Source organism: Mesoplodon densirostris, chromosome X (genome assembly GCF_025265405.1).
Source record: "Mesoplodon densirostris isolate mMesDen1 chromosome X, mMesDen1 primary haplotype, whole genome shotgun sequence".
NCBI classification, from domain to species: Eukaryota; Metazoa; Chordata; class Mammalia; order Artiodactyla; family Ziphiidae; genus Mesoplodon; species Mesoplodon densirostris.
This window is the reverse complement of record NC_082681.1, coordinates 49,539,652-49,611,740: the sequence shown is the minus strand read 5'-3', so window position 1 is coordinate 49,611,740 and position 72,089 is coordinate 49,539,652. Positions and strand designations below refer to the sequence as shown.

At 43.8% G+C, this 72,089-nt stretch overlaps 1 pseudogene; it reads left to right on the top strand.

Moving 5' to 3' along the window:
* Positions 1-21,492: 21,492 nt before the first annotated feature.
* Positions 21,493-61,024, top strand: LOC132481940 (nuclear RNA export factor 2-like; annotated as a pseudogene).
* The last annotated feature ends 11,065 nt before the right edge of the window (positions 61,025-72,089 follow it).

The window sequence follows — 72,089 nt, the reverse complement described above, 5'->3', positions numbered from 1 at the left end:
AAGGAAAGAGATATCCAGGTTTAGTGAGCACAGAGAGTCCCAAACAGGGTCAAGCCAAAGGAGACCACACCAAGACACACTGTAGTTAGAATGGCAAAAATTAAAGATAAAGAGAGAATATTAAAAGCAGCAAGGGAAAAGCAACAAATAACATACAGGGGAACTCCCATAAGGCTATCAGAGCAACTGGAATGAATCCAGCTGGATCACGGTGTATGATCCTTTTTAATGTAGTGTTGGATTCGGTTTGCTAATATGTGGTTGAGGATTTTTGCATCTATATTCTTCACAGATATTGGCCTGTAATTATCTTTTTTGATAGTGTCTTTGTCTGCTTTTGGTAGCAAGGTGATGGTGGCTTCATAGAATGAATTTGGGACTGTTCCCTCCTCTTCAACCTTTTGGGAGAGTTTGAGAAGTATAGGTATAAGTTCTATGTATGTTTGGTACAATTCACTGGTGAAGCTGTCTGGTACTGGACTTTTGTTTCCAGGGAGTTTTTGTTTTGTTTTAATTACAGATTCTATTTCACTTCTAGTGATTGGTCTGTTCAAATTATCTGTTTCTTCTTGACTCAAATTTGGCAGGCTGTATATTTCTAGAAACTTGTCCATTTCTTCTTGGTTGTCTAATTTTCTGGCATATAACTGTTCATAGTATTCTCTTAAGTGTTTTGGTTTTTGTGAGTTTATTTTTTTGTATTTTTCTGGTATTAGTTGTTGCTTCTGTTTCATTTCTTATTTTGTTTATTTGGGCACTTTCTCTTTTTTTCTTGGTGAGCCTGGCTAGAAGTTTGTCGATTTTGTTTGTCTTTTCAAAAATCTAGCCCTTGGTTTTATTGATCTTTTCTATTTTTACCTCTATTTTAATTATTTCCCTCTGATCTCTCCCAAAGAACTGACTTTGGGAATTTTTTCGTTCTTCTTTTTCGAATTCTTTTTCGCTTTTTGTTTAAGATTTTTCTTGTTCCTTGAGGAAGGCCTGAATCACTTTGTACTTCCCTCTAAGAATTGCTTTTGCTGCATCACATAGATATTGGAAGGTTGTGTTTTCATTGTCATTTGTCTTGAAGTATTTCCTAATTTCTTCTTTGATTTCATCATTGACCCACTGATTTTCTGGTAGCATGTTGTTCAGTCTCCATGTATTCGTTCTTTTCCCATTTTTCTTTCTGTGGTTGATTTCTAGTTTCTTAACACTGTGGTAATAAATGATGCTTGAAGTCATTTCTATCCTCTTAAATGTGTTGAGGTTTGTTTTCTGTCCTACTATGTGGCCTCTCCTAGAGAATGTGCCTTGCACGCTTGAAAAGAATATGTATTCTGTTTATTTGGGGATGTAGTGTCCTGTAGGTAAAAATTAAGTCCAAGTGGTCTATTGTGTCATTTAGGGCCTCTGTTGCCGTACTGATTTTCTGTCTGGAAGATGTGTCCATTGATGTCAGTGAGGTGTTAAAGTCTCCTAGTATTAGAGTATTCCTGTTAATTTCTCCCTTTATGTCTGTAAGTATTTGTTTTACATATTTAGGTGCTCCTCTATTGGGTGTATATATGCTAACAAGTGTAATATCCTCTTCTTTATTGATCCCTTTATCGTTACATAATGTCCTTCTTTGTCTTTATGGACTTTAAGTCTATTTTGTCTGATATGTGTATTGCTCACCTCGCTTTCTTGTTGTTTCGATTTGCATGAAATAGCTTTCCATCTCCTCACTTTCAATCTGTCTGTGTTTTGTGTTCTGAAGTGAGTCTCTTATAGGCAGCATATTGTAGGTTCTTTTTTTTTTATCCATTCAGCCACTGTCTTTTGATGGGAGCATTTAGTCCACTGATATTTAAAGTAATTATTGATAAGTATGAACTTACTGCCATTTTAAACCCTGTTTTCCAGTTGACTTTCTAGTTCTCTATATCTTTCACTTTTGCCATTTTAATTATGCTACGTCTTGCTGTCACTCTATTTGGGTTCTTCTTGTGTGGGACCCTCTGTGCTTCCTGTACCTAGATATCGGTTTTCTTCTTTAGGTTTGGGAAGTTTTCAGCCATAATTTCTTCAAATACATTTTCTATCCCCCTTTCTCTCTCCTCTTCTTCTGGTACCCCTTTTATGCATATGACTGTGCCCACTATGCATATGATTATGCATATTAGGCATGCTTTATATTATCCTATAGATCTCATATGTTTTCTTCACTTTAAAAAAATTTGTCTTTCTGTCTGCTGTTCTCATTTGGTGATTTCCATTATTCTATCTTCCAGATCACTTATTTATTCTTCTGCTTTGGTTAGTCTGCTATTTATTGCTTTTAGTTTGTTTTTTATCTCAGCAATTGAATTGTCCAGTTTGATTGATTTCTCTTTACAGTTTCTATTTCCTTGTTGCAGTGATCTGCATTTCTATCAATAATCTTCCTTAATTTCTTTAGCCTTTTCCTTACCTCCTTTCTGAATCTGGGGTCTAGTAGACTGGTGAGGTCTCCTTCATTATTTGTTCCTTCAGGGGATTTCTCTTGTTCTTTTTATTGGGAATAGTATCTCTGTTTTTCTTTCTACTTAACTTTCTTCGTCTCTGAATTTAGGACAGGCATCAATCTACTGTGTTCTTGAAGGGGTGTTTTTAGGTTGGAGGATCCCTTTGTAGACGGTATGAGTCCAATATTTTTGGTGCAAGGGCTAGTTTTGGTGTGGGTGCTTGCCACATATTTCCTTAAAGTGTGCTGGCCCTTGTTCCCTTGATAGGGTGTGTGCTTGAAGTTGTGTTGACCAGAGCCTGCACTGGTTCTTGGCTGGGGCCTCCTCTTTGCATTATGGCTGTCACAGCCCTGTTGGGGCTGGGGTCTGATTCCCAGCTGTTGGAGTAGAAGCCCTGAGGTCAGGTTCAGTCAGGTTCCGCTGCCCCTGAGCCCATGCCCTGATGCAAAGGAGGTGACCACTGAAGGTAATGAGGTCCGTGTGGTCACCGCAAACCTATGTGCCTCCAGTATAGGCATCCATGGTTCTGCCCAGAAGCAGCCCAAGGTTGCATCCCTTTCTCTGTTGTGTTCACCCCAAACCTAGTGCTGGGCTGTGGTGTGGAGTAGGCTGGTGCTGGGGGCCGGGGACCTGTGGCTGCAGGAATTGAGGTGGTTGTGCCGCTGCCTGGAACCTGGGCTGCCTCTGTGTCAGACCTCTCCCAGGACCTGTCAGCTCCAGATCTGGCTCCAAGCTATGGTGTAGAGTGAGCGGGGCCAGTGTGCTCCCACCATGAAATGAACAACTGCATACCCTTACCCTGTGCCCATCCAACCGAGATGCAGTGCCCAGCTGCTCTGCCTTTCCATGGCGCCATCTGGCGCACGTGCTGGCAAAGTCCACCATGGCCAGACCTGCCCCCACTGTGTGCACACTGATAATGGGCACTGTGGCAGGACCTGCCCCCACTATGTGCAGGCTGACAATGGGCTCCTTGGTTTGGCCCAGACCATACCCCAGGCCCTGTGGTCTGTCTCCACACATCTAGATCAAGTCCTCTCCCTGGACCAGTCTACCTAAGATTCAATGCTCAGCTGCTGTGTGCATCTGTGGCCCCACCACCTTGTGTGTGCTTTGGATTGGGAAGTGCAGCAAGGCAGCAGCGACCAGTGCCAGTCTCTCTCTGCCCTGATTGTTAGCAAGCCAGCATGCATGCACTCCTTGTGAGTAGAATTTAGGTTTTTCAGCCCCTCCATCAATCCCAGCAGCTTTTCCAGCAGGCACGGGGGCTCCCCGGGGCAAGGGTCTGCCTATGTGTACCTCTCCTCCTTTACAGATCTCTCCCAGCGGTGCCAGGACCGTCCTCATGCCTTTAAAATTTTTTTCTGTCCTTCCTGGATATGTAGAGATATTCCTTGCAGCTTTGGTTGTGTAGGAGATCTTCTGCCAGTTTCCAGTTGGTTTTCTGTGAGAACTGCCTCACATGTAGGGGTATTTTTAATGTGTTTGTGGGGAGAGGTGAGCTCCACATACTTCTACTGCGCCATCTTGATACTCCTCCCTATTTGGGAGACTTTGAATTGCATCAACGTGTCCCATATAAAAACAGATACACTAGACTAAAGTAGAATTTCAGAATCCAGAGATAGTTACCTATCGCAAGTGCCTGTCAGTTTTTAGAGAGCACAGGATATGCCAGGTTTTTCCCGATTTTGTGGGGGGAAAAAGGTAGAGCATCATGTACATTTTAGATGATCTTTGGACCCAAACAGGCTACATGAATTAGATAATTAAAACATCATCTGGTGATGTGATGAAAATGCAGAGTTCATTGATATGACTTAGTCCTCAAAGCCTGCTTCTATCCTAAAGAAAGCTGGCAAATCTCACTCATTTACATCATATGGGAACATATCAACCAGCAGTAGATGGCAGTGTGATATCGTAACAAGAAAACAATGTGGCTGTTTATGTAAAAACACATATCACAATACTTTCAAAGACTATAGTTAGAATTAATTGGGGATGGTGGCAAAAAAAATAGTTACAATGAGTGGATAACAAGAGCCAAGGTAGGACCACTTCAATTCTCCCTGTCTAATAATTTTTAAAGCCTTGAAACACACTTATTTAATTTTTAAATGGTCTTCACCCGGAAGGGATTTTCAGACTGTACCAGAGAATCATACCATCACAAATGACATAGTTTATGAGCAAAAACCGTGAAAGGAATCCCTGCCTTCTCACCCCTTTCCATCCTTTGGCCTCAAAAGAAGTTTTCACTGTGGGTGTAATTTTTTGTTTCCTCGCTGTGGTAGTCCCCAAGAATGAGCTCATCACTTAGAGCTGTTAAAATTTACACTGTGCTGGGGGAAGGAAGCACACTGAGTACTCTGACAGGGAGCACAATCTACAATTGTTTCTCTTCTTTCCCATTGCTTGACACTGACAGGAAAGTCACTTCTAGTTAATTAAGGAGCTTCTTAAAGGAACAAAGAAAAACATGTTTCGATTACCATTTCTATAAAGGTACAGCAATATCTGATAAGTTCTCTTGGATAATGGTACCAGATTAAGTCAATTTTCCTTTCTGAACGTAAATTCACTTAGGACCTCTACTTGAGTTGTACATATTTGTGTTTGAACCAAAAGCATTTGAGTATTTGTGTTTAATTTAGCAGCATCACAAATGTCTGCTATTCTCCTTTCCCATTTCTCTGTGTTAAACAAAGCCACTAGCACTGACCTCCAAAACATCCACCCCAAAACAGAAATATAAAAGAAGTAAAAGCTGTTCCCAGTAAACCTTGCCAAACAACATTCAAGAAGAATAGCTTATCAGCCTGCCTCACCTAAACAGACACAGCGCCTGATATACGTGCAGTGCCTAAACGGCCTAGCTCACATAAGCTGTGTTCATACAGGTGTTTATCCATAGCCTTAGCGTCCCTTCCCCAATGTATGTAAGAAAGAGCTGACAGGCACCCACTGGTGTAACTAAATATATTTTTTAATCCTAAAATAGCTCCTGGTAATCATCGCAGGGCAAGAATAAATGATACGACCATTAGTTCTGACAGGAGAATATCTAACCTTTCGCAAGAAAATTATAATTAGAACTCCAGGGTTTGCCTTTTGGTGAAAGAAGTTGACCTCAATCACCATTAGTGGATTTGTCCATTACAGAAGCTACAGTTGGGACAGACATCAGGTCTTGATGGTGGATTCCATCCAGTGATTGTATACAGATGCTTCCTAATTCCATCTTGAGGTTTCATAATAGGCTCTATTGTAAACACGTGGCTCCATTTTCATACCCTGCATTTACATTTGTCCCATAAATAATTTTCCAAAATTATCTAAGTAACACCAATGTGCCCAAACAGAGTCACTCCAAAAAATCACTACTTCCTTCAATAGGCTTACAACTACAAACAGTCTGTTATCCTTACTAGTATATTCAAATTTAACCATGGTGCAAAATTTGGTCTGTTGTATTTTCTTCAGGTTATTTATGTAGCCATGCCACGATGCAGGGTGCCAGCAAAATAATCCCACTGCTTGTATAGCATTAAGTTTGCCTAAGCCAGCAAACACGCAAGTTCACTTCAAATCTCTTTTGGATATACAGACAGATATTCAGTTTTCCACACAAATCAGCAGAAGAGGTGTTTGTAAAACTGCGATTAAAAAAAAAAACAAACTATATTTTATATCCTCCTTTCCCTTTCTCTGTCCTTTCTAGGCAGATGCAAACAAAATATAAGTGCAGTAATATCTAATTCAGATTATGCTTACTTTTAACTTTTGGAATTCTGTAAAGAGCCATAAAGTCTGCAATATTTCTCTTTAGAGAAAAAGAGCCATAAAGTCTGCAGTATTTCTCTTTAGAGTGTTTAAAAATAAAAGAAGGAAACGTTTTCAACTAACGTCTAGCATTTTATACCACCTTTTATATACACATATACTTCACTTATTAAGGATAAATTTATATTTATACCTTAAAATGAATCCAAGGGCCTTAACTGGCTTCAGCTACGATTAGTTCTAATTACTGGTAGTACTGGAAATTATTTAAATGGCACTTTAAAGAGGTCCTCTATGATCTCATCTTTTCAGTAACTGCGGATGCCTTTCCGCTTAGTCTGAATAAGGAAGACTGAATTATTCTTAATTTTCTTTGGAGGCTCTTGTGGGTGATCCAAACACAAAGTCTGGAGCCAGGGTGCCTGGGAGTAAAACCTGCTTTGGCACCTATAGGTTCAGTTACCTCTTAGGCAAGTGACTTAACACATCTGTGCTTCCACTTTCTCATCTGTGAAAACTGGAATAATAATCATAATACCTAGTTGATAGAATTGCCACTATTAAAGGAGCTGACGTTTTAAAGTGCCTGACACATATTAATCATTATATACATTTTCTTCAAATTAACAGCTAAAATTCACTTACTGTGTTTGCTTTAATTTCTCTTAGACTTGCATGAAATTATGGCAACAAAGCTTACCTGTACCCACTGCTTAGGTTTTTGAAGTAGACCTTAAAATATGGTAATGGTTATGGATTTAGGGAGGACCTAGTCCATTGCTATGTGTTAATTTATGCATTAAATTTCACGTGTTATTAGGAAAAAAATTAGCACACGAACGAAGCACATTAGCACATTAAAAAGGGGTTGAGGCAGGTGAAGCCAGCTTGTGTTCTGAGGAAGATCATCCGGAGGCACCACCATCAACGGGAAGCCCAGGAATGTGGGCAATCTCAGATCTCCAGCTCTCGTGAAGAGAACGGCCTCCTGAAACACGCAGCCGGGAGAACCCTACTGTCACTAGGCTACACTCAGGAGGCTGACCCAGCTTTTGAGCACCGTGGGCTCCTATGGCTATGTTCACGCAGATGCGGCCATCAAGTGGCAGGCCCAGACAGTTATGTGGCAGGCCCAGACCTACTGGCCATGTCAGCACCATGAGCCCTTAAACCCTGAGCTCGTGTAGTCTCTCTGGACCTATTGCCACTATGATCATGTGGTAGATCCAGCTTTTCAAGGCGCTAGAGCATGGCAGACTCCTAAACCCTGCCCATCATGTGGATTCATCCTGTCATGTGGCCCTCACGAGCTAGGGGCATGTGGGAGCCTCAGCCCTCCAAGTCACAAAGGTGACCTGCTTCTGAGAGTCATATGGATGCTATGGTCCGTCACATATCCCCCTTGGTCACACATCAGGCTCAGCCATCTCTAATCTCGTGAAGATTGCTGCCTACCAGAATCTTCAGATCCCTGAGTCAACAGGGATGTGGCCGCTACCATCACATGGCAGGCAAAGCGCCTGCCGTCATGTGAACACCGCACCTACCCTTCGGGTGTTGGTCGTGTATATTCTACGATCATGGGACATGCTGTGGTCTCCTGAGGATCAGTTCTCTCGGTCACACTTCACGATTGAGGGCTCCTGAATCCTGACGTCACATGCATCCTTCTACTCTGTGGCCTCCGCCAGCCAAGCCCCTGGAAGTCAGGTAGGGCCCCACAGCGGCGCGTTACGTTACGTAGGTCCCGCAGTCACGTGACGCCGTAAGGTCGTGACCTCGGGAGGCGCCGTTATAGCGTGCGGAGAGCCTGCCGAACGGTGGGTAGCTCGGCTTAGCCTTCTGAGGAGTCAGACCGAGAGGTGAAGAAGACCTTTAGAATTAAGGTACTTGTCCTGGCTGAGGGGGAACTTGATGAGGCTCTGGCTCTGATGCCATCCTTTCCACCGACTTTCATATTCTGACACGGTAGGCGGTAGTCGGGTAGGAGGGGCGCCCTCCAGTACTAGAGGTTCACTCAGAATCGGCGGGACAGCGGGCGGCAGGCGTTCATGGGCTGCTCTCGGCAGCTAGGCTCGGGAAACTGGGTGGACCCCTCCCTTCCCCCTTCCTTGCCAACCCCCACATTAAAGCCCTACTCTTGCTTATCTCCGTTTTGTATCCGTATTCACTACCTGCCATGTGATGGTGTCCTCTGCTCTCCTCTGACCACGTTTGTTATTGGGAACAGCAGAGAACTCCTAGATGCCACTTCGTATCGATGATTTCAAATCTAATCTGAATTTCTGTCTCTTAATTTGTTGTGTGGAGAGAGGAAAGGAGAGAGACTTTTTTTAATTTGATATTTTTTTTCAGTAAAAGTGTGAAAGTAGCCAGCATGTTAAGGTTCAGAATTTGTTTTCTGTATATGCTTTGCCGACCAGTAGTTTTTCAAAGTGTGTGTGGGGTGGGATGCCATAATCTTTTTCTGCTTGGACTCTCTAAACGGCTTAAATTAGTCCAGCCAGCCACAACTGGCTTCTGATTTTCCTCTTGATTTTCTAACCATTCCTTGTTACATTCCTTGAAAGTTCTCCCCTTTCCTTCATGTGGGAAAAAACAGTGAATTTATTTAAGAAAACCATATGAAGTAATATTATAGATGATACATATCATAAAAATCACGTAGATGGTACTTAATGAGTAAAATGCAGCAAGTAAAATAAGGTGTTCACATTTGTGAGGGATTTAAAGATTGTTTGAGAGACGGTTAAAGGGGTGATATATTTTTTAAATTATATAATAGCCATTTCTTTCCTCTCATTTCAGCACTTTCAGGTTTGTTCTACAACACACTATGTCTGAGAGACAGCAACAACCAAAATGCTTTTATCCATTGAAGAAATATGGGACATACAAGAATGAAGGTATAAAGGATTTCTATATGTCATATTTTTAAGATCATATGCCACTTGAATCTCAAAGAGAAGGGTAGTGTCTTAGCTTGTTCAGGCTGCTGTAGTAGAACACCATGGACCAGGTGGCTTGTAACTTACAAGAATTTATTTTTCCCGGTTCTGGAGTCTGTGAAGTCCAAAATCAAGGCACGAGCAGGTTGAGTGTCTGGTGAGAGTCTGCTTCCTGGTTCCTAAAGGCCTGTCTTCACGCTGTATCCTCACGTGGCAGAAAGGGCAAGGGAGCTCTCTGGGTCCTCTTTTATAAAGGCACTAATCCCATACATCACGGCACCTCCCTCATGACCTAATCACCTACCAAAGACTCGACCTGCAAATACTGTCACCTTGGAGCCTAGGTTGGTACATAAACAGTCAGTCTGTAGCAGGTAGTTTCCTCAAGCTATATGGGGATGGAACATTTTCCCACAGTCCACTGGAAGTACTAGTGTTCCTCAGAAAACATTTTGGGAAAGCCTGTTCAAACTAAATCTCTTCTGCCACATTAATACCTTGTACCTTTGTTTACTAAGTAGAATGTATGCTTACTAATAATTATAATCTGTTCTTCTCATTGAGAAACTACTTATTGCTAACTCATTTTATCTTATGTCATTAGTCATTCTCTCTTTTGCTTAATCTTTCCACTTTTTCATTCTTTACATATAACCTCAATTTATGTTTCTGTTATCATGATGGCAAGAAATAAGTGCATAAGTGCTAGTCATTAGGAAGTCTGAAAAATAAAATAAAATGCCCCACTCTTGAAAAGATGATACAACTTACTGTAACGATGAGTGGATGAAATAGCTCTCCTTTTATAGCAATTTTCCACACTTTTTCAAAACTAGTTTTCTATTATGATTTAATCATTATAGCTGCCATTTTTTGAGTTCCTGTTATATGTCAAGCACTGTGGCAACCTTGTCATACCAGTTTTCTCATTTAAACCTCAGAAAAATCCTGAGAGGATGTTATTTTAATTTACAGATAAGATACAAGAATCAAGATAGGCTAGATTATGCTGTGGTAATAGACAGTCCCCATATCTCAGGGGCTTATTCCTCACTTCGACTACATGTCCATGGCAGGCGCATGCCCCTCACAGGATGGTGGACTTTGGGGGTCTGAGCCATTCTTACTGGAATGACTTGGAGACCCAAACTGACAGAGCAGCCATCATCTAGATAGTTGTCAGTCCCTGTGCCTGAGGAGAAGCGGACCCTGCAAGGTCTCAATCCAACAACCATATGTTCTGGCCCAGAAATAGCACATGTCACTCACAACCCATTAGCCAGAACCAGTCACATACACAGCCCTGTCCAAAAAAAGGAGGTGAAGAAGTACAGCTCTTCCAGGTCCCCGGAACAGGGACAAATGGAAACACATGGCAAACAGCATTACCGCATGATGGAACTGAGGCTCAGAGAGGTAAAATACTCGCCTAAAATCACATACGCAGTAAGTGACTGGGCACATTCTGGTTATATGATTGCAAAATCCGTGCTCTTTCTGTTCCTACTCCTTTCTATATTGTATGCTGTCCTCTTCAGTGAAGTTCGTATGTACTTATCATAGAAGTTCTTTTGCTTCAATGCTGCAGTTCCATCTCCCTTAATCATCTGATATTTCAACAACAATGGATTTAGTTAAACCCCCCACATTGGTAAGCCACAGGTCTTTTCCAAGTAATTAAATGTACTGGATATTTGGATATCCATGCTATTCGAGGACAGCAATTATAAAAGAAAACGTGATGGTAGAAGAAAAGACTCTGGATTTGTCACATACTTGATAAAAATCATCTCATGCATTTCCATATTGGCAAGAAAAAAAAATAAGAGCACAAGTTAATGAAATTGATAACAGATATGGATGAGTTGAATAAAAATGCTAGATGTTAGTGCTTTCAAAATATAAAAAAATAAGGAAACCTTTGGCAGTATGGGTCAAGAAAATTAGAAGGCACAGATAAGCCACTTTCGAAGAAGCTGTCTTGCTTGTATTTACAGTAAAGCTTTAAAAGATAATATTATGAAAATGATATGCTGATAATTTGAAAATTAATACTGAATGGGTAAGTTCTAGAAAAAAGAACATTATATTGGGGAAACAAAATATTCAGCTTATTCTTGACATTGCATGCATGAGAAGGCAAAATTACTGGTCAATCTTAATTAGTTATAAAAATGCAAAAAATAGAAATAAGATAAAGACAAACTTAATCCAGCAATGGCTAAAACAGATAATACATCAGGGCAAAGTTGTGTTTATACCAAACTTGCAATGTTGGTTTAACATTAGGAGAGTCATAACGTAGTTCAACACATTCATAGGATAAAGGAGCAAGAAAAGGATGATTATCACAAAGATTCCAGAAAAAAAAATGCATGCAATACAATTCAACAACCAATCAAGATTAAACAACAACAAAAATAACACTTAGCTAACTGGGAATAGAAAGATATTTCTTTAAAATGATAATGTGTGCTTTAAAAAATCTATAACAAACACTGTAAGTAATAATGAGACATTAAAAGCATTCCATTCTAAATCAGAAGAGGCAAAGATGATTCATATAATCACTTCTGTTCAACATCTTACTGAGTCTCCTAGGCATTGCAGTAAGCCAAAATACATACATACATTAATTAATATATGGGTAAAAGTGAAAAGGAACAAAACTGTGAGTATAGTTGTCTTCATATAAAGCTCAGGAGGATCTATGGAAAATTATAATAATAGTGATTAACCATTTTATTGGATATAAGACTAATATACACAAAATAATTTCACAAAATAGAAAATTATATTTTCAATGTGAAATTACCATTTACAATAGCCAAAAAAATGGACCTGTGGAATATACCTCAAGTTGGCTCAGCTGGCAAGTATTCCAACACTCATAAACACTCTTACATGTTTTCTTGTACCGTAGAGAAATGGAAAGGTAAAAACAAGAATGGAGACCTACGTTAGTGTGTGTGTATGTTTTCTAGACCCCCTTTTGTCTAGGGTCCCAAAGAAGACCTCTGTGTATCAAGCCTATGCACCATAGTGAAACGTGGAGGTAGAACTGAGTAATGTGGGAGCCACAAGCAGGATCAGCTACGTATGATGGGAGAGGTCTCTGGTTTTTATGGGCAGCCACAGCAGAGTGCCTGGAATTCAGTCTCTGTCATACATGTTGGTTAGCTCATAGGCAGCAGGGGTGTTTCAGCTATACCAGTCCCACGGTGTGAGGGGGCTTCCCCTGGATGTGCGGCATCCATGCCCACTTTTCTGGCCCTCACAGAATTTTTGTAAGCTGTGTGATATGTTTTATTAAAGATGTCTTATTTTTGTAAAATAGCTAGAATGAATATCTGGCATAAGGAAGTGGGGACTTTGATTAATAGAGTACTTGACACCAAAATTGGTTGCAAGCAAAGGGCCCTGAAGGAAGTGGGGATCGGGGATGGGTTATCCAGTCTAGGTGGATCTGAAGATAGTAAGGACCCAGTTGGTAACAGAGGACGAATCATTAGTGTTCCATGGCACACAATGGTGAAAGAGTTGCAGTTGCGTGACTGGACAGAACTTGGGCCCACTTGCCTGCTGCACAGCAAAGCCAATCTACTGACGCTGGGTTGTCGGTGAAGGAAAGTACAGTGTTTGTTTTCTGGGTGCCAAGCAAGGAGAACTGGCTGCTTGTGTTCAGAAGACTCTAACTCCCTGCTGACTTTCAGGGAAGTGCATGACTTTCCTCTGATTGTTTGTTGGCAAGGAAACAGGGTGCTGTTTCAGGGATCTTAATCATCAGCATTCTGGTTCTAACCAGTCTGGGGTCGGTGTGCTTGTGGTCAGCATGGAGTCACCATCCTCCACCTGGGCAGGGGATCTTAGTTTCTGCATAACAGCTCAAAGATATGTATGAAGTTGTTATCCCTTGCAGAGAAACTAGGACTCTGCTTTATCACTGCACTATTGTTCTTCCCTGCTTTTCTTTCTTTTTTTTAAACATCATTATTGGAGTATAATTGCTTTACAATGGTGTGTTAGTTTCTGTTTCTAACAAAGTGAATCAGTTATACATATACATATGTCCCTATATCTCTTCCCTCTTGTGTCTCCCTGCCTCCCACCCTCCGTATCCCACCCCTATAGGTGGTCACCAGGCACCAGGCTGATCTCCCTGTGGTATGCGGCTGCTTCCCACTAGCTATCTATTTTATGTTTGGTAGTGTATATATGTCCATGCCACTCTCTCACTTCATCCCAGCTTACCCTTCCCCCTCCCCGTATCCTCAAGTCCATTCTCTAGTAGGTCAGTGTCTTTATTCCCGTCTTGCCCCTCGGTCCTTCATGACCAATTTTTTTTAGATTCCCTATATATGTGTTAGCGTACAGTATTTCTTTTTCCCTTTTTGACTTACTTCACTCTGTATGACAGACTCTAGATCCATCCACCTCTCTACAGATAACTCAATTTCGTTTCTTTGACTGCTTTTCCTTTGTTTCTGCATTTCCTCACTTCCCTAATTAGTAAGTGCTTGAGTCTGTTGTTTGGAACTCAGGGAAGGCCTAGGAGGCCAAAGCCTTTTCCTACAGATAAGAAACAGGGAACACAGCGGGGCTTTTGTACCCGGGAGGGCCCTGAAGGGTTCTGTTCAGTGTCAGTCCCCCCTTTTCTTTGATACTCCTCAATCCTGAGGGGATCATGAGTGGGGCAAGAGAGGGAATAAAGTTTTGGATAGAGAAGTTAATCATAAACTTGGCAAGCGAACTCGGTTTGAGGGGGACTCAGTTTCAAGCGTTACCAGCTGTACCTCTGGTCACTTGAATTGAAATGCCTTTGAAGTCAGTGTGTTGGTGGGCCAGGCAGCTGCTGTTTGGGACCCAGAGGACACTCCTTTCCCCCAAAGCACTGAGAAACACATTAGTGTGGAGGGCATCTTCATCTTTGAAGTGTTCTGAAGTGGCTGACTTGTGTAGGCCACAGATGAGATGGGAGATTCTGCCATTGACAGGGTCACCCTCACTTGAGTGGGGATGTTGGGGTTCTGGAGTTGCAGGCCCAGTAGGAGCACTTAATCTCCTGCCTCAAGGTGAGTGCTGTTTACTTAATAAACAGCAAGGATGGAAGGGTAGTGACACTGGTTTGACCTGTAGCAACCTCTGAAGGTGGCTAATTGATCAACAGATCCCTTGGATCTGAAATATCTGAACATACTCCAAAGTTGCATTTGATCAGTGTAAAAATAAATAAAATATAAACAAAGATTTGTAATAAAATATAAGAACATAAAAATAAATAAATCAAGCTCTAGGTCTGGTGACTTGACCTCTCTTGATGGCAAATGGTAGTCCTTTACTCAATTCCCACACTTGACCCAGAACACCATGAATGAGTGGACTACTGAGGAAGGACCCTACGGTGAAGTCGCAAGTTACTGCAGTAAATCTTCTTCCCAGGCTTAGCCAAAGGGACCGTCAGCCATTTACCACAGTTACTGTGCATTTGCTTTAAGGACACTTGCTCTAAGCCAGAGCTCAACAAACTCCCTGGAAAGGGCCAGGTGACAAATATTTGAGGCTTTGTGGGCCATTTTGTCTCTTTCGTAACTACTCAGCTCTGCTGTTGTAGAGCGGAAGCCTCCACAGACAAGTATGGCTGTGTTCCACTAAAACTCTGCGTATGGACCTTGGCGTGTGGATTTCAAATAATTTTCACATGTCAAGAAATATTATTGTTTTAACCATTGAAATATGTAAAAACCATTCTTACCTTGCAGGCCCTAGAGAAACAGGCCCCAGGTCAGGTTTGGCCCATGGGCTGTAGTCTGCCAGTCTCTAATTTAAGCTAATGGAATCACTAGGTCCCTAAAACAGCAGAGTGGAAAGCCAGCAAAATGAGGTGGCATCCATTGCTAGGGTCTCTGGCAAGCATAAACCAAAAGCTGATACTTTAATACAGTAGCTTTCAACTGTGGTTGCACACTTCAGTCACGTGGAGAATTTACAAAATGAGGGTGCCTGGGTCTCAACCCAGTTCTGCTTTAATTATTGTGGGTATAGCTTGGAGCTGGTGATATTCTCAAACTCCCCAAGTGGCTCTACTGTGTAAACGAGGTGGAGAACTACAACCCATACTGTGGGACATTACTCAGCAATAGAATAGGCAGGAACATAAATGGATTTCAAAAACATGATGCTGACTTTAAAAAGCCAGACACAAAGGTGTGCAGCATGTATGATTCCATTTCCAAGAAATTCTACAGCAGGCAAAACAAATATATAGGGACTGTGAGCAGATCAAGGTTTATATGGAGCTGGGAGGTGGAAAGATTAACCGGGAACCGTTTGGAGTGTGATATATGCTTTATATCTTTTTTTTTTAATTGGAGCATAATTGCTTCACAATGGTGTGTTAGTTTCTGCTTTATAACAAAGTGAATCAGTTATACATAAACATCTGTTCCCATATCCCTTCCCTCTTGCATCTCCCTCCCACCCACCCTCCGTATCCCACCCCTCTAGGTGGTCACAAGGCACCGCACCGAGCTGAACTCCCTGTGCTATGCGGCTGCTTCCCACTAGCTATCTACCTTACGTTTGGTAGTGTATATATGTCCATGCCTCTCTCTTGTTTCACAACAGCTTACCCTTCCCCCTCCCCATATCCTCAGGTCCAATCTCAAGTAATTTTGAGCCTTTATTCCTGTTTTACCCCTAGGGTCTTCATGAAATTTTTTTTCTTAAGCTCCATGTATATGTGTTAGCATACGGTATTTGTCTTTCTCTTTCTGACTTACTTCACTCTGTATGACAGACTCTAGGTCTATCCACCTCATTACAAATAGCTCAATTACGTTTCTTTTTATGACTGTATGCCTTGTATCTTGATTGAGGTGGTGGTTAGCTCTAATCCCTGATTTTTACATGTAAGTAATTTGAGATCAGGAGAAGTTGGGTGAATTGTCCAAAGTGATGTAGCTTAATAATCAGAGAGAAGACAGGTGGATCTGATTATCAGTAATTTTTCCTGTTATGCTATGGAATGAGTCAATAGTAATAGTGCTTCCCCCCAAGCCCATGGCAAAACCTGACCCAGCCTTTTATGCAAGTAAAGCATGCACATGAAAGTACACCTACTGTGCATTCCAAACACCTACTCATAAGCACAGTTGACATTCTCACGTGTTCCTTTACGTTGACTTCTTTATGTTTGTATTTACATATCCAAACAAAACCTTTTCTTAATATTTCCTTTTGAGTAATCACACTCTAATATACAGGTTTACAAACTATGGTAAAAATACGTGACATAAAATTTACCATCATAACCATTTTTAAGTGTTCAGTTCAGTACAGTTAAGTTGATTCACATTGCTGTGAAACCAATCTTCAGAACTTTTTCATCTTTCAATTCTGAAACTCTATACATTAAACAGCAATTCCCCTTTGTCCCTTCCTCCCAGTCCCTGGTAACCCCATTCTACTGTCTGTTTCTATGAATCTGACTACTTTAGATACCTTATTTTGATTACACCCATGGACTCTGTTTACAATAGTTTTCCCAACTTTAAATATATATATCTATTTATTTATTATTTTGGCTGTGCCGGCTCTTTCTTGCAGCATGCTGGATCTGTAGTTGCGGCATGCAGACTTCTTAGTTGCGGCATGTGGACTCAGTTGTGGCATGCAGGCTTCTTAGCCTTGGCATGAGGACTCTCAGTTGCAGCATGCTTGCAGGATCTAGTTCCCCGACCAGGGATTGAACATGGGCCCCCTGCAATGTGAGCATGGAGTCTTACCCACTGGACCACCAGGGAAGTCCCTAGAAACCTTATGTAAGTGGAATCATACAGTATTTGTCTTCTAGTGACTGGCTTATTTCATTTAGCATAATGTTCTCAAGGTTCATCCATGCTGTAGCATATGACAGAATTTCCTTCCTTTAAAAGGCTGCATAATATTCCATTGTGTGTGTGTGTGTGTGTGTGTGTGTATATATATATATATGTGTATATATATATATATGTGTATATATATATATATATATATATATATATATACCACAATTTGTTCATCCTTTTATCCATCGATGGACATTTTAATTGTTTCTACTTCTTAGCTGTTGTGAATAGTGCTGCTATGAACATAGATGTGCAAGTATCTCCTCAAGATTCTACTTTCAGTTCTTTTGGATATATACCAAGAAGTGGGATTGTTGGGTCATATGGGCGTTCTAGTTTTCATTTTCTCTGGAATCCCCATACACACTCATAAAGAATGAATGGGTCAAAGAAGAAGTCACAAAGGAAATTAGAAACTACTTTGAGACAAATTAAAAGGAAAGTCCATCATACCAAAACTTAAGGGATGCAGCAAAGGTGTGTTAAGAAGGAAGTTTATAGCTTTAAATGTGTACATTGATAAGACAAAAGATCGCAAATCAACAACCTAATTTTACACCTCAAGAAATTAGAAACAGAAGAAGAAACTAAAGCCAAAGCTAGCAGAAGGAAGGAGATATATAAGAGCAGAGATAAATGAAATAGAGAAAAAAACCAACAACAATAGAAGAAAAGTAAATGAAACTAAGAGTTGGGTTTTTGTTAAAGCTACACAAAATTAAGAAACCCTAAGTTAGACTCACTAAGAAACAGAAAATAGAGGACACTCAAATAATTAAAATCAGAAATGAAAGAGGGACATTACAACTGATACTACAGAAATTAAAAGGATTATTAGCGAATACTGTGAATAATTGTATGCCAACAAATTGGAAAACCTAGAAGAAATGGATATAGTCCCCCAAACAGACAATCTAGCAAGACTGAATCATAAAGAATTACATAATATGAACAGATCGATTAATGAGTAAGGAGATTTAATCAGCTAACAAATATCTCCCAGCAAAGTAAATCCCAGGACCACATGGTTTCACTGGATTATTCTATCAAATACTTGACAAGGCGATGTCTGAGACTGCTTGTGTCTGAATCACCTTGCTGAGGGAGGTCTCTAGCCCTGTTCAGGCACCTGATGCAGTTGGTCAGCCAGGGGACTGCAGTAGCTGTCAGCTAGCTCCTTTTACCCTTTCCCCTCGTCAACGTTATTTCGGAAGGAATGTGGGTTCTTGCAAATGACTCTGACTCTTCCTATACACCGTATGTAGACCACATGCCCTTACTGCTCCCTTTAAAATGTGAACTTTTCCCTTTCATTGCTGGATTTCCCTGAAAACGAGTTGGTTGCCCGGCATTCTCCAAAGGTCAACAATAAGGTTCCTCTTTGTTGTTGTTATTGTTGATGAGGGTCATTATGAACTCCTGGCTTTTGAGCACGTTGGTGGGCTTCAAACCATTGTGATGTGGTGTTGAGCAGAGGACTGAAATGATGTGACTTGCACTCTGCTGCTGGGCTGAAAACAGACAGGTAAGGGAGCCAGGATGAAAGCAGAGGGGCCAGCTGGACAGCAGTCCAGTCCAGGAGGTAGATGTTGGTGTCTTGGCCAGGGTGGTGGTAATGGAGGTGGTGAGAAGTGGCTGGCTTCTGGACATACTTTGAGAGAGGGGCCGAGAGAATTTCCTGACCAGTTGGATGTGGAGTGTGGGAGAAAGAGAGCACACCATGCCCCCTCCGAGTTTTGGGGACTGAGCAAGTGACATTTGTGGGTCAAGTGCCCCATCTGTGTTTACTTTCACTTCCAGTGCCACACAAGGAAAGTCCCAAGGTTGTGAGTAGCAGGATTGCCCTGACAGCAGGCCACATACGGGGAAAGCAACAGCTCCCCAGAGGAGTTCATCTGAGGCCTGGTCGTAATCACTCTATCGTGGAGTGATCAGCAGTGGACGGATCTTTACTCATATGTGTGCCCTGAGACAACATGGAATAGTTAATGTACAAAAGGCACAGCACACAAACCTAGAGAACCTTAAGCATTACAACCCAAAGGAAGCTGGTTTCTAACAGTGTAATTACCATAATCCTCCCTCCCCACAAGCCACTAGTATGATTATCTCCTGATTCACTGTTTCAGTGGAATGTGTTAAAAATAAAATACCCTTAGTGAATCCACCTATGGGGAAGAGAATTGACACGACCTTATTTCTGCAGGGGCCGAAAAACTTCCAAATCTTTTTCCATGGTGAATTAGACATGTTGGAGGGGAGAATTTGTGGGCGGAGGGGTGAACAGCAACACAACTTCTGGGAGTGAATACAAGGTGAAGTGTACCCAGGACACATTCTAAGCGTGCCTGTAGCTTCAGTATGCAGTACAGTAGATGTCAGAGTAAAGAAAATGAACAAGAGCCAAAGCCTTACGGAATGATGAAAGGATCAGGACACCCGGGAGACATAAAGATCCTAAATGCGAACTCACCAAACAACAGAGCCTCAAAGTACACGAAGCAGAAGCTGGTGGAGCTGAAAGGAGAAAGAACCAGATCTTTAATTATAGTGGGGGCCTTTGACACCCACCTCCCTCTTAGCAAGTGACAGAATTGCTAGAGAGAAAATCAGCAAGGATATAGAAGACCTGAATAACACAGTAAACTAAGGAGATCTACATGACATAAATAGAACAGTCCGCCCACCAACAGCAGAGTACAGGTTTTTCCCCGGGGGTCTCTGTAACATTCACCAAGTTAGACCATCTCCTTGACCATCAGACAATTGTCAGTAAATTCAAACATAATTGAGGGACTTCCCTGGTGGTGCAGTGGTTAAGAATCCGCCTGCCAGTGCAGGGGACACTGGTTCGAGCCCTGGTGAGGAAGACCCCACATGCCGCCGAGCAGCTAAGCCCATGCGCCTCAACTACTGAGCCTGTGCTCTAGAGCCCTCGAGACACAACTACTGAGCCCACGTGCCACAATTACTGAAGCCCGCGCGCCCAGAGCTCAAGAGAAGCCATTGCAATGAGATGTCCATGCACCACAACGAAGAGTAGCCCCCGCTAGCCGCAATTAGAGAAAGCCCGTGTGCAGCAACAAAATCCCAATGCAGCCATAAATAAAGAAAGAAAATTATTTAAAAAAATAAGAAGCCTTGAGATCTCCCAGAGTGTGCTCCCTGGCCATGATGGAATTAAATTAGAAACCAGTAATACAAAGCAAATAGACGGATCCCTAAACACTTGGAAATGGTGGTTGACACATCATTCCAGGTTATCATTCACACCCTTGTTATAGAAGAGCTGAAGTGAGGAAGAGTTGCCTGCTGAGCTGAAAGGCATTTCAGGCTGGCCCAAGAGAGAGATCACTCTGGCTCTTTCAAACAGCCTATTGTTCAGGGCAAGGCTGGAGGAAGGGAGACAGTTCAGGAGGTTGTTACCTCTGTGCCACCTGAGATTAAAGCTCCTAGTGCACTGGCAAAGTAAGTCCAGCCAGCTTGCTGGTTGTTAGTGGAATCGGTTTGGTGGCTCATTGGATTTGTCAAGCACAAGAGAGGTATTGGTGTGGTTGCTGGAAAGTCCTGAGAGAAGGCAAGATTCGGGTGCCTTCCTGGTATATATATGACTGCTGTCCAGTCTAACCCATGGACGCATACACCGCGGTTCTTTATCAGTCCAGCTCCACTGTTTTAAAAGTTTCACCGCAGTTGTCCTCTCCTCCCTCCTCCTTCTCCTCCCTCTTTCTCCTCCTTGTCCTCCTCTTCCTCATCCTGCTCCTCCTCGATTCTTCCCCTGATAGTGTCATCTGTCGGATAAGGCTGTCCTCTCTGGACAGGCAGAAGAGTGTCCTTTCTGAGGTTTGTGGGATTGGTCCCTTAGGCCAGGTTGGCACTTTGCCTGCCCTACCATGCTGTTAGCCTAAGACATGGTATGTGGTAAGTGGACCACAGATGTGTCTGCAAACTTGTATTTTTGTTCCTCTTTTCAGAATACAGTGATGGTGGTAGACCACCTCAAGGAAGAAAGAAAGGTTGGAGTTCTTTCCCCGGTAATTCTGGCGAGAGGAGCCCTCATTACGAACACGATGGGTGTGAGCCTCAGCCCTCACACCTCCAGGAGGATGCTGGAAACGTGGTGAAGAGGGATGTCCCGGAAGACCCCGAAGTAAGACAGTAAGTGGTCAGGCAGCAGGGTTTGTACACAGCAGCCCCTGGGACTATGCACCTCTCTTAGTCTCCGTGGACTTGTTTTTCTTCTCTCACTGCAAAACAGAAGCTTGCTCGAAGTGAAATAATGGTTGAGCAAAGCTAAGTGTAGTGCTGGTGTCAAAGAGACGAGGGTGTACAGAAGACTTCCTTAGCACTTATGGCCCCTCACCCTCCTTCTCTCCACATCCCCCCTGCAGCTCTCCCGGTACCATCCGAGACAACATGAGGAGAGTGAGATGGCACAGTGAAGGCCACAGGGATAAGAGTGTGTGGAGAAAGAGAACACCTGTGGAGAGAGAAATGGGGGAGAACACACATGATGGAACCCCAGGGAGCTGGTTCAGGGTCACAGTGAGTATCCTGAAAAATGTATGGAATGTGCAGGAGAGAAAAGCCAGGGGGAGTTGTGTTGGGCTCATGTAGACATGCTGGTTTATTTCACTGGGGACAGTTTGTAATCTGTCCCTTTTATTACCAAGAGTTAACAGTCTTGTTCATCTAAGGTCAGATTCAGAGAAGCAATGTTAAGGGAACAGGCTGACTGTGAGGAGAACAGAGGAGCCTGTCTCAAAGCAAAGATGGAAACTACTGCCAAGGATATGGAGCAACTCCACATTGGAGGTCTCAGTTTGGCAAGCTGAGTGTGCGAGATGGAGGTTCAAGCCTCTGGAGACCTTGTCTGAGGGGCAAGCAATGTCTGCACTGGGTAGGATCTCCTGGAAATTTATAAAAGGAAGATCATCTCTGTCACCTTCATTATGAGGAAGAGAGTTTGACTGGAGAGAAAGGGTATTTAGGAAATCCATATTACGCACACCCATAAGAAATCGGACCAGTGATCCCTTCTTTAGAAGCCCTTTCAAGCTCAGTAGAAGGCCAGAAAAGAACAGGAAAAGGTTCGTCCTGCAGCCTAAATTCCCTGCTGTCTGTCCTCTCTCCCATCCCTTCTTTTCATCCTTAGATTCCTTGTGGGATGAAGTATGACAAGACATGGCTAATGAACTCAATCCAGAGCCATTGCAGTGTCCCCTTCACTCCAGTGGACGTAAGAGAGGATGCGGAAGACAGACGCGTGGGCACAGGGAAGGGGGAGAGAGGGAGACCTGGTTCAGCAGGGTCTGCTGGCTTCTGATACTATTGCCGTTGCATTCAATCCCTGTAGTTCCACTTTTTGCAAAGTGGGGCTCAGTTCTTTGTCCAGGAAGCTAGCACTGCCTGTGCATTGATGGATGTCAGCTACAAGATTTGTGACGAGGAGAGACGAAAGGTGTGTGTCGAGGGCGTTACGTGTACCTCATCCTGAGGAAGGAGGACAGGCCAGGGGCTGGTTGTCTTCTTTGGAACTAGAGTTCCTGGTGCTTAGCCCACGTCTTCTTCCTGCAGATACCTGTCTTTGTTGGCCCCTCCCCTGTTCCCTACTCTGTGCGGGATAAGTTGCAGCCAGAAGAAATGGAGCAGCTAAAGGTAATGCAGATTCAAGACGTGTTGTGTGCCAACGCTCAGACCCACCTCTCCTTCCTCCAGTCCCCCGTCCCCCTCACCCCTGATTTCCCTGCCATCACCACAGCCTCAGAGCAGCTGTCTCCATCTCTCACTCTGCAGCTGACATTGAGCAAACGATATAATATCTTCAAGCAAGCTCTTGACCTCCAGAGGCTCCGCTTTGACCCAGGTATGGCTGACAGCAGTAATTCTAGGGCAGGCGAGGGAAGAGGGGTCTTCCTGGAGGGTGACTTACGGATGGTAACGTGGGGAGGGGCTGGTGCTGGCCCCAGACCCCACTCAGCCATCTGATTCCCTCCCCTCTCCTTCCTGAAGACTTGGTAGGCCGTGATATTGATATAATTCTGAACCGAAGAAGCTGCATGGCTGCCACCCTGCATGTCATCGAAAAGAATTTCCCTGAGGTGAGGCTGTAGGCCCAGTGCTGGTATTAGGGTAGGGGGTGCAAGAGCTGGGGTGCAGGGCAGATTTGTCTCCAAGGTCCTCGATAGTAACCTTCACTCTACCTCTTCTTGCCCCAAAGCTGTTGTCCTTGAACTTGAGCAGCAACAAGCTGTACCAGCTGGATGGCCTGTCTGACATTATACAGGTGGCCCCTATGGTCAAAACCATGAACCTGTCTGAAAATGAGGTGAGAAGAGGGAGCCAGGTCAAACTTGGGTTGAGAGCAGAGGGGGCCTGTTAGTGGCCATCAGAGTGATGACAGGAGGCAGGTGAAGGGACCTGTGGGGGAGGGAGGGGTCTGGGGGTGCAGGGATTTGGATGTCCCCTTTCATGGGATTCCATTTCCCACTTTCACCCCATATTTCTCAGCTGAAGTCTGTGTGGGAGTTGAGCAAGATGCAAGGGCTGAAGCTTGAAGAGCTGTGGCTGCAAGGGAACCCATTGTGTAGCACCTTCGCAGGCCAGTCCACCTATGTAAGGTCAGTGTGAACACCCTGTCACCCTTCTTGGTGACCTTCACCCATGGGAGCCTAGACTATCTGTGACAGTGCCCCTATGCCGCAGGTGGCCGCCCTGGTCTTCTGGGAGGATCACAGGCCCCACCTTCTGCTCTCTCTGTGCCTATCACCAGTGAGGAGTTTCCTTCCCCTGACCTGCTCACCTCTGCAGGCGCTCTGGGGTCTGTTTCCAGCTCTCTGCGCCCAGCTATATTGCACCAAGGCCTCCCAAGAGTGTGCCCCAGGAAGCAGGGCTTCTCCTCCTCACCAGGACCAGGAGCGACCAGCCTTGATCCAGATGCTGGCGCCCTGGACTGAGAAGGGTCCTCCAGTCCCGGGCTTCTTGCTGAGCGAAGCCTTCCTTCTTTGTGCTGAGCTGGGGTGTGCCTCCCCCGTTCTGAGAGGGGCCCTCTTCCCCTGCCTCCAAAGCGGTCCACCCTCCTCTCCCAGGTTGACATGGGGGCTTTCCTGCGCCATGCTGAGGGCTGAGGCCGTGGGTGGCTGCTGTCATGACATCCATTCTGCTGGCCCAGTGCCAGGAATTGGACCCTCCTTGGGGTCCAGCTTGGGAAAAAGCAGGGCTCTTTGAGTCAGGGGGCCAGACGTGGGTCCCCGCCAGTGATCAGAGGGCTTCCTGAGGCAGGAGTGGATGGCACAGGGCAGAGGTGGTAGAGGAGACAGAAGGACAGGCCTCTCAGGGGCACTTGCCATCCCTCCCTGTGCATGTCACAGCATCCCGCCTGGTCCTTCACAGGAGCCCTGGGCAGCCTGAGACAGGTATGATTCCTCAGATAAAGGACCAACTCAGACAGGTGCAGGGATCATCGGGAGAGAAGACGGTGGTCATCAGAGGGGGCCAGGGATCCTCAGCCCCATGCTGAGCTTGGACCTGACCCTTTTCTCCTTCTTGGGAAGATCTGCCCCCATGGCTGCTCTGTTTCCCATGCCCAAGTCTGGCTGAGCTCACACAGGTGACAAAGTTTCAACCAGCATACAATGAGCCCCCAGTTCAACATGTGCATATTTTCCATTCCTAGCTGGTGTGTCTGGGCGATTCTGGGGCAGGTGAAGAGCCGCAATGGGTGTGCCGTTTCCCCTTTCTTCTCTCTTCTTCCCTGACCCCCACCACGGGAGAGCTTCTTTCCCTTCCCTTTGTTTTCTCTCTCTCCCTTGTCTCTGGGCCCCTATGTCTCTCTCATCTCTCCCCTCCTACCTTCACTCCCTTTCTGTCCTCATCCCCTCCATCTCCCTCCCTGCCTCCTGAGCCCCACCTCACTCACCTCCCTAGCCCAGCATCCTGGGCCATCCCGGGGGGGTGTCCGGGTCTTGCCAGAGTGCTGGACTCCCGGTGAGGTGGCAGGGCCCCGGGCTCCCACTCCATGCCCTCTTCTCCCCACAGCCTTCAGTGGGGCCCTGGAGGAAGGAAGGGAGGAGAAGCAAGCCCTGCAGCATGGGTTTGAAATGCTGGTCCCTGTGGCACTGGAGAAGGGAGTCCGAGTAGTCTGGGTGGGAGCTACCAAGGCGAAGCAGAGGGAGGGAGGGAAGGAATATTAAGTGAAGGTACTGAGAGAGATGAGGAGACAGTGCCTTTCAGACAGTAAGATGACAGATACTCAGTGCTCAACAGGCAAGTGGACCGAAAACCCTTAAAATCAGAAGCAGAGCTGGGCAAGGGGTGCTGCTGGATTGGCCAGAACACACTGATCTCTCTTTGTGGTATTATTGTGTTAACTGAAAGGAAGCATTGCACCCTTGAACTATCAACCACCTCTTCTCTATTTTTGGTTTTGGACAGGGCCATCAGAGAATGTTTCCCGAAGTTGTTACGCCTGGTAAGTGCCTACGTAAATCATTGTCTCTTACGAATGTTGGTGGCCTCTGCACCTGCCCTCAAGCCGTTTGGGTCTTGCCTAGATCGCATATTAGCATCAGAACCTTAACCGTTTTGGGGGACATGGACTCCTGAAAATGACATGGATATACTTGCTGGAAAAATACCCATAAATACACACACACACACACACAAGTTGAATATAACACTAGAGACTTCCAGGACCTCATGATGAAGACATCCACTGTAAGCTTTCCCATGGAATATCCAGGGCCCTTTCGCACCTGACCTCTGACCCTCACCCTCCTGGGCCCATCCTTTTCCCGGATCATCCAGGGCCACTCCCCTGGTCTCCACTCCTGACTTCCTCTTCCCTTCTCCAGGATGGCCAGTAGTTACAGTCGCCAGTTACCCTTGACGTTGACACTCCCTACATAGTAAAGCCCTGCAAGGTGAGGAAGTGGATCAAACAACATTTGGGGTGTTGCAGGGAGGCTTTATCTACTGCATAGTCTCAAGTGCCATTTGATTCCAGCACATCTTCCTTGGATCTGATGAGCTGAAGAGCCTAGTCCTGCAATTCCTACAGCAGTAAGTACCTCTGACAAGCGGAGCAAGGGGTGGAGGGCTAGGAGAGGTGCGGCCACCTAAGCACAGGTCTGCTCAGGGGAGTTTTCAAGTCTCATTTGAGGTCCAGACCACAGAGATAGACTGTCTTCATTTCCCTCCCTTAGGTACTACTTGATCCATGACTATGGAGACCGACAGCGTCTCACGGGTGCTTATCACGAGGATGCCTGCTTCTCCCTGACCATTCCCTTCCACCCCGAGGACCCAGCCCCGTGAGTATCACAGCACAGGCTCTGCTCCTGGGCCGTGTGGCTCCCCAGCAGACACAGGCCAGCTCCTGCAAATACGCACCACCCACTGTTGCTCTTTGTCTCCTAGAAGCAGCTTGTGTGAGTACTTCAAGGACAGCAGGAATATGAAGAAGCTCAAGGACCCCCGTGAGTGTGCGATGGGAAGACTGGGTGGGAAAGGGCGGTGAAGGGGTCAATCATAGGGCCCAGGGCGTGGCAGCCCCTGACCTTCGCTCGCTTGCCCTCCCCTCACAGACCTGCGGGTTCAGCTGCTGAAGCACACAAAACGTGTCATTGTGCACACCCTCTGTGGGTTGCCCAAGACTCAGCATGACTTCAGCTCCTTCGTAGTGGACATTTAGTTCCAGATGGTGAGCGCCTGCTTCCTCCCTTGGGCGGGCCCAGGAAGCCACGGGTGGGTAGGAGGTGGAGGTGGTGACTGGGCACCTGGGCTCTTCCCTTTCAGGAAACGATGCTCTGCTTCTCCATCAGCGGGGTGTTCAAGGAAGGCAAGTGTGTGTAGACCCCCACCCCTGATGTCTCATTGTTGCCTCCCCCTGGCCAGGCTCACTCCCAGACCCACCCAGCTTCCTGGACCCATTCCTTTCCCTTCCCTTCCCTTCGCTCCACTCCCCCCTTCCCTCCCCACCTGCCCTCCCCCACCTCCCCTCCCCTCCCCTCCCCTCCCCTCCCCTCCCCTTCCCCACTGTGTTCTCCAGCCCTCAGTCTTCCCACTGACTATCCAGGTCTGAGCTGTGTCCATGCCTGTCTGCCCTGCATACCCTGGGCGTTGGGGACATAGGCTGTGGAGTTTGGTGGCTGTCTACCCGGATACTTACTCTGAGAACATGGGCCATGACTAAACCTCTCAGTATCCTCATTTGCACAATGCGGTAGTAGTATCCACCTCTTGGGGAGCTGCGAAGAATGCACCCGTGAACTTGTGTAGTGGTTGTCAGCGGCCATGTCACTGGGCGCAGACTGCTCCTACAGCTGCCCTCCCCATTCCAGACACCCTGGCCCCTGTGAACAACTGCTCTCTTAGCATGAGTGTCCAGTCACACCCTGACTGGGGACCGCCGTGTGAGCATGTACAGCATGTGCTACACTAAGGGGGATTGTTGTTTGTTTGCTGTTGAAGGAAGTTGTCAGGGCTGTGTGCGTGCCTTCACCCGGACTTTCATCGCTACCCGTGCCAGATACTGCAGGTGAGAGCCCTGTTGTGGGCGGGAATACCCATCCCCGCCTGGGCTCAGGGGCATGGGAATGTGGTGGTGCAGACCTTAGGTTTACTCGGTACTGTGGAAAGCCAGCAGGGAGATGCCAGGAGCAGTCTAGCCTACTGGTTAAGAAGAGCGTGGGCTCTGGAATCGGCCTATGGGTTCTCTCCTTGACACAACACTCAGTCGCTGTGTGACCTTGGTCAAGTCACATGACCTCTGTGTGACTCAGTGTCTTCTTCCGGGAATGGGGATCAGAGCGTCCAGCCCTTGGGCTGTGGTAAAGGGTAAATGCGAAATTGCCCATGGGTTGGGGATAAACCTATAAATCGAGTGAAGGTGGTAGACAGTCTCTCCAAATGTGGGCTCTGTGGGGAGGGGCAGAGGTACCAGTCAAGGAACCTGGGAGACAGACACAGGAGGGACGTGGAAGGAATCTGGTTGCTGAGTGCCACTGGGAGCAGAGTCAGTATTGGGGGTGAGGGTGTCCATCCATCAGTTGTCTGAGGGCCCATTTTTCCTTCAGTCTGTGCATCGTGAATGACGAGCTGTTTGTGAGGGATGCCAACCCCAGTGAGACCCAGAGGTGTTCTGCATCCCAGTGCCTACACCCACCTCCAGCTCCATGCACACCCTCTCCCAGCTGCAGCAGGACATCATGCAGGCATCCTCCACGCCATCTGAGATGAACCTCTAGTGGTCTCAGAAGTGAGTGCTGGGTTTGCATGGGGATAGGAGGGAGCTGGGACGAGTAGAGGAGGGATTAATGGGAACTTAAAGGTAATTTGTTTTCCTTGTTTATTTCAGTCATTTTTAATCTGAACATTTCATTCGTGGTACATATAAAGCTACCTAGTTATTTTGAGCAGCCTTGTATTATTTTTATTAATTTCATGGATGCTGCTTCTGTATTAACAGAGAGTTGGGTGTTCAGGAGTGTGCATGAGGTTCATTCCACTGTATATGTCACAGTATATGTGGAGGGGGGAAAAATCGTTAGCCCAAAACATACTACCCAGAGGTAACCGTTGAATGTTTTCATCTTCATCATATCTTCCTGTAAGTTTGCTTATGTAGGTGTTTACATATTTATTATGCACGTTTATATATTTCTATATTTATCTACAGAAAATGAGATCTCATCATGAGAGAGAGAGAGAAGGAAATAGAGAGACAGAGACAAAGAGAAAGAGGGGCTTGTGGCTGAATGGGGAAGAGGGGTCCAAAGAGGGATTATTTAATCTTCAGTGCCTTGAAGCTTGAGCAAGTTAACAGCTAATGGGAAGGAGCCATCTCAGCTCATTTTCCACTCTTAAATTTGCCCATATATTAATTTTCCTTCTTATCTTATTTCTACCACAGAGCTAATGAGACACCTCAAATGGAATAGTATAAATTTTAAGCCCGATATATATTTAGTTATTAGTGAAAGAAAGAAGGGACAATTGTATTTCAATGAAATGGTAGTACTTTTTAGGTTTTGGTCTCACAGGGAGGCAGCGGATGGTTGAAACTGTGGTGTGACGTGGCTGGATGACACGTGATCTGAGGACCCCTGCACTGCTGAATGGGAGACAGGTCTAGACTTTTCCCATAAACGTATTAACAGGCGGAGCAGTCCAGGAGCAGCAGTTGGGCAAACACCACAGCTTGCTGCCCTGGTGCCATCTCTCACTGAGCTCACCAGGTGAATCAAAGGCAAGCCTGTCTTCCCAGCATGGGGAACTGGGTTAGGGTCTGCTCAGAGGCACGATGTTGGGCAGCTCTTAGGAGCTTCTGAGTCTCCCAAGAAGCTAGAGATCCTTCTGTCTTTAAAACTTTGAACTCAAGGCGTACCAGAGAGAGATTTGCACCTTCATAAAGATATCTATGTTCTCATTAGGAGAAACAATGAGAAACACCTTTCCACAATGCCTGCCTTAGCCCCAGGTTTTCTCATTCACCCCTCAGGACAGCTCTGTGTTAAAGATGAGTCCCATTTCACACATGACAAAGCTCCTCCTCATATAGCTTCTGTCACCTATCCAGGTAAGTGGGAGTTTGGGAATGAGGTTCCATCCCTCACCCTCTCTAGAGGACAGTGGAGCAGCCTCCCTTTTAGACAATGGGCTTCTAGGGCTGGGGAAATGGTCAATTTGTTCCCCCCTGATATAACAGGCCCAAGGGGTACTCCCTCAAAACCCCTATTGAGGAATAGGATAGTACACATACATGTGCACATGCTTTCATTAACTTGGAAAAGCATTCATTGTGCTCAGTTTCATGGGGGAGATAAAGTAGAACCAAATGGAATTGACAGCATATCTCCGTGTGTGTGTGTGTTTGTGTGTGCGTATCGATGGGCTGTGTATAGGAAATGTATAAAGTCATTAGTGATAAAAGTACAATATGTCAGGTAAAAACGTGGAGATGACATACCTCTGAGAGGCAGGCACTTCCTTCTTTACCTCAGAATCCGCATTCCTTAGTGTGCAGGACAATTATTTTTTTAACATCTATATTGGAGTATAATTGCTTTACATCGTTGTGTTAGTTTCTGCTGTATAACAAGGTGAATGCGGTATATGTGTATTTTTATCCCCATATCGCCTCCCTCTTGCGTCTCCCTCCCACCCTGCCTATCCCACCCCTCTAGGTGGTCACCAAGCACCGAGCTGATCTCCCTGTGCTATGCGGCTGCTTCCCACTAGCTGTCTGTTTTACATTTGGTAGTGTATATAAGTCCATGCCATTCTCTCACTTCGTCCCAGCTTACCCTTCCCTTCCCCATGTCCTCAAGTCCATTCTCTACATCTGCGTCTTTATTCCTGTCCTGCCCCTAGGTTCTTCAGAACCGTTTTTGGTTTTTACATTCCATATACATGTGTTAGCATATGGTATTTGTTTTTCTCTTTCTGACTTACTTCACTCTGTATGAGAGACTCTAGGTCCATCCACCTCACTACAAATAACTCAATTTCATTTCTTTTTATGGCTGAGTAAATATTCCATTGTATATATGTGTCACGTCTTCTTTATCCATTCATGTGTCAGTGGCCACTTAGGTTGCTTCCATGTCCTGGCTATTGTAAATAGTGTTGCAATGAACATTGTGGTACCTGACTCTTTTTGAATTATGGTTTTCTCAGGGTATATGCCCAGTAGTGGGATTGCTGGGTCATAACCCTCTTGCACTGTTGGTGGGAATGTAAGTTGTGCAGGACAACCTTTGAGGACTGAGGAAGGTAGAGTATCTTTTGTATGAGGAAAGCCCTTCAAGGGTCAGGTGTGGAAGTTTCCACGTGGTACCTTTTCCGATACCCAGAAGCAAAGAGCAGGGAGATGGCAATGGAGAGGCAGCTCTGGTGGTCTTCGGTGTGGAGGGAGCTAATAAGGCTATATAGTCCTTCATCTGGGCAGTTCCCTGGCAGCCCCCAGGTCACCACTGTCTGCAGCTGAGAAGCAGGAGTGCTGTTGGGTAAGAAGCTTCCCTGGGTCATGAAAGGGTGGGACCAGGGCCTGGCACCCAGAGAGAGCCCAGGCCTTGTCTGCTTACTTCACCTCCATTCTCTGTCTTCACTTCCTCTATTCTCCACCCTCAGTTGGGTTCGTCCCTAACTTTGTGCTAATCACCACTCCTACCATTCACACTTGGCTGGGTGGTAGGGAAAATAATAATACTCATAAAACTGAAAGAATAAACCCACAATAGTAATAAAAGATAGCAACAAGTATAGCACACATATTAGATAAATTACTTGCTCGAGGTAAGTCAACCAGACAGTAATGGTTCCCAGTATCAAATCCTGGTCTTCTGACCAAAAACGCCCCACCCCTAACCCCTGTTTCTATATCGAGTGTACTTCTATGTTAGGACTCAGGCCGACACAGGGGAAGAGATTCAACCCAGGTCCTGTGGTCAGTGGATGGCTCTGGAACTGGACATATGTTTGATGACTTCTGTCTAGCTGAACTGTGCCTATTCTTTGCTCTTCTGTGCTAATTCTTCTTCCTTGGGCTCAATAAGAAATTGCTTCTGGGGCTACCCTGGTGGAACAGTGGTTGAGAGTCCGCCTGCCGATGCAGGGGACACGGGTTCCTGCCCCGGTCCTGGAAGATCCCACATGCCGCGGAGCGGCTGGGCCCCTGAGCCATGGCCGCTGATCCTGCGCGTCTGGAGCCTGTGCTCCGCAACGGGAGAGGCCACAACAGTGAGAGGCCCGCGTACCGGAAAAAAAAAAAAAAAAAAAGGCTCATAACCTCAGGGCCTCCCATTGGCCAAAGATAGAACAAACATTAATGACTATCATGCACTAAAACACGTCAAATATGGAGATATCTATGACAACTCTAAAAAAAAAGCCAACAAAACCAACTCAGTGCTCACCTTTGAGAGTCCTAGGGAAACACCTAATGTTTGAAAGTGGAAATATTGCCAATGAACTGTATATACACCTTGCCTTTCCTGTGCATGTTATACCTACACATAGTTGTTGAGGGAAGAATTCTTTTATAAAAGAATTTCCGCCGATACATGCAGAAGCAATTAAAGAATGTGTACATCATGCTTTTGCAACCTTTTATGAAATGTAGCTCTAGGCAACGATCATTAGAGGCTGCAAAAAAAAAAAGGGATGTGAAAAGCAGTTGGGAAATTTTATAATAGCTGCATCACAGTATCTCTGAATTTGCCTTTCCTCACTTGTAAAACGGAAACAATTCTATCCATATTAGACAATTACTGTGAGGAGCAAAAGGTCAATCGGGCAGATGATACATATAGTACTGAATAGGGATGAATAGTCTTATTTCATACCTGACTGTACTTTAAAGGAGATTCCCTTGATACAATCCAAACCACATGATTATAAGACAGTAATGTGGAAATATTAAATGGAAGGGAAATGTATAAGTTATCATTACGTATTCGCTTCACTGTCATTCCTCTGTGCTGGAATCATTTCTCAGATAATTTAGGAGAAAGGAAACCTGACTCCAGCATTTCCAGTGGGTGTGTGAAAGAAAACCATTGGTCCATTTCACATTATTTCATATCCTTTCCCATTCCACTTTTAATAATTATGTTAATTTCTTAAGAATAGCATGTGTACTCAAACGAACTTATCTATGAAACAGAAACAGACACACAGACAGAGAACACACTTGTGGTTGCCAAGGGGGAGATGGGGTGGTGAAGGGATGAATTGGGAGATTGGAATTATCCGATGTAAAGTATTATACATAGAATGGATAAACGACAAGGACCTACTGTATAGCACAGGAAACTATATTCAATATCCTCTAATAAACCATAATGGAAAAGAAAGTCCAAAGGAATATATATGTGTAACTGAATCACTTTGCTGTACAGCAGAAATTGAAACAACATTGTAAATCAACTATACTTCAATAATAATAAAAAAAGAATAACATGTACTGTAACCCAGCAAGAATGGGCTTTGCAGAAGAACACTACAGTAAATCACTGGGGTTCAGGCACATCATAGGTTCTTGGCTAAATCGTTTCCCCCATGCTGGCCATTTTTTTGGATAAAACCTCTCAGATGTAGATGCTAATGAGATACCATCTGGGAAAGCACTTTTGAGACCTTAGATGGGATGGAAGAAGCTATTATTTCTACGTAATTACTTTCCAATCTACACTTCAGATATTATCATACTCTGTGTTGAATGAATTCAATAGGCTTAAGTCCTTGCATTACTTTGTACTTGAACGGCCATTTGTGAATAGTCTTTGGATGGTTGGAACTGAAAAGTTATATATTAGGGCAGGACCTCTGACCCAGAAAATCATAGGGGCTTATCTATTGTGAATGCATGCATTTTTCTCTCTCATGCATTTTCCACAACATTCCTGGAAGGCAGAGAATAACATCTCTTTACATCATGTTGTAGCTGGAGAAACAGTAATGTACAGAGGTTACGCTACTTGGCTGGGGGTCATCCTTCTCTTAAGAGGAAAAGCAGAGACTGACACCCTGTATGTCCAAGTGCAGGCTGCATGATGCTCAGCCGCACATGACACCGTATTCAAATAAGTCTTGCTTTCCTGCTGACCTGTGTCACTTCTGAAATCTATCTTCACTTCCGATGCCAGGCTGATAGTCCTGCTTGTATTTATGCAAGTTGTACTTCATTTTCCTATTCTGTGGAGACAACTGAATGTGATTAGTTCATTAGTGTTTGAAAGTGAATTCCCAGACAACATAAGGAATACGCACAGTATAATAGAGGGACAGGTGTTATGCTGAGGATGAATAATTGAAGGAACAGGCTCCAAATGCAAGAAGGTCAAAACTTCCTGGATTCATTAATGCATATTGATAAATCAACCTGTGAAAAAGTCGTACTAAGTGAAATCCCCACCAGCAATATCAGACTTTGTAGGAGACCCCACAGGCACACCCACACTGGAAATTCTCAGTAGTTTATTGTTACACTTGAAAAACAGGAACATAGAAATTCTCTTATTGTCATCAGATTTAATTGGATAGTAAGGTTATTTAAAAGTATCCCTAGTATGCAGACTATTCTGCTAATCATCATTTGCATTAGTTATTAACGCAAAAAGTTCCAGTGACCTCTGCAACCTAACAAACCATGTGTGACGGCCTTATAAGCCAGCAAGTTCTCCTAGGGCTACTGCCTGCATGAAGGCTCTAGGCTGTGTGTGCGTGTGTGTGTGTGTGTGTGTGTGTGTGTGTGTGTGTGTCCTCTGGGGGCTCCTAAGGACAACGTGTAACCCTAGAAAGAGACTGAGAATATCTCTTTGTGATATATGTTGAGTTCAAGTTTAGAGAGGAGCTGGATCTGCTCGTTCTGGAGTCTTTAGAAATGGCACAAGAGTTGGACCACAGCAAGCTTCTGAGCAGACAATAGTCTCGTTCCCCCAGATGCAAGGCAAGCCTGTCTGTGAACTCACCTGCTCAGGTCAGGGATGGATCCCTCCAGGACATAAGGTGTGGCAGTCTGCCTAAATGTGCTTCTGAACACTGAAGTTGAGGGCTCCCATCTTGCAGCTGTCAGTTGCAGAGTCCTGAGAAGCTGCATCCTCTCAGCCATCCACCACCATGGGTTCAGTCATCTGCACGAGGAGCTCCACACTCAGGGATAAAAATCCTTAAATTCTAAGCACATCTTTGACACATCGTGCATCCACCTATTCATCTGTTCTTATGTTTAACAGACATTACGAAGAAACTCTGCACTAGCCCTTCAGTAAGTTTTAGGCTTCTCCTGAATGGAAGGAAACAAGGAAATAAAGTGTGGGAAGGCTGGTGTGGTAAATTCAGATGTTAAATCTAGAAAGAGATAGATCCTTCTCATTAAGATTTCAAGCTGCTCAAGTTTCTGATAAATGGTGATTATAGAACATCATTTAATGCTGTGGACCTCTGTCCACATCTCTGGTTACTGACCTCTTTACATATATATTCTGCAGTCTTCAACCAAAGATCTACAATGAACTCTTGATACTCAATTCACATCCCCCGACCTCCCCTCCAACTCAGTCTTCATCTCTCATCTAATGGGGACGTCCCTCCACTCCTCCACTGAAATTGATCTTGCCCAAGTCAACAACCACCTTTTTGTCACATTTATACATCATGAGTGTTGAAATGCATGGTCAAATGGAGACAGAGGTTTCCCTAGCCAGGATACAATTAAGTTGCTTGTCTACAGACAAGGATTACATTGCAAACTGATACTGTCAGTTACCTGAAATCTAGAATGGTAAAACACCTTCCATGGAGACCAAGTCAGATAATGGGGAAGTGTGTGCTATAGACAGTAGGCTTTCAAATGAAGTTGAAATTGTCCCCCACATGTCTCATACTTTTGCATCATTGAAAGGGATTTTACAAATAGGTCTACAGCAGGATAAGCATGTTTATTAGGGTCGTCTCATTAGAGACTGTCTCACCTGTCTCTCTTTTTTTTTTCTCAAGGTATTTCCAATTATGGAATGAAATCATCTGAAATTGTAATGTTGTCTCACGTGTTGAGGCGCCGTATGGCCCAGCAGTTCCACTTCTAGTTACATACTGAAGAGAAATAAAAACACGTCTACATAAAAACTCAGGGAAAAATATTCATAGTACCATTACTCATAACAGCCAAAAAGTGGAAACAACTCAAATGCCTATCAGTTGATAAATGCACAAGTAAAATTTGGTCTAGCTATACAACAAACTATTATTCAGCCATGAAATGAATGAAGCACTGATACATGTACAACATATATAATCCTTGATACCATTATGCTAAGTGAACAGAGTCAAACATAAAAGACCAAATACTATATGATTCAATTTATAGGGAATGTTCAAAATAGGCAAATCCATAGAGACAGGGGACAAATCAGTGCTTGCCTGGTACTAAATATGGGTACGGGGCTTCAGTGTTTTCAAGCATTATGGAAGTTTTGGGAACTACAGAAATGCCTAAAATTCAGTTATGGTGATGGTTGCGTGCATTTACTAAAAATCATCACCCTGTACCCTTAAAATGTGTGAACGTTATTGCCTGTAAATTTTACCCAAAGAAAGCTGTTTAAAATAAAAGAAATTAAAAATAAAAGTAAAATATGATGTTGCCCTGGTCTTCTTTTGTACCACCATACCAAGCAAATTACATGCAGGATGGACGTAGTAAAGGATGGTGATAGGAGTTGGTTATAAGGATTGCCATCCTGATAATTCCCTACCTTCCTTCGTGAACCTGGATTTAGGAAGGGAGAACGAATGAGAAGCAAGGCCATAAAGGGGCTGAACGAAACAGAAGGAAATGTGGTTGTCAGTGCGCACACACACACACATGCACCCATACACTGACACACTCACACCATATATATTCATGCATCGACCAGGCTGCGTTTTGAATCCTAGGACTCTCCCCAGAGAGTGCAGTGTGTGCTCAAAGAGGACACATTCAGCTCATGTGCAAATAGCCACATGAATCCTGAGCTGTGCCCTTCAGCACAGTTAAATGCCATCCACACAGCCTTGACAATGGGGAATATAAGGAACACTGAATTCCAAATGACACGAGGTTGTGAGACTCCACTATGTCACATCCATAGGATGGAATTCTAGTCAGGCAGCAAAAACGAGTTATAGTGACGACAAGGAGAGAGGATTTGTTGCATATCAGATAAGCAGTGATTCACATTATTTCTAAAGTGTGCAGAAACAGGAATTTTCATATAGTATTGTTAGAAATATAAAATAGAGTTTGTTCAAATAAAATAGTTTTTTCATTGTTTTGAAAGAACACTTCAGGAACTTATAAAAATGCTTACTAAGATATCTGCATGTATATGAACAAGAATGTTAAGCACACTATAGTTTGTAATAGAAAACGTGGTAAAGGAACTATATTTACATCACTAGTACTGGAAAAGTGAATTCTGGAGCATCCATATGATGCAACAACAGGTCAATATAAAAAAATAAGTGAAATTTTATTGTCAACTAACAAAATGTTATCACAGAAATTCATTTACATGGAAATATGGTCACAATAAGTGCCAAGGTGGGTTACAATGATCATAAGGGAGGGGGAAGGGTAAGCTGTGACAAAGTGAAAGAGCGGCATATATACACTACCAAACGTAAGGTAGATAGCTAGTGGGAAGCAGCCGCATAGCACAGGAAGATCAGCTCGGTGCTTTGTGACCGCATGGAGGGGTGGGATAGGGAGGGTGGGAGGGAGACGCAAAAGGGAGGGGATATGGGAACATATGTATATGTATAACTGATTAAATTTGTTATAAAGTAAAAAATAAAAAAAAAATGTTAAAAAAAAATAAAAAATAAATGACAGGGATCCAGATTTGCTTATATAGGTGTATAACCCTTTATCCAGAGGTCCTTAAAAAAACTCTTTCTGTTAAAACATAAAAAATAAAAATGGTCTTTCTGTTGAAATCACATAGAGCTTTCCATTCAGCATACAAAGAAGCTGCACTTTCTGTCTAGATACCTCAGTATCCCTGTAGCCGGAGTGTCCCCCTTTTCCACCCAGACTTCCAGAAAGCTCTCTGGATTTAGGCCTTTCCCTCCCACCTTCTGGCTCAGCGATGTTCATGCTTCAGTTCCGTCCACTGTCACGAGTTGGCACCTTCGTACCTCGATGGTCAAACTTCTCCACAAAGACTTTCATTAAAAGAGCAAAAAAATTCCATCCTCTTCCTCAAAACCCAGCCCATGAACCTATGTATAGAATGTTTCTAGTTTTGTCTGAAAAACCTGTTAGGTGTAAAAGCAGAGGGTAAAAACATATACTCCGGGTCTTGAATACGAAGATGAAATAGCAGGTGGCAGTAGCGTGTTGGCAATGGTCGGCTGTTGAAGGGCTTTGCAGGACTGGTGGGAGGTGGAAGAGAGAATGGGGCTCCAGAGCGGGGTCTTGGCGGCTGTGTCCAGTGTCATGGACAGGGTATGACAGACACGGAGTGGGAAAAGTTCTGGACAGACTCTACGGGGTGGGTGGGGCTGGAGGGTGAACACCCTACTCTCTGGGAGGGTCACCCCATCTGCAGTGTGGACACTTCAAACTACACTTAGGAGGGAAGGAGATACCTCAATGAACTCGATGTTCTTTTCGGGTCAACAGCAGATGGGACTGCTCTAGTAATACATATAAATTTCACAAACATAATTAGTGTCTTAGTAAACAAAACATCCCAAGATCTTCTTATTCTTGGCGTCATGCGCTCATTTTCTTTGTAAAAGAAAAATGGAGGTGGAAGCCACCTGCTGGCCAGATCCAGGATTGCTGCTCTGAGGCTCTGACCAGGGAGCTTGGCAAAGGAGAGTGAGGACGAAGTTTGGGCTCTGGGTTAATGGTTTTAGCCAGTGTTTTCCGGAATTGTTCACTTGCTGGTGGCAATTTCTCTGTACCTACCATTTTTCTGCCATATCTAAATCTGAGATAGGAATCAAGCTCTGGTCTGATATGAAGATAAAGATTGTGACGTGGAGTGTACAAGCCATAGGACATATAGAAACACACACACACACATACACACAGTGTCAATTCAATTGTAAAATCTACTTTGTTCTTCTATAAAATTGAATGTAATGAATGTTTATAACGTGAAGAATGTATGTGCACACATATGTGCACTATCATCTTCATCGTCAAGAGGGATTTTTGGGTGAGTACCCATGGGGCCACAATGTCAGGGGAGTGTAAGATGCTCACTTCTCAAGCCTTGGAAGCCCATTTTCTCAAAGGGAGGCTGCTCTGTGTCCTCTTCTTAGGGCAAGGGATGTAACTTCATTTGAATCCTGCCACTTATCTGAAGAGGTGCTGTCAGTTCTATGAGCCTCAGCTTTGTTGTCTGTGAAATGGGACTCAGGATCCTTTTGTCACACAGCCATCCCAAGGAGAAACTGAGAAAACCTGCCCAAAGTATATGGCATATTGTGGGACTTCAAGGGCTCTTTAAAAGTCAAGACTCAGTAGCAGGGCCTGGCTCAGCCTTAGGGCTAAGGCAGGCACTGTGGAAATGCGTTTTTCATTCTTTCTCCTAATGAGAATATACATATCTTTATGAAGGAAGCAAATCTCTCTCTGGTATGCCTTGAGTTCAAAGTTTTAAAAACAGATTTTGCCGTTCTACATGCACTCATTTGTGTGTTAGAACGCCTGTGCATAATACTCATACATATAATTCCATGCACTTTTACCAGCTATGCAGGTGTTCTAACTATCACCACAAACAAGATCAAAAACTGTTTCATCACCACACGTTTCCCTCATGTTAGCCGTTATAGCCACACCCACCTTCTTCCTGATCCCACATCCCTAAACTCTGTCAAACACTATTATAATTTCCTAAATGTCATAGAAATGGAATCCTATAGTACATTACCTGTAGGAATGGATTTCTTTCACTCAGCATAACTCTCCTGAGATCCATCCAAGTTGTAAAGTGTGTCTATCGTCTGTTCCTTTTTATTGCTGAATAGGATTCCATGGTGTGAATGTACCACACTTTGTTTAGCCATTCCCCCATTGAAAGACATCTGGGCTATTTCCACTTTTTAAGTATTGTGAGTAAAACTGTGATGAACTTCATGTAAAGGTTTTTGTGTAAACATAAATTTTCATGGCTCTGGGTAAATTGCCCAGAGTGCAACTGCTGTATCGTATGGTAATTGCATGTATCATTTGGAAAAACCTTCCAAATTGTTTTCCAGATGGCCTGTACCATTTTGCATTCCCTTTGGCAATGTATGAGTGACTCAGTTTATCCAGTGTTGCCTGCATTTGGTTTTGTCACTGTTTTTTTCAGCCATTCGGATAGGTGGGTTTAACATTTCATTGTACTTCAATTTGCATTTGCATGATGGCTAAAGATGTTGAATAGCTTTTCCTAAGCCTATTTGCCCTCTGGCCATGTCTTTCATCCATTTTATAATTGGATTAAGAGGCAAGAAGTTACCTCTAGAGAGCTGCCCTGGCTCTGGCTAACAGGCAGAGTAAGAGAATGTGAGGCCCCTCGAGACTCACTTTTCTTGACAGGGAGGGCAGAAGTGGGGCTGAAGCTATTAAATGTTCCTCAAATTAGGACTGAACTTGGATATGGAACAGGATTAAGAGGTGGGGGCATCTCTGGGTCCATCTGTGGAGATCTGGATAGGGCAGAAAAAGAAGGGGGACATGGGGGAGAGGAAGAACAGTGGAAGGAGGGAGATATGGGGGGATGCCTTCTAAATGATGCTAGATTCATCACTCTCAGCCTGCTCAATGGAGTGCAAAAAACTATTCTCCGAGACTTGTGGTTTTCAACTCTGGATATCCATTAGGATCCCCTGTAATGCTCAGATTCAACTAACTGAATCAGAGCCTCTAGGGATAAGGCCAGTCATCAGTATCTTCAAGGTTCACCTCAGTTGATTCTAATGAGCTGTCAAAATTGAAAACCTTATCTGATGGTGTATTAGTTTGCTATGGCTGCCCTAACAAGATACCACAGGCTGAGTAGCTTAAACAACACAAATTTATTTCTCACATTTTAAAGGTTGGAAGTTCAAGATCCAGGTGTCCACAGGTTTGGTTTCTTCTGAGACTCTCTCCTTGGCTTGCAAATGGCCTCCTTCTTAGTCCTTCTTCACATGGTTGTCCCTCTGTGCATACACACCCTGGTATCTCTTTATGTGTCCTAAACTCCTCTTATAAGGAAACCAATCATATAGGATTAGTGTCTATCCTGAGGGCCTCATTTTAATTTAAGCACTTCTTTAAAGACCCTATCCTCAAACACAGCCACATTCTGAGGTACTGGTGGTTAAAGCTTCAACATATGAATTTGAGTAGGACACAGTTCAGTACACAACAGATGGTATGAGAAATACCTTGGTCTGAGAAATTCATCTCCCTTTTAGCTACCTTCCTGGAACTACTATACAACACTTCTGCCATCACCTCATTAGGTAGGAGTTGGTCATATGACCATTCTTGCCTGCAAAGCAGGCTATAAATATGTTCTTTTACTGGAAACATTACTGTACCAAATAAATGTGGGATTCTTTTATTAAGAAAGAAGGAGAATTGGTATAGAACATATGCTACACTTTCATACCCAAGGCAGCTAGAAGCACTACCTCAATTATCATGTCCTTTCTACCCAGTTTTCCAACCACAGTTTTCATGGGTTCAAACAAAACTGCTGCTTCAGAGACACCTGAGCTCACTCTCCCATCCTCCCAAATCCCATGTCCCAGACTATGCCTGAGTCCTCACAACTTAGCGTGCTTAATCTATGCCATTCACTCACTCAGTCATTCATTCAACAAATATTTATTGGTTACCAATGATATGTGAAGCACTGTAATAGGCACTGAAAATAAATCAGAGAACCTGACAGACAGGGTCATGATTCTCATGGAGCTCACATTCTACAAGGGTTGATTCACTCAAGATTTAAAAGCCATTAAGAAAATAATATGGGAAAATGTGACAGAGAATGACTAGGGTGGGGAAGGCAAGGAAGGATTTTCTGAAGGCGTAACTTAGATTTAATATTCAAATAACAAGAAGTACACAGTCAGCAGTGGGAAGATATCGGAGCTGAACCCTCGAGGCAGAGGGAAGAGCAAGACAAAAGGCCCTAAGATATGGGCAAGCTTGGCAGTTTTAGGGAACAGCTTGTATGCCAGTGTGTATTGGGAGGACAACGTTAGAAAATGAGATGAGAATGGTAGGAGGGGCCCAATAACAGAAGGTCCTGTGAGCCATGGTAAGGACTCTGGCTTTTGATCTTATTATGATGGGTGCTTTCTGAAAGGAAGGGAAATTATTATTATAATCTACTTTATTAAAGTTCATTCTAAATGTTCCTTGGAGGACAGACTGAACTAGAGCAACTGTAAGATCAAGAGACAAGATTAGGAGTCTACAACACACATGAGAGTGAGAGGTTACAGTCTCGTAGACCACAGTCGTAGCAATGGAAGGGGTGAGATGGGGTTTGAAATGACATGTATCTTGGAAGTACTGAACTTGTTGATGAAGTCCACGTTTGTGGTAAGGGATAGAGAGGAAGTAAGCGTGTCTCTTGGAACGTGGATTTTGGCAGCTGGGTTAGGGTGGTTTTCTTCGCTGGGGAAATGAACGGGGGACCAGCTTCGGTGCAATGCCAGTAAACTGACAGTTCTGTTTTGACCATGTCGTTTGCGGAGCCTATGAAAAATCTGGGTGGGGAGCATGTGGGTGGATGTATAAGTCAGGAGATCCTGAGAATATTCTTGGCTGTGGCAAAAAAAAAAAAAAAAAAAACAAACAAAATAAAACAAAAGAACAAGCATGCAAGAAAACAAACAAAAAACCCAACTGTACCGTTCAATCTGAAAATACAGGTTGATTCCACATATGAGCATGATGCAGGTCTAGATTCTGGAAGGGATACAATGACATAATAAAAACCTACTTCACTGAGTTATAATTTACGTTCAACAGAATGCATCAATCTTTTTTTTTTTTTTTTCCGCTGTTCTGCACGGCTTGCAGGATCCTAATTCCCCAACCGGGGATCGAACCTGGGCCCCTTGCAGTGAGAGCACCGAGTCCTAACCACTGGACTTAGCTATAAGGCTAAGGCTCTGGCCTGCCAGGGGCTACTAACTGTCAGAGAAGGAACATGTATGTCTGGAATATAACTATCATTCACCCACCTATTCATTCATTCATGCACCTAGCGCATGTCAAGCTCTGTGCTAAGAAGGGAAGATAGGACCATGAAAAAATTCAGACAACGTCTCTGTCTTCCTGAAGATTAGGAGGCGAAATAGAGAACTGCAAGTGGCTCTGGTTGCTAAATAGTAAGGGAGGTATTTGGTGAGATAACTGGGCCCCCAAAAAGTCTAAGCCCAGTGCACAGATGCAACTCTTCCCCTTCTGCATGTCTCATAGACAATGCTGTGGCATGACCTAGAATATAGAGCTGTTAGAATAGAATAAGCCTGAACATGCTGTGCATAAATGGCTGAGGAAACAGCTTTCCAAACCTTCCACCCAGCAAACAGCCCTGATTATGTGCAGAAGTAGACCTGAATTTCACGTAATTCTCACAGTTGGAGTTGTATGACTAATTATTTTGTCTCTGTGGCTAATTAATAAGCTGAGGTTAAGAAGGGTCAAGTATCTTGGAAGAAAACAGCAGATCTACTGATAATAGGAAAGTGTTAGATTTTAAGCTGTGAGCTCTTAACTAGTGTGGATGACTCGTTCCCGCCCTTTAGGTCCAGGCTGAGGTAGTAGCAATGCAAGTTTCCCAGTCAAAGGCCTGGGATTCATTGGCCATTAGAGGATTTTAGGAACTGGAGAAGCTACAGGAAAATGAAAGCCTAACATGCCATCCTCCTGCCTGCTCCGCATCATTGCTCCTGCCTCTGCTCTCTTGTTTTCTATGATAACGCCATCTTAACATTAGGTTTTGTTATTGACTGAAGTGTGTTCTTCCAAAATTCATATCCTGAAGCCCTAATCACCAGTGCCTCAGAATGTGTCTGGATTTGGAGATAGGGCCTTTAAAAGGTGATTAAGTTAATTTAAGGCTGTTAGGGGATACCTTAATCCCATCTGACTGGTGTGCTTACAAGAAGAGGAGTTCAGGACACACAGAGAGACAGCAGAAGTGTGTATACACAGAGGGACAACCATGTGAAAAAGAAGCAAGAAGATGGCCCTCTTCAAGCCAAGGAGAGAGGCCTTAGAAGAAATCACCCCTGCTCACACCTTGATCTTGTACTTCCAGCCTCCAGAACTGTGAGAAACAAATTTCTGTTGTTAAGCCACTTATCTGTGGTATTTTTGTGTGGCAGTCTGAACAGTCTAATACAGGCATTATGAACGTGTTTCAGTAGGTTATGAAGCAGGTAGAGTAGACTGTCAGAAAGGATGAAAATAAAGTGATGGTAAAAAATACCAATGATCAGTAAAACTGAAAGGAATGTGGTTAATTTGTATTACTATCAGGCAAAATAGACATCAAGCAATTGCAACAAAGAAGGCTGCTATCAAACCATAAAAGAAAATGTATTAAGATTACAAATTCTGAACTTACATTCACCTAATAACATATCTTCAACACAGATATAGCAGTAAGTAACAAAGTTACAAGTAACAGAAAGTAAAATCCACTTTTGTGTATACCATAAGGAAATATACTTGCTTATATAACTGAGAGCCCAGAGGTAGAGGAGACTTTAGGTTAGTTGATCCAGTGGCTCAAAGATATAAAGACTCAGGCCCAATCTTGAACCAATGACTGTGGCTAGGGACATAGGATTATTGCGTGAGATCTAGAGTAACTCTGGTCTCACCCTTGGAACTAGCAGTCAAATTCCCCCCAAACGTGAGACTGTATGAGGGAGGAAATGCACTAATGAAAATCTGAGACCAGTTAGGAAGATGAGGAATGTATATTGCATAGGTAAACAAAAATGTCACCTTCAGGCCCCATTTGAAAGCACAATTATCAATATGAGCATAATACCCACAGTACTCAAGCTCAAACGGTTTTCAACTACTATGTCTTTCCAGGTAACAAATACTTCTACTCAGGAAATACCTACATTGAATTAGTGAATGGGTAGTTACAAAGCACTAGAGCTCTCATCCCTGCAGTAAGTTTAGGAAGAACCACAAAGGCATCCATGGTAGCATAATTAAATCTTATTTTCTTTCTCAAATTTTTGGCAAAGCTTTTTCTTTACTACCGTAACTTGATATTATTGTGTCAGGATAATTTGACTAGAAGGGAATGGATTCTTTATAGTTACAATTTTATCAAGTATTACCATTCTGTAAACATAAAACACAGAGTTCATAAAGATATGAAAGGTGAGAAGCAAGAAAATTGTCAACATTTATGATCAGCAACAATTTTCTTTAAAGAGCACTATTAAATTTCAATATGGAATATCTTTAAACACTTCAAGCTGGGCTTCCCTGGTGGCGCAGTGGTTGAGATTCCGCCTGCCGGTGCAGGGGCACGGGATCGTGCCCCGGTCCAGGAAGATCCCACATGTCGCAGAGTGGCTGGGTCCGTCACTCATGGCCGCTGAGCCTGCGTGTCCAAAGCCTGTGCTCCACAACGGGAGAGGCCACAACAGTGAGAGGCCCACGTACCGCAAAAAAAAAAAAAAAGCTTGAAGCTTTTAGAAGAAATTCAGTCTTATAAAAATGTAATAACATTAAAGAACATCTTCTGTTAGTGTACATATTTGTAAATATGTAAAAAGGAATATTCCTCTGGGAACACTAGCCCAAAAACCACCACAGCCCTGCCTCCTGGCATACCAGGAACCAGCCCATACACCAACAGCCTGGCACCAGCTCTGGGACACATTGGGCCCCTCAACCAGCTGCTCCTGGATCTGGCCCCACTCACCAGTGGGATGAAGCCAGCCTTGGGACACCCCAGACCCCATACCCAGCTATGTCAGGAACTGGCCCCACACACCAACAAACTGACACTAGCTTCAGGACTCTGAGGCCCAGCAGTCAGAGACCCAGGAACCTGGCTGTGCCCACCAGCGATACCACACTAGCTCCAGGACTCTCTGGGCCACAGCCCCACCCACCAGCAGGCCAACCCCAGTTCCAAGACACCTTGGTCCCCACAGCCAACTGCCCTGGGATCCAGCCCCACTCAACAGTGGGCCAACACTAGCTTTTGGACACCCCCAAACCCGGCAGCCAGCCATGTGGAACTGGCCCTGCCCACCAGCAGGCTGACACTACATACAGGACCTCTAGCCCCACCACCACCCACTGCAGAGCCTAGAACCACCCACCAGTGGGCCAGCGCTAATCCCGGGACTTCTTGAGGCACTGCAGCCAGTTGCCTCATGAACCAGCCTCACTCGCCAGTGGTCACCAGCCTCTGCACAAGGCATGGCCAGGCACCCCACTGGAACAGGGGCCAGCCACACCTACCACAGCATGCACAGTAGTGTGCTGTTCACAACAGAAGGACACACGCAGCCCTAACAGGGGGCACCCTTAGAGCATGTAGCTCTGGTGACCAGAGGGGAGAGCTCGGCTGGGACACACAGGACGTCTCCTACAAAAAGCCACTTCTCTACGGTTGGGAAATATAGCCAACCTACCAGATACAGAGAAACAAAATAGAAAATTGGACAAAATGAGTCAACAGAGGAATCTATTCCAAACAAAGGAACACGATAAAACCCCAGAAGAAGAACCAAGTGAAGTGCAGATAGGAGATCTACCTGATAAAGAGTTCAGGGTAATGATCATAAAGATGTTCAAAGAACTCAGGAGAAGATTGGATGAACAGAGTGAGAAGTTTTTAACAAAGATTTCGAAAATATGAAGAAGAACCACACAGAGAAGAATACAATAACTGAAATGAAAAATACACTACACGGAATCAACAGTAAATGAAATGATGCAGAGGAATGGACGAGCAAGCTGGAAGACGGAGTAGAAGAAATAACTGAAGCAGAACACAAGAAAGAAAGAAGAGAAAAAGAAATAGGGCAGTTTAAGAGACCTCTGGGACAACAGCAAGTGTACTAACATTTGCATTATAGGGGTCTGAGAAGGAGAAGAGAAAGAGAAAGAGAAAGGGGCAGAGAACATATGTGGAGACATGATAGATGAAAACATCCCTAACCTGGGAAAGGAAAGAGATATCCAGGTTTAGTAAGCACAGAGAGTCCCAAACAGGGTCAAGCCAAAGGAGACCACACCAAGACACACTGTAGTTAGAATGGCAAAAATTAAAGATAAAGAGAGAATATTAAAAGCAGCAAGGGAAAAGCAACAAATAACATACAGGGGAACTCCCATAAGGCTATCAGAGCAACTGGAATGAATCCAACTGGATCACGGTGTATGATCCTTTTTAATGTAGTGTTGGATTCGGTTTGCTAATATGTGGTTGAGGATTTTTGCATCTATATTCTTCACAGATATTGGCCTGTAATTATCTTTTTTGATAGTGTCTTTGTCTGCTTTTGGTATCAGGGTGATGGTGGCTTCATAGAATGAATTTGGGACTGTTCCCCCCTCTTCAACCTTTTGGGAGAGTTTGAGAAGTATAGGTATAAGTTCTATGTATGTTTGGTACAATTCACTGGTGAAGCTGTCTGGTACTGGACTTTTGTTTGCAGGGAGTTTTTGTTTTGTTTTAATTACAGATTCTATTTCACTTCTAGTGATTGGTCTGTTCAAATTATCTGTTTCTTCTTGACTCAAATTTGGCAGGCTGTATATTTCTAGAAACTTGTCCATTTCTTCTTGGTTGTCTAATTTTCTGGCCTATAACTGTTCATAATATTCTCTTATGTGTTTTGGGTTTTGTGAGTTTATTTTTTTTTGTATTTTTCTGGTATTAGTTGTTGCTTCTGTTTCATTTCTTATTTTGTTTATTTGGGCCCTTTCTCTTTTTTTCTTGGTGAGCCTGGCTAGAAGTTTGTCGATTTTGTTTGTCTTTTCAAAAATCTAGCCCTTGGTTTTATTGATCTTTTCTATTTTTACCTCTATTTTAATTATTTCCCTCTGATCTCTCCCAAAGAACTGACTTTGGAATTTTCTTGTTCTTCTTTTTCGAATTCTTTTTCTCTTTTTGTTTATTTGAGATTTTTCTTGTTCCTTGAGGAAGGCCTGAATCACTTTGTACTTCCCTCTGAGAATTGCTTTTGCTGCATCACATAGATTTTGGAAGGTTGTGTTTTCATTGTCATTTGTCTTGAAGTATTTCCTGATTTCTTCTTTGATTTCATCACTGACCCACTGGTTTTTTGGTAGCATGTTGTTCAGTCTCCATGTATTCGTTCTTTTCCCATTTTTCTTTCTGTGGTTGATTTCTAGTTTCATAACATTGTGGTAATAAAAGATGCTTGAAGTCATTTCTATCCTCTTAAATGTGTTGAGGTTTGTTTTCTGTCCTAGTATGTGGCCTCTCCTAGAGAACGTGCCTTGCACGCTTGAAAAGAATGTGTATTCTGTTTATTGGGGGATGTGGTGTCCTGTAGGTAAAAATTAAGTCCAAGTGGTCTATTGTGTCATTTAGGGCCTCTGTTGCCGTACTGATTTTCTGTCTGGAAGATGTGTCCATTGTTGTCAGTGAGGTGTTAAAGTCTCCTAGTATTAGAGTATTCCTGTTAATTTCTCCCTTTATGTCTGTAAGTATTTGTTTTCTATATTTAGGTGCTCCTATATTGGGTGTATATATGCTAACAAGTGTAATATCCTCTTCTTTATTGATCCCTTTATCATTACATAATGTCCTTCTTTGTCTTTATGGACTTTGTTTTAAGTCTATTTTGTCTGATATGTATATTGCTCAACCCGCTTTCTTGTTTTTTCAATTTGCATGAAATAGCTTTCCATCTCCTCACTTTCAATCTGTCTGTGTCTTGTGCCCTGAAGTGAGTCTCTTATAGGCAGCATATTGTAGGTTCTTGGGTTTTTTTTTTATTCATTCAGCCACTCTGTCTTTTGATGGGAGCATTTAGTCCACTGATATTTAAAGTAATTATTGATAAGTATGTACTTACTGCCATTTTAAACCCTGTTTTCCAGTTGACTTTGTAGTTCTCTATATCTTTCACTTTTGCCATTTTAATTATGCTACGTCTTGCTGTCACTCTATTTGGGTTCTTCTTGTGTGGGACCCTCTGTGCTTCCTGTACCTGGATATCGGTTTTCTTCTTTAGGTTTGGGAAGTTTTCAGCCATAATTTCTTCAAATACATTTTCTATCCCCCTTTCTCTCTCCTCTTCTTCTGGTACCCCTTTTATGCATATGACTGTGCCCATTATGCATATGATTATGCGTATTACGCATGCTTTATATTATCCTATAGATCTCATATGTTTTCTTCACTTTAAAAAAATTTGTCTTTCTCTCTGCTGTTCTCATTTGGTGATTTCCATTATTCTATATTCCAGATCACTTATTTATTCTTCTGCTTTGGTTAGTCTGCTATTTATTGCTTTTAGTTTGTTTTTTATCTCAGCAATTGAATTGTCCACTTTGATTGATTTCTCTTTATAGTTTCTATTTCCTTGTTGCAGTGATCTGCATTTCTATCAATAATCTTCCTTAATTTCTTTAGCCTTTTCCTTACCTCCTTTCTGAATCTGGGGTCTAGTAAAGTGGTGAGGTTTCCTTCATTATTTGTTCCTTCAGGGGATTTCTCTTGTTCTTTTTATTGGGAATAGTATCTCTGTTTTTCTTTCTACTTAACTTTCTTCGTCTCTGAATTTAGGACAGGCATCAATCTACTGTGTTCTTGAAGGGGTGTTTTTAGGTTGGAGGATCCCTCTGTAGACGGTATGAGTCCAATACTTTTGGTGCAAGGGCTGGTTTTGGTGTGGGTGCTTGCCACGTATTTCCTTAAAGTGTGCTGGCCCTTGTTCCCTTGATAGGGTGTGTGCTTGAAGTTGTGTTGACCAGAGCCTGCACTGGTTCTTGGCTGGGGCCTCCTCTTTGCATTATGGCTGTCACAGCCCTGTTGGGGCTGGGGTCTGATTCCCAGCTGTTGGAGCAGAAGCCCTGAGCGTCAGGTTCAGTCAGGTTCCACTGCCCCTGAGCCCATGCCCTGATGCAAAGGAGGTGACCACTGAAGCTAATGAGGTCCGTGTGGTCACTGCAAACGTATGTGCCTCCAGTGCAGGCATCCATGGCTCTGCCCAGAAGCCGCCCATGGTTGCATCTCTTTCTCTGTTGTGTTCACCCCAGACCTAGTGCTGGGCTGTGGTGTGCAGTAGGCTGGTGCTGGGGGCCGGGGACCTGTGGCTGCAGGAATTGAGGTGGTTGTGCCACTGCCTGGGACCTGGGCTGCCTCTGTGTCAGACCTCTCCCAGGACCTGTCAGCTCCAGATCTGGCTCCAAGCTATGGTGTAGAGTGAGCGGGGCCAGTGTGCTCCCACCGTGAAATGAACAACTGCATACTCCTGCCCAGCGCCCATCCAACCGAGATGCAGTGCCCAGCTGCTCTGCCTTTCCATGGCGCCATCTGGCGCACGAGCTGGCAAAGTCCACTATGGCCAGACCTGCCCCCACTGTGTGCACACTGATAATGGGCACTGTGGCAAGACCTGCCCCCACTATGTGCAGGCTGACAATGGGCTCCTTGGTTTGGCCCAGACCATACCCCAGGCCCTGCGGTCTGTCTCCACACATCTAGATCAAGTCCTCTCCCTGGACCTGTCTACCTAAGATTCAATGCTCAGCTGCTGTGTGCATCTGTGGCCCCACCACCTTGTGTGTGCTTTGGATTGGGGAGTGCAGCAAGGCAGCAGCCAACAGTGCCTGTCTCTCTCTGCCCTGATTGTTAGCAAGCCAGCATGCATGCACTCCTTGTGAGCAGAATTTAGGCTTTTCCAGCCCCTCCATCTACCCCAGCAGCTTTTCCAGCAGGCAAGGGGGCTCCCCGGGACAAGGGTCTGCCTATGTGGACCTTTTCTCCTTTACAGATCTCTCCCAGCGGTGCCAGGACCGTCCTCATGTCTTTAAAATTTTTTTCTGTCCTTCCTGGATATGTAGAGATATTCCTTGCAGCTTTGGTTGTGTAGGAGATCTTCTGCCAGTTTCCAGTTGGTTTTCTGTGAGAACTGCCTCACATGTAGGGGTATTTTTAATGTGTTTGTGGGGAGAGGTGAGCTCCACATACTTCTACTGCACCATCTTGATACTCCTCCCTATTTGGGAGACTTTGAATTGCATCAACGTGTCCCATATAAAAACAGATACACTAGACTAAAGTAGAATTTCAGAATCCAGTGATAGTTACCAATTGCAAGTGCCTCTCAGTTTTTAGAGAGCCCATGATATGGCAGGTTTTTCCAGATTTTGTGGGGGGAAAAAGGTAGAGCATCATGTACATTTTAGATGATCTTTGGACCCAAACAGGCTACATGAATTAGATAATTAAAACATCATCTGGTGATGTGATGAAAATGCAGAGTTCATTGATATGACTTAGTCCTCAAAGCCTGCTTCTTTCCTAAAGAAAGCTGGCAGGGCCTCCCTGGTGGCGCAGTGGTTAAGAGTCCGCCTGCCGATGCAGGGGATACGGGTTCGTGCCCTGGTCTGGGAGGATCCCATATGCCGCGGAGCGGCTGGGCCCGTGAGCCATGGCCGCTGGGCCTGCGCATCCAGAGCCTGTGCTCCGCAACGGGAGAGGCCACAACAGTGAGAGGCCCACATACCGCAAAAAAAATAAATAAATAAAAATAAAATAAAAAAAGAAAGCTGGCAAATGTCACTCATTTACATCATATGGGAACATATCAACCAGCAGTAGATGGCAGTGTGATATCGTAACAAGAAAACAATGTGGCTGTTTACGTAAAAACACATATCACAATACTTTCAAAGACTATAGTTAGAATTATTTGGGGGGTGTGGCAAAAAAATAGTTACAATGAGTGGATAATAAGAGCCAAGCTAGGACCACTTCAATTCTCCCTGTCTAATAACTTTTAAAGCCTGGAAACACACTTATTTAATTTTTAAATGGTCTTCACCCGGAAGGGATTTTCAGACTGTACCAGAGAATCATACCATCACAAATGACATAGTTTATGAGCAAAAACCGTGAAAGGGATCCCTGCCTTCTCGCCCCTTATCATCCTTTGGCCTCAAAAGAAGTTTTCACTGTGGATGTAATTTTCTGTTTCAACGCTGTGGTAGTCCCCAAGAATGAGCTCATCACCTAGAGCTGTTAAAATTTACACTGGGCTGGGGGAAGGGAGCACACTGAGTACTCTGACAGGGAGCATTATCTACAATTGTTTCTCTTCTATCCCATGGCTTGACACTGACAGTAAAGTCAATTCTAGTTAATTAACGAGCTTCTTAAAGGAACAAAGAAAAACATGTTTCGATAACCATTTCTATAAAAGTACAGCAATATCTGATAAGTTCTCTTGGATAATGGTACCAGATTAAGTCAATTTTACTTTGTGAAAGTAAATTCACTTAGGACCTCTACTTGAGTTGTACATATTTGTGTTTGAACCAAAAGCATTTGAGTATTTGTGTTTAATTTAGCAGCATCACAAATGTCTGCTATTCTCCTTTCCCATTTCTCTGTGTTAAACAAAGCCACTAGCACTGACCTCCAAAACGTCCACCCCAAAACAGAAATATAAAAGAAGTAAAAGCTGTTCCCAGTAAACCTTGCCAAACAACATTCAAGAAGAATAGCTTATCAGCCTGCCTCACCTAAACAGACACAGCGCCTGATATACGTGCAGTGCCTAAACGGCCTAGCTCACATAAGCTGTGTTCATACAGGTGTTTATCCATAGCCTTAGCGTCCCTTCCCCAATGTATGTAAGAAAGAGCTGACAGGCACCCACTGGTGTAACTAAATATATTTTTTAATCCTAAAATAGCTCCTGGTAATCATCGCAGGGCAAGAATAAATGATACGACCATTAGTTCTGACAGGAGAATATCTAACCTTTCGCAAGAAAATTATAATTAGAACTCCAGGGTTTGCCTTTTGGTGAAAGAAGTTGACCTCAATCACCATTAGTGGATTTCTCCATTACAGAAGCTAAAGTTGGGACAGCCATCAGGTCTTGATGGCGGATTCCATCCAGTGATTGTATACAGATGCTTCCTAATTCCATCTTGAGGTTTCATAATAGGCTCTATTGTAAACACGTGGCTCCATTTTCATACCCTGCATTTACATTTGTCCCATAAATAATTTTCCAAAATTATCTAAGTAACACCAATGTGCCCAAACAGAGTCACTCCAAAAAATCACTACTTCCTTCAATAGGCTTACAACTACAAACAGTCTGTTATCCTTACCAGTATATTCAAATTTAACCATGGTGCAAAATTTGGTCTGTTGTATTTTCTTCAGGTTATTTATGTAGCCATGCCACGATGCAGGGTGCCAGCAAAATAATCCCACTGCTTGTATAGCATTAAGTTTGCCTAAGCCAGCAAACACGCAAGTTCACTTCAAATCTCTTTTGGATATACAGACAGATATTCAGTTTTCCACACAAATCAGCAAAAGAGGTGTTTGTAAAACTGCCATTAAAAAAACCCCCAAAACTCTATTGTATATTCTCCTTTCCCTTTCTCTGTCCTTTCTAGGCAGATGCAAACAAAATAAAAGTGCAGTAATATCTAATTCAGATTCTGCTCACTTTTAACTTTTGGAATTCTGTAAAGAGCCATAAAGTCTGCAATATTTCTCTTTAGAGAAATAGAGCCATAAAATCTGCAATATTTATCTTTAGGGTGTTTAAAAATAAAAGAAGGAAACGTTTTCAACTAACGTCTAGCATTTTATACCACCTTTTATATACACATATACTTCACTTATTAAGGATAAGTTTATATTTATACCTTAAAATGAATCCAACGGCCTTAACTGGCTTCAACTACGATTAGTTCTAATTACTGGTAGTACTGGAAATTATTTAAATGGCACTTTAAAGAGGTCCTCTATGATCTCATCTTTTCAGTAACTGTGGATGCCTTTCCGCTTAGTCCGAATAAGGAAGACTGAATTATTCTTAATTTTCTTTGGAGGCTCTTGTGGGTGATCCAAACACAAAGTCTGGAGCCAAGGGTGCCTAGGAGTAAACCCTGGTTTGGCACCTATAGGTTCAGTTACCACTTAGGCAAGTGACTTAACACATCTGTGCTTCCACTTTCTCATCTGTGAAAACTGGAATAATAATCATAGTATCTAGTTGATAGAATTGCCACTATTAAAGGAGTTGACGTTTTAACGTGCCTGACACATAGTAATCATTATATACATTTTTTTCAAATTAACAGCTAAAATTCACTTATTGAGTTTGCTTTAATTTCTCTTAGACTTGCATGAAATTATGGCAACAAATCTTACCTGTACCCACCGCTTAGGTTTTTGAAGTAGACTCTAAAATATGGCAATGTTTATGGATTTAGGGAGGACCTAGTCCATTGCTATGTGTTAATTTATGTGTTAAATTTCACGTGTTATTAGGGAAAAAATTAGCACACGAACGAAGCACATTAGCACAATAAAAAGGGGTTGGGGCAGGTGAAGCCAGCTTGTGTTCTGAGGAAGAACGTCTGGAGGCACCACCATCAACGGGAAGCCCAGGAATGTGGGCAATCTCAGATCTCCAGCTCTCGTGAAGAGAACGGCCTCCTGAAACACGCAGCCGGGAGAACCCTACTGTCACTATGCTACACTCAGGAGGCTGACGCAGCTTTTGAGCACCATGGGCTCCTAAGGCTATGGTCACGTGGATGCGGCCATCACGTGGCAGGCCCAGACAGTTATGTGGCAGGCCCAGACCTACTGGCCATGTCAGCACCATGAGCCCTTAAACCCTGAGCTCGTGTAGTCTCTCTGGACCTATTGCCACTATGATCATGTGGTAGATCCAGCTTTTCAAGTCGCTAGAGCATGGCAGACTCCTAAACCCTGCCCATCATGTGCATTCATCCTGTCATGTGGCCCTCACGAGCTAGTGGCATGTGGAAGCCTCAGCCCTCCAAGTCACAAAGGTGACCTGCTTCTGAGTGTCGTATGGATGCTATGGTTGGTCACATATCCCCCTTGCTCACATATCAGGCTCAGCCATCTCTATCTCGTGAAGATTGCTGCCTACCAGAATCTTCAGATCCCTGAATCAACAGGGATGTGGCCTCTACCATCACATGGCAGGCAAAGCACCTGCTGTCATGTGAACACCGCACCTACCCTTCGGCTGTTGGTCATGTATATTCTATGGTCATGGGACATGCTGTGGTCTCCTGAGGCTCAGTTCTCTCGGTTACAGTTCACGATTGAGGGCACCTGAATCCTGAGGTCACATGCATCCTTCTACTCTGTGGCTTCTGCCAGCCAAGCCCCTGGAAGTCAGGTAGGGACCCACAGTGGTGCGTTACGTTCTCCATAGTGTTCTCCATAGTGGCTGTATAATTTTACATTCTAAGATTCTTAGAACTATTCTTAGTTCTATTCTAGCCACTATGGAGAACTATGGGGACCTGGAGGAAGGAAGGGAGGGGAACGTAGCCCTGCAGCATGGGTTTGAAATACTGGCCCCTGTGGCACTGGAGAACGGAATCTGGGTAGTCTGGGTGGGAGCTCTCCACGGGAAGGAGAGGAAGGTTGGGAGGGAAGGAATATTAAAGTGAAGGTATTGAGCGAGATTAGGAGACAGTGCCTTTCACACAGTACGATGACAGATACTCAGTGCTCAACAGGGAAGTGGACCAAAAACCCTTAAAATCAGAAGCAGAGGTGTGCAAATGGGGCTGCTGGATGGGCCAGAACACACTGATCTCTGTTTTTGGTATTAGCGTTTTAGCTCAAAGGAAGCATTGCAACCTTGAACTATCAACCACCTCTTCTCTATTTTTGGTTTTGGACAGGGCCATCAGAGAATGTTTCCCAAAGTTGTTATGCCTGGTAAGTGCCTACGAAAATCATTGTCTCTTACTAATGTCGGTGACCTCTGCACCTGCCCTCAAGCCCTTTGGTTCTTGCCTAGAGTACATGTTGGCATCAGACCCTTAACCATTTTGGGGCACATGGACTCCTGAAAATGACATGGATATACTTTCTGGAAAAATACCCATAAATACACACACACACACACACACACACACACACACACAAATTGCATATAACATTAGAGACTTCCAAGACCTCATGATGAAGACATCTACTGTAAACCTTCCCATGAAATTTCCAAGGCCTTTCACACCTGACCTCTGACCCTCACCCTACTTGACCAAACTTTTTTCCCGGTCATCAAGGGCCACTCCCCTGGTCTCCACTCCTGTTTTCCTCTTCCTTTCTCCAGGATGGCCAGGAGTTACCCTCACCAATTATCATTGACGTTGACACTCCCTCCATAATAAAGCCCTGCAAGGTGATGAAGAGGCTCAAACAACATTTGGTGAGTTGCAGGAGAGCCACAGATCCCTTATCAGCCACACAATCTCAAATGCCTTTTGATTCCAGGAATGCTATATAGGCTCTGTGACACTGAAGAGTCTAGTCCTGCAATTCCTGCAGCAGTAAGTACCCTTGGGAATCTGAGCAAGGGGAGGAGGGCTAGGAGAGTTGAGGAGACCTAAGCACAGGTCTGCTCATCGGACTTCTCAAGTCTCATTTGAGGTCCAGACCACAGAGATCGACTGTCCTCATTACTCTCCCTCAGGTATTACTTGATCCATGAGTGTGGAGACCAACCGCATATCCATTGTGCTTATCTTGAGGAGGCCTGCTCCTCCCTGACAATTCCCTTCCACTCTGAGGACCCAGCCCCGTGAGTATCACAGGCCAGACTCTGCTCCTGGGTCGTGTGGCTCCCCAGCAGACACAGGCCAGCTCCTGCACACACCCACCACCCACTCTTCCTTTTTGTCTCCTAGAAGCAGCTTGTGCAAGTACTTCAAGGACAGCAGGAATATAAAGAACCTCAAGGACCCCCGTGAGTGTGCGATGGGAAGACTGGGTGGGAAAGGGCAGTGAAGGGGTCAATCATAGGGCCCAGAGTGTGGCAGCCCCTGACCTTTGTTCGCTTCCCCTCTCTTCACAGACCTACGGGTCCAGCTGCTGAAGCACACAAAACGTGTCATTGTGCACACTCTCTGTGTGTTGCCCAAGATGCAGCATGACTTCAGCTCCTTCGGGTGGACATGTGGTTCCAGACAGTGAGCGCCTGCGTCCTCCCTCGGGCGGGCCCAAGAAGCCACAGGTGGGTAGGAGGTGGAGGTGGTGACTGGGTGCCTGGGCTCTTCCCTTTCAGGAGATGATGCTCTGTTTCTCCGTCAGCGGGGTGTTCAAGAAAGGTGGGTGTGTGTAGACCCCCACCCCAGATGCCCCACTGCTGCCTTCCCCTGGCCAGGCTCACGCACAGACCCACCCAGCTTCCTGGACCCCTTCCCTTCCCTTCCATTTACTTCCCTTCCTTTCCTTCCCCTCCCCTCCCCTCCCTTCCCCTTCCTCCTGTGTTCTCTAGCCCTCAGTCTTCCCACAGACACCCCAGGTCTGAGGTGTGTCCACGCCTGTCTGCCCTGCACACCCTGGGTGTTGGGGACACAGGCTGTGGAGTTTGGTGGCTCTCGTTCCAGATCCTTGCTCTTAGAACTTGGGCCATTGCTTAACCTCTCAGTTTCTTCATTTGCGCAATGGGGTAGTAGTATCCACCTCTTGGGCGGCTGTGAAAAATGCATCCCGTGAACTTGTGTAGTGGTTGTCAGGGACCCTGTCACTGGGCGCAGACTGCTCCTATAGTTGCCCTCCCCACTCCTGACACCCTGGAACCGTGAACAGCTGCCCTCTCAGCATGAGTGTCCAGTCATACCCTGACTGGGCAACCCCATGTGAGCGTGTAGAGCACGTGCAGCTCTAAGGGGTACTGTTGTTTGTTTGCTGTTGAAGTGGAAGGAAGTTCTCAGGACTGTGTGCGTGCCTTCACCCGGACCTTCATCACTACCCCTGCCAGCTACTGCAGGTGAGAGCCCTTTTGTGGGCAGGGATGCACATCCCCGCCTGGGCTCAGGGGCATGGGAATGTGGTGGTGCAGACCTTAGGTTTACTCAGTATTGTGGAAAGCCAGCAGGGAGATCCCAGGAGCAGTCTAGCCTAGTGGTTAAGAAGAGCATGGGCTCTGAAATCGGCCTATGGGTTCTCTCCTTGACACAACACTCACTCACTGTGTGATCTTGGTCAAGTCACATGACCTCTGTGTGACTCAGTGTCTTCTTCCGAGAATGGGGATCAGAGCATCCAGCCCTTGGGCTGTGGTAAAGGGTAAATGTGAAATTGCCCGTGGGTTGGGGATAAAACTATTAATCGAGTGAAGGTGGTAGACAGTCTCTCCAAAGGTGGGCTCTGTGGGGAGGGGCAGAGGTACTAGTTGTGGAACCTGGGAGACAGACACAGCAGGGGTATGGAAGGAATGTAGTTGCTGAGTGGCAGTGGGAGCAGGATCGTTGTTTGGAGTGTGCGGTGGTCCATCTGTCCAGTTGTCTGAGTGCCCGTTTATCCTCCAGTCTATGCATTGTGAAAGACGAACTGTTTGTGAGGGACGCCAGCCCCAGTTAGACTCAGAGTGTGTTCTCCATCCCAATGCCTACACCCTCCTCCCTCTCCCAGGAGCAGCAGGAGATGGTGCAGGCTTTCTCCACCCTGTCTGGGATGAAACTCGAGTGGTCTCAGAAGTGAGTGCTGGGTGTATATGGGAATGAGTTTGGGTTGGAACGGTAGGGGAGTGAATCATGGAAACTCGAAAGCAATTTGGAAAAATAGCTTTTTGAATATTTTGCTTCCGAAAATAAAAGTGAGCCCATGAAAAAGGTATCATACTAGTATATGTGTAAAGGGTTTTCAAGATAGTATAATGCTCAGTGATATTATCTTGTATATGGAAAATCCAGGACAATCCACACGCACACCAACCAACCAACAAAAAAACAAAACACCCTACTACAATTGATAACCAAGTTCACCAAAGTTACAGGATACAAGACCGATATACAAAACTTATTTGTATTTCCATGTACTTGCAATGAACAACCGAAAATGAAATTAAGAAAGCAAGCCCAGCTACCATGGCATCAAAATAGTACAACGCTTTGAAACAAATGTAACAAAAGAAGTGCAAATCTCATATTCCAGAGTCTGTAAAACGCTGTTGAAAAAAATAATGCAGATCTAAGTAAATGGAAAGACACCCCATTTTCATGGGTTGGAAGGCAATATTATTATGATAGCAGTACTACCCAGAGCAAACTAGGTTCAATGCAGTCCCTATCAGAATCCTTCTTTGCAACAGTTGACAAGGTTATCCTAAACTTCATTTGGAAGTGCACCAAAACAATCTCGAAAGAGAAGAACAAAGTTAGAAGACTCACACGTCCCAATTTCAAAAGTTGCTACAAAGCCACAGTAATAAAGACTACGTGGTACTGGCCTGTGGACAGTGTATGAATCAGTGGACTAGAACTGAGAGTCCACAGATAAACCCTCACATTTATGGTCAACTGATGATCAACCAGACAGAGTGCTGAAAAAATCTGATGGGAAAATAATATTGATTTCAAAAAATGGTGCTGGGACAAGTGGGTATCCGTGTGCAAACCAAAGAATTTTGACCCCTGACTCCCACACCATGTACGAACCTAGCCTGAAAATGGATCAAAGATCTAACAGTAAGAGCTAAGACTATAAAAATCTGGGAAGGAAACACAGGTGTAAGTCTTCACGAATTAGGCAATCATTTCTTACATATGACACCAAAAGCACAAGCAACCAAAGAAAAAAACTAGATAAATTGTTGACTTCATCAAAATTAAAACCTCTTGAGCATCAAAGCACAGTATCAAAAAGGTGAAAAGCCCACCAACAGAATGGGAGGAAATATTTGCATATCACATATCTGGCAAGAATATGTGAAGAACCCTTGCAACTCAACAATAAAAAGGCAAACACCCCAATGTTTTTAAACTGGGGAAAGGCTCTGAATGGACATTTCTCCAAAGAAGACATATAAATGGCCAGGAAGGAAATGAGAATCTTCTCAACATCATTAGTCATCAAGGAAATGCAAATTGAAACCACAGTGAGTTACCAGGTCACACCCACTAAGATGGCTTTAATTAGTGAAACGAATGATAACAAGCGTTGGTGAGGATGTGGAGACATTGGAATTCTCATGTGTTATGATGGGAATATAAAAGGGAGCAGTGGTTTGGGAAAACATTTTGGCACTTCTCCAAAATGTTAAACACGGAGTTACCATAAGACCCAGTAATCCCACTCCTAAGTATCCTACCAGGAGAAATGAAAACATGTGTACACTCTAAAACTTGTTCAGGAACGTTCATAGCAGCATTATTGATAATAGACGAAAAGTGGAAACAACCCAAATGTCCTGTAGCTGATGAATGGATGAATAAATCTTGGTACATCCATATAGTAGAATATTATTCAGACATAAAAAAGAATACTGTTCTGATACACGTCATGACATGGATGAACCTTGAAAACATGATGCTAAGTGAAAGAAGCCAGTCACAAAAAGTCAAATATTGTATGAAATGTCCAGAATCGGCAAATCCACAGGGACCAAAAGCAGATTAGTGGTTGCCAGGGTCTGGGGGACGGGGAGGAATAGGGAGTGATCACGAATGGTTAAGGAGCTTCTTTTTGAGGTGGTAAAATGACTCTGGAATTAGTTGTGGTGGTTGCACAATCATGTGAATGTACGAAAAAGCACTGATTTGTATACTTTAAAGTGGTGTGTGCATTATATCTCAATAAAAGATGCTGGGAGACTTGTACTTTAGAATTTTTCATTTGTTATTTTCTTGAACATCTTTCTTAATCAGTATATATTGAATTCCCTTGTTCTTTAGCCCAGCTCTACTTTTCTGTTTTGAATTCTAGTGGGCATGAATGCTAGTGATAGATGGTTTGCTTTTCACTGGGCCTTTCTTCGTCATTACACATAGTGTTCATACTGGTACATGTGTCCCAGCAAGAAAGTGGCATACATTTAGCGGTGGCATTGCATGGTCAGCGTGACTGTACTGTGGTACTAATGGAGATCACCTGTTGTTCTCCCACTGCAGGTGCCTTCAGGACAACGAATGGAACTGCACCAGAGCTGGTCAGGTCTGCAGTATGCTCAAGGTGAGGTCTGGGAATCAAGTGGGGTAAAGATGAACATTTCTGGGCCTTCAGGGGGGCCAAGAAGGTGGAGGTCAGTGTCCTGGGAATGGAACTTGGGGAGCGGGCTCTTCTGACATTCCGACCCCTTCTCTCCAGACCGAGGACAAGATCCCAGAGGAGGCCTTCAAAGAAATCCCCTAAAAGGAGCCCTTGGATGCCATCCTTGTCTTCATCCACATCATCTTTTATCTCCAGCCGCAGGCCACGTCCATGCCTGGGGTTGGAGGCCTGGCTGACCAAGAATCCAAAGTTACGTTGTAGGCCAGGTAACATAGCCACTTGAAGGGTCGGCTGTCCTGTGTCTTTTCCCCACTCACGATTGCTGTTTGGTTTCATAATAAAGAGTGCTGTTGCAAGCTGTATGTCGTGTGTCCTCCATTGCTCTTCCCTGCCCCAATCACGAGCCAGTAGGTCCAGGCCTGAACGTCCCTGCCTTCCTCCCCGAGGACGAGGCACCTTCTAACACAAATAAGTGGGGTTTTTATACAATTTTTTTCCATTTATAAAACATGAAGATTCTGCACAAAAATGGGATAGCAATGGGACTTAAAGTGCATGCGTCAAAACTCCTTTATGTCCCAGCTAGATGGGTTTACATATATCATGCATCAAGTAGGGAAATTTAAAAATACTTTTAGACAATTGAAAATGGAAACACAGCATACCAAAACCTGTGTGACACAGCAAAAGCAATGATCAGAGGAAAATCTATTAGTCGTTAAGTAAACGCAAATCAAAGCCACAATAGTATGCCACTTCACACCTACTACATTGCCTGTAGCTTTTTTTTAAAAAAGAGACATAACAAGAAGAGCTTTGGTGAGGATGTGGAGAAATTGGAACTTCTGTACATTGTTGGTGGGGATAAAATGGTTTCGCTGCTGTGGAAAACAGTTTGTTGGTTCCTCACAAAATTAAACACAGAAGTACCATATGACCCAGCTACTGCACTCCTAGCTGTATACCCGAAAGAAATGAAAGAGGTGCCAAAACAAATTATTGTACGTGAATGCACACAGCAGCATTACTCATTATATTCAAAAGGTTGAAACAACCCATCTGTCCATCAAGGCATGAGTGGGTAAACAAATTGTAGTACATACACACATTGGGATATGTATTTTTGCAAAGATTGAAATCCTTGTCATACGTGCTCGCAGAAGTTGTCCTTCTATTTCATCAGTGGTCAGATAGTGACTTGACAGAGATTTCCTGAAGGGCCTGGAGCCAAAAAGGAAAGGAAAACAATATTGTCTAGTCTTTGCAGATTGGCTTCTGATCTGGGACACTCCACCGATGCTTAGCCAGGCTGCCTCCAACTCTGCCTTAGCCTTCACCTCCAGCTTTTGAGGAGCCCAAAGGTCAGCCACATGTGCAAGCTTGGCTTCCTGTCAGACCTTTGCTGAGCCTGTGTCCTACCCTGTACATATGCATTGCACTCTGGAATCTCTGCTATGCCCTTCAAAACTCTTATTCCCCCAAGAATTTTCCTCATCACCCTCACCCTTCCCAGGCTTTGGGGGCTCTCTGCTGCTTGCCTTATCTTCTTTCCCTTGCCCCAGGCAGCTATGGGTACGATACGTTTTTAGATGTTTTTGTGAGACACAACCGAGAAAGCCACTCCATGCCTGGGAGGGGCCGTGGGAAACAAAACTCATCTTCTGTGCCATACCCTCAGGGGTCCTCCATAGAGGGCAGAAGGCACAATCACAGTTTTGGGGGAGAACAAGGTCCATATTATGACCCCTGGGACCAGCGAGAAGCACCGTGAATGTGGCTGCCAGTCTCATGGGAGAAGCAAGAGGGAAGAGATATGGGAACATATGTATATATATAACTGATTCACTTTGTTATAAAGCAGAAACTAACACACCATTGTAAAACAAGCAATTATACTCCATTAAAGATATTTTTTTAAAAAAGGAAACAGATTGGGTTTAAGTGGTAGGTTGCAAAATGCAAGACAGAATATTCCTGACACCGCATGATACAATGTGAAAAAAAAAAAAAAAAACTCAGGGTATAAAACTGTATATTACAGTATGGTCCCTCAGAAGAAGATATTAATGAATGCTTATGGGGTTTTTTTGTTGTTTTTCTTGCGCTACGTGAGCCTTTCACTGTTGTGGCCTCTCCCATTGTGGAGCACAGGCTCCAGACGCGCAGACTCAGTGTCCATGGCTCACGGGCCCCGCCGATCCGCAGCATGTGGGATCTTGCCGGGGTGAGGCACGAACCCATGTCCCCCGCATCAGCAGGCGGAATCTCAACCACTGCACCAACAGGGAAGCCCTATTTTTTTTTATGTGTAATAATTAACATTAAGAAGTCAAGCCAAAGGAACGCGTGAGAGTGTCAACTATGTTTATAAATGTGTGATTGGAATGCACAATAGTTATTCATTCAGATCTATGCTTTGCTTGTACAAAAGGATGTTTGTGTCTGGGTCAGCGTCTTCCCAGGTGCTTAGGGTGAAGCACTATACCTGTTGGCTCCTTATGCAGCATAACAAGGACAATTTATCATTGATAAGCAGATATGAGTATCTCCTCGCTGATTAATAAGCTGCAACACTTTACATGACTCACCCAACTTTTCCTGATGCCCGGTTCCTTACATGTAAAAATCAGGGGTTAGGGATAACCGCCAGCTTAATTAACATATAGAACACGTACCACTCTGCCCAAAGATTCCCAGTTAATCTCCTCTTCTTCCTCTGGTCCCATGCAAACTTTGATCTGATTTCCTTTTCTATATATTAGCTTTTCCTGCTCTAGAATTTCGTATAAATGGAATCACACATCCTGTACTCCTTTGTGTCTGGCTTCTTGAACTTAGCTTTTTTTTTTCTTGAGATCCACCCGTGTTCTTGCCTTTTTATTGCTGGGTAATATACCATTGTATTGATTTGTTTACCTTTCATGTTGTTTTAATGAAGTTTCAGGAGGACACCCTTGTGTCCAATCAGCCATCTTCCTGGTCAGTGTTCTCTTCTTATACAATGGATATAATTTCAACCTTTACCACTCCTTTATCTCTCTAGGGAAATTCTCTCTTTAGGTCTTTTCCAGGTTTTTCTCTTTTTCCTTTTCCCTCAGTGCCAATCACTCCATGTGTTGTGTTTGCTCTGTCCCTTCCACGCTTACCCTGGGTTGTGACCGTCTCCTGAAGAGAAGACTTCACTGTCGAGTCAGCCCTGGGCTCCTGGGTGCTTGGCTTTAACCCATACCTGGCTCTGGGCTCGTCAGTGGTTTAGCCTTCCTCCCTAACCCTACCACTGGTGGCCCCTGCCTTACCACTCATTCCCTCCCTCCCTCGCTCCCTCCCTCCCTCGCTCCCTCCCTTCCTTCTTTCCTTCCTTGAAGGAGAGCATTCTCCGTTTATTACATGGGAATTCTTATTTCATACTTTCGAGCACAGTTATGTATTTATTATGAATGGAATATTCTATGTATTCATTATTGGACTATTATTATTCCAAAACCACAATTATAAGGTTTTTAAACTAAATATTGTAAAATACTTGCACTCTCATCATTTAAATTGTTTAGGCACTTCTCAACCTTGTTTACACACTAGAGTCACTTGGGAAGGTTGAAAAAAATCACTAGCGCCAGCCTACACCCACAACACTTAAAACAGATTTGGGGGTAGACCCAAGCAATCACATTTTTAAAACTCTTCATGTGACTGCAGTGTGCAACCAAGGTTGAAAACCACTATGTTATAAGGCATCAGCTTTGGGGTTATGCTTGGCAGAAGACCTTAGGAATGCCTGCCACCTCACTTTGCTGACTTTCCACTCAGTGCTCTTTTTGGGGACCTAGTGATTCCATTAGCTTACAGTGGGGATTGGTAAACTGTGGTCCACGAGCCTGTTTCTGTATGACCTGCAAGCTAAGAATGTTTTACATAGTCGAATGGTTAAAAAAATCCAAAGAAGAATCGTATTTCCTGGCATGTGAAAATTACTTGAAATTCACATGTCCCTGTCCATATATAAAGTTTTATTGGAAGAGAGACATGCTGTGTCAGTGGCAGCTTTTGCTCTACAATGCAGATCTGAATAGCACCATCGGAAACTGAAAGGCCTGCAAAGCCTCATATATTTGTCATCTGGCCCTTCCAGGAAAAGTTTTTTGAGCTCTGGCTTAGAGCAAGTGTCCTTAAAGCAAATGCACAGTAACAGCGGTAAGTTGATGACAGTTCCGCTCGCTAAGCCTGGGAAGAAAAGTTACTGTAGTTACTTGCCACTTCACTGTAGGGTCCTTCCTCAGTAGTCCACTCATTCATCGTGTTCTGGGTCAAGTGTGGGAATTGAGTAAGGGACTACCATTTGCCATCATGATAGCTCAAGTCACCAGATCTAGCGCTTGATTTATTAATTTTAATATTCTTATATTTTATTATAAATAAATACTTATTTATATTCTATTTATTTTTACACTGATCAAATGCAACTTTGGAGTATGTTCAGATATTTCAAGATCCAAGGGATCTGTTGATCAATTAGCCACCTTCAAAGATTGCTGTAGGTCAAACCAATGTGACTACCCTTCCAGCCTTGCTGCTTATTAAGGTAAACAGCACTCACCTTGAGGCAGGAGATTAAGTGCTCCTACTGGGCCTGCAACTCCACAACCACAACATCCCCACTGAAATGAGGGGATCTCCCATCTCATCGGTGGCCTACACAAGTCAGCCACTTCAGAACACTTCGAAGATGAAGATGCCCTCCGCACTAATGTGTTTCTCTGTGTTGTGGGGAAAGGAGCCTCCTCTGAGTCTCTAACAACATCTGTTTGGTCCACGGACACATTGACTTCAAAGGCAATTCATTCAAGTGACCACAGGTGACAACTCCTGCAACTGTTTCACCATTGTGTGCCATGGGACACCAATATTTCATCCTCTAATGTCAGTTGGATCCTTACCGTCTTCAGATGCACCTAAGCCAAATAACTTTTCTCAGATTCCCACTTCCTCCAGGGCTCTTGGCTTGAACCAATTTTGGTGTCAAGGACTCTATCAATCAAAGTTCCCACTTGCCTATGCCAGCTATTCGTTCTAATAGCTATTTCATAAAAATAAGATGTTGTTAATAAAATATATTACATAGCTGACAAAAACTCTGTGAGGGCCAGAAAAGCCGGCTTGGATGCTATGCAGCCAGGGGAAGTCCACTCATGCTTTGGGACTGCTATAGCTGAAACACCACTGCTGCCTGTGTGCTAACTGACATGTATGCATTCCAGGCACTCTGCTGTGACTGCTCCATAAGAACCAGAGACCCCTCCCATCATACACAGCTAATCAAGTCACTGAGCCATACGTGGCTCCCATGTCATTCATTTACACCTCCAATTCTCAGGATGCTGCATATGCTTGATACAACCGAGATCCCACTTGGAATCCAAGCTGTAAGGGGTTCTGCTTAATGTGTACACACACACACACACACACACACACACACAGACAGACACTGGTTTCATGTCTTTAGCTTTTTATTCACTAAAGAACAGGAAAGCATATGAGTGTTCAGGTATGTCTGAAGAGTTGCCAATGGAATCCGATTCATCGTTGATTTTATAGAACGTTATAATTTTTGCTTCTGTAAATGGTATATTCAAAATGGAAACGGGACTTTGTACTTGTCACAATTATTTTGTGTATATTTGTCTTATACTCAACAAACTTATTAATCTCTATCATTAATCTTAATTTCCTTAGCCTCTCTTGAATTTGCATGAAGGTATCTATGTTATCTTGACAGCTTTATTTTCCCTTGTACACATTTATTAATTCACATGTGTATAGATGCATATATACATTCCGGCTCACTGTACTGCCTAGTAGATGTAGTGTGATGCTAAAACAAAATGGTCATGTAAGTCATCTTTGTCTGTCTTCTGATTTTAAAGGGAATGCTTCCAACATTTCGCTATTACGTATGATGTTTGATGCAGTTTACTCTTTTTTAAATAATTGTTGTCAGTCTAAAGAAACATCTTTCAATTTATGACTTGCTGAGAATTCCTGTTATTGTCAGTTTTACTGCTGACTAGTTGTTTCAATTTTTCTAGGCCTTTTTTTACTGAATATTTTTTGATAATCCTCCTTTCCTCCTTCCTTTATAGCACTAATGGGCTAAAATTTTTTTCATAGATCTCCTAATGTTAAACCAACGTGGCATGCTTGGGGTTAAATACGACTTTGTCATCCTGTGTTTCCTGTCTTAGCCGTGGCAGGATTTAGCTTGCTATTAATTTATGTATACTTTTTGCATTTGTGTAACTATCTGAGATTGGCTAATAATTTTGCCTTCTCATGTATTCTTTGTCAAGAATACTTTTAATAATATTAAGATTTTCTCTTTCTTTAGCATGGAAAATCGTGCTTTTCTCTGGGATTTATTTGTTTTCTCTAAAGTTTAAATTTATCAGCATATCTTTTCCATAACACTGTTGTATCTTTTGAATCTTTGCTGAAACTGAAAGTGTGACAGCTTTTCTCATTTCAGAGTGGCTTCTCCATGCCTTATCTCTAATTTTCTTGAGCCTTGTTGCCAGATGTATCCTTATTTTCTTATCTCTCTAAACTGTTTGCAGCTAGCATTTTGTTGTTGTTGTTGAACTCTGTCATATCTCCTATCAGTTCCGTTAATTTCTGTTCTTATTTTTATTATTTTTCCTTGACAAGAGTGGAAAGACATGAGATTAATTTTTATACATTAAATGATCCATGAACAGGCTTTGCATCTAACTCCAGGTTTTATTTTCTAAGTTTTATGTTTGAATATAATGAACACACAAATACCCAATCCATTCATCTGTTTGGAGGAGGCCCAAAGCTTTGCAATGCTGCCACTGCCACGACGTCTATTCAGTTCCACTGTTGGCACATCAGATGATTGAGGAAGAGGGAACTGGAGCACTGAAGTAATAGGCTCTCTACTCTAAGTACAGCTGACCCTGGAACAACAGGGTTTGAACTGCGTGGGTCTGCTTATACATGCATTTTTTTTCAACAAATGTTTAAAAAGTACACAGGTACAACATCGTATACAAGACAGGTATTGAACTGGATAGCCTATCCTTACACAGGCATAAGGTGAGTGATATTTAATAAAAAATTAATGACGTGTTTGTTTTTTTACTGTTTTACAAATTTGCTTTCAAATAATTACATACCCGTTAGTATGTCTCTCTGTCTCTCTGTCTCTCTCTGTCTCTGTCTCTCTAATAATTGGAGAAACTCTGCATCAGCTTATCATCACCACAGGTATGTGCTTTTTTTAGTAAAACAATGTTTCCATGCTGTATTATGAACATGACTGTGATAGTGTATGCCATAAAAGTTTTATAATGATTCATTCATTAGCGTATGGTCTAGGCTACCATGAAGCAATGGTATCCATCACACTAGACAACCATATAGCAATCATATTGCTGCTTCTTCGTTATCAATGCACTAATCCTTATACCTCTAAAAAAATATGAATTTCTTTTTCACACTATCTTTCTACTTTTGGTGTCTAGCGTTAGTAGTACATATAACATCTACCATGTTTTGTATCATATGAGACAGTATTGATGTTGGTACTGACGGACAGACGATTCATTTTGTAAGCAGATGATGCAAACCTTCGGTATCAATAAATACAGTACAGTACTGTAAATGTATTTTCTCTTCCTTATGATGTTCTTTATAACATTTTCTTTCCCCTGGTTAAGTTTGTTGCATGAATACACTATATAACACATATAACACACAAAATATGTGTTAATCCACTGTTTATGTTATCGGGAAGGCTTCCAATCAACAGTAGGCTATTAGTAGTTACGTTTTGGCGCGACTCAAAAGTTATCTGCAGAGTTTTGACTGTGCAGGGGGTCGGCGTCCGCAACCCCCACGTAGGTCAGGGGTCAAGAATATATATGTATTTAATTTAAGAGAATAACATACAATATAGAAAAGAGTATGTAAAGAACCTCGACTTTGAAAACATACCTGTCTGGATTAAAATCCTGCTCTGTCCCTTACTGCCCATGTGACTTTACACAAGTGCTCAATCTCTCTGCATTTCAGTTGTATCATGCAGCAGTCAGTGGTCCTGTTTGCCAAGTGTTTCCACTTCTCCCCTGTTCCAGGCCCCTGGCAGAACTGCACTTCTTGCTTTATCCCCTTTGTTTGGGCAGAGCCATAATGTGACTAGTTTTGGCTAATGGGTTTGAGTGATATGTGAAATAATTCTGGGCCACATCATATGCTTGTTGGTGTGAGACCTCCCTCCTGGCCTAGGAACCTCTTTCCCTCAGGCACAGTGATTAACATCTTTCTACATGGTGGCTGCTCTGTCGGGTTCAGTCTCCACGTCATTCCAGTAAGAAGAGATCAGATCTCCGACATCCACCATCCTGTGATGGACGTGCACCTGCCATGGACTTGTAGTGGGAGTGAGGAATAAGCCAGTGAGCTTTGGGGATTGTCTATGACCACAGCATAGTTCAGCCTCTCCTGACTCACGTATCTCATCTGCCAACTGAAATAACAACCTCTCAGGATTTTTCTGAGGGTGAAATGACTTAACTTACATGACGAGTTTATCACAGTGCTTGACATATAAAGGAGACTCAAAACATGGGAGCTTTAATTATTACTTAATAATAAAAGTGTTTTGGAAAAGTGTGGGATATTTGTATAAAATGAGAGGTATGGTGTCTGCTCGTCCTGACAGGTAAGTTGTACTTTGTTTTCCAGATGGGCGCACTATATTTGTTGCTATAGATAAGACTGCTTAATGATTTGTACTTATGCACTTCTCTTTGCCACCATGCTATCAGACATATGTTTAGAAATTGAAGTTACCTCTGAAGACTAAAAGTGAATAGATTTAAGCAGGAGAGAGTCTGGCTGATGTGATAAGATAAAATGCATTTCAGAGCAATAATAATTTCATAAAGAGAAGAAGAAGAATTTATAATAATTATAAACATACATTCTCTTGCTCTTAGTAAGCAAAGGCACAAGGTCTTAAAGTGGTAGGAGACTTAGTGTGGACAGGTCTTCACAGTATATTTTCTGGGAACACTCGTTCCTCAGATGCTCTGTGGAAAAATGTATCATCCCCGCATAAGTTGGGGAAACTATCCCTCCCTTTGACATTCATATTGCATGTTACCATATTATCAAAAAACATCCTACGGTATAGGAAATTCATTTATCTGTAGTCCTGTATGTTCCACACGCCTCTGAAGTAGAGTCCAATTTCGGTGTTTTTTGTGGTCTTAAGTGTTTTGCAAAACAAGCTTGGAAATCCTGAAATGAGAGAAAAATAAAGTGCATTATTTAAGCATCATGTAATATAAATTATCACAAGTGACAATATTCTTGAGCCAAGTATCAAGAAGTATTTCTCCCCCATAAATGTAAACACAATTTTGCTATCTGCTCAACTTGACTCATTCAACACCACTTTCATGACAGACCAGGACCCTGCTGCTGAGAGATGACATCCAAGTCCATGAACACCAGCCACCCCGTCCAAGGCCGCCCCACCCACCCAGGCCAGGCCATCCTCCTTCTCCACTTCACTCTCTTTACCAGCAGGTGCTCCCGTCATTCCAGGTTCAGGTCGCACGAAACCATAGGATTTCTCTGCCAGCTGTACAACAGTTAGGCCGTAGCCAGAAGCCCCCTCCCACCCCCCACCTCCATCCAACACTGTCTCTCAGGCCCTCAGCTCTTTGCCGGACCTCGGTCTGATGTTGCTTGGATGCCTCTTAAAGCCCAGATCCCTGAGTAAACTTCTAGTACCGGCGGGGGCACCTCCTACCCGAGTACCACCCACCACGGCAGGATATTAAAGTTGGTGGAAAGGTTGGGATCTGAGCCAGAGTCTCCTCAAAGTCCCCCCTCAGCCAGAGTGACCACCACAGGTCTAAAGGTCTTCTGCACCTATGGGTCTGACTCTTCTGGAGGTTAAGCCAAACTGCAGTTCAGTAGACCCTACCCACTCTTAAATGGCATCCCATCCTGCACGACCATAGGTGATCACATGACGTCGGAGACCACCTGAACTACAGAACTGAGGAGCCCTCAATCTTCACGTGACTCAGGGGCCTGAGTCTCACGTGACCACATGCTGGCACATGACCATAAGATCCACTTGACCAACAGCGGTCCAGAAGCTGCAGAGCTCACATGAGTGGAAGAACCTTGGGTGCCACGTGTGGTAGGAGCCACACTGTTGCCCATACATGCATCTACAGTGTTAGTAGCCCACAACCTTCACGTGATAGAGATTGCTGAGCATGACATGTACCATGCTGGGAAGGGTACCAGACCATAGCATCCACATAACCCTAAGCAGTAGATCACATCAAGGGGTGAGGCTACCACATGCTGTAGCTAGTCAGGATCACATGAGAGAAGGAGCCACATGACATGCAGGGTTTAGGAGTCCACCACGCTCTAGTGACTTGAAGGGCTGGATCTACCACAGGGCCATGGCGGCAACAGGGCCAAAGAGACCACATGCCCTTTGGGTTTAAGAGCCCAGGGTTCTGACCGGACAAGAAGGGCTTGGCCTGTCAGGTAACTATTGTCCACAGGATGGCAGCATCTACATGACCCGAACCCTTAGCAACCCACAGAGCTCATGTGCCTGGGAGGGCTGAGTCAGCTTTCTGACACTAGGGTCCAATGACAGTAGGTTTCTACTTGATCTGCAAGTTTGAGGGGAACATTACCTTTGGGAGAACAGGAGATCTGAGATTACCCACATTCCTCATCTCCTCCCTGATATTGGTGCCACCGAGTGACCTTCTAAGTGCACAAGCTTGGGCTTTACCTACACCCACCTCTCTCTAACATGTTAATTTTATGTGCTTTTTTCCCCCCCATAGCACATGAAATTTAACACATAACAAATTAACACATAAGGATGAAATAAGTCTTCCCCAAAACCACAGTCCTCGGCATGCTGTAGAAACTACTGTTAACAGCCTAAGCAGTGGGTACAGGTAAGCACTGTTGACTTAAGTTTCATGCAGGTCTAAAGGAAATTAAAGCAAATCTAATGAGTTGTAGTTTTTAATTTCGGAGGAAAGATGTATAGTGATGACTGCAGGCCATGCACTCGAGAAGGATAAGTCATTTAAGAGAGGTAACTCTATAGATTACGTACTGTTACAAAACATGTGAACACTGAAGTCCAGCCGTATTAAATCAATC